General features: G+C 34.5%; 2 protein-coding genes and 1 long non-coding RNA gene across 6 annotated transcripts; 2 read left to right on the plus strand and 1 right to left on the minus strand.

Annotated features, from left to right (window-relative positions):
• The first annotated feature begins 14013 nt into the window (after positions 1 to 14013).
• Positions 14014 to 22708, plus strand: LOC133148340 (WD repeat domain phosphoinositide-interacting protein 4-like). 4 transcript variants are annotated; one of them, XM_061271446.1, is made up of 10 exons: positions 14014 to 14317; positions 14383 to 14487; positions 14547 to 14652; positions 14735 to 14829; positions 14906 to 14985; positions 15062 to 15270; positions 15361 to 15462; positions 15560 to 15705; positions 15782 to 15981; positions 22593 to 22708. In XM_061271446.1, the coding sequence occupies exons 1-9, from the start codon at positions 14188 to 14190 to the stop codon at positions 15889 to 15891; spliced, it is 1083 nt and encodes a 360-aa protein (XP_061127430.1). In that variant the 5' UTR covers positions 14014 to 14187; the 3' UTR covers positions 15892 to 15981; positions 22593 to 22708. The 4 variants fall into 4 exon arrangements, with proteins under 4 accessions (XP_061127430.1, XP_061127429.1, XP_061127428.1 ...); XM_061271445.1 differs by having other exon boundaries at positions 15782 to 15957; positions 22590 to 22708; XM_061271444.1 differs by having other exon boundaries at positions 22590 to 22707.
• Positions 16061 to 17452, minus strand: LOC133148342 (uncharacterized). Its single transcript, XR_009712518.1, has 2 exons — positions 16629 to 17452; positions 16061 to 16553 (listed from the first exon to the last, which is right to left on the minus strand). It is a non-coding gene; the product is annotated as an uncharacterized LOC133148342 (long non-coding RNA).
• A 564-nt stretch (positions 22709 to 23272) lies between the features above and the next one.
• Positions 23273 to 29037, plus strand: LOC133148341 (cGMP-dependent protein kinase 1-like). Its single transcript, XM_061271449.1, is given in 21 exon segments — positions 23273 to 23495; positions 23599 to 23740; positions 23982 to 24048; positions 24145 to 24244; positions 24310 to 24423; positions 24549 to 24654; positions 24722 to 24785; positions 24871 to 24948; positions 25097 to 25191; positions 25276 to 25339; positions 25687 to 25688; positions 25748 to 25822; positions 25894 to 25990; positions 26059 to 26198; positions 27003 to 27092; positions 27223 to 27364; positions 27453 to 27616; positions 27702 to 27824; positions 28142 to 28204; positions 28276 to 28342; positions 28677 to 29037. Coding segments are annotated over 21 exon segments (2115 nt in total). The 3' UTR covers positions 28776 to 29037.
• The last annotated feature ends 43052 nt before the right edge of the window (positions 29038 to 72089 follow it).

The raw sequence follows: 72089 nt of genomic DNA on the forward strand, positions 1-72089 counted from the left end.
AATAGATCTAAAATAGGTTGATATATAGACCTAAAATAGACGCCTAAATTAGGTTGATTTATAGACCCTTAGGTTGATTTATAGACCTAAAGTAGACGTTTAAAATAGGTTTATTTTTAGATCTAAAATAGGTTGATATATAGACCTAAAATAGACGATTTATAGACCAGAAATAGACGTCTAAAATAGGTTGATTTTTAGATCTAAATTAGGTTGATATATAGACCTAAAATAGACGCCTAAATTAGGTGGATTTATAGACCCTTAGGTTGATCTATAGACCTAAAGTAGACGTTTAAAATAGGTTTATTTATAGATCTAAAATAGACCAGAAATAGACGTCTAAAATAGGTTGATTTTTAGATCTAAAATAGGTTGATATATAGACCTAAAATAGACGCCTAAATTAGGTTGATTTATAGACCCTTAGGTTGATTTATAGACCTACAGTAGACGTTTAAAATAGATCTAAAATAGGTTGATTTATAGACCAGAAATAGACGTCTAAAAAAGGTTGATTTTTCAACAAAAAATAGACGTCTAAAATAGGTTGATTTTTAAACCAAAAATAGACGTCTAAAATAGGTTGATTTTTAAACCGAAAATAGACGTCTAAAATAGGTTGATTTTTAAACTAAAAATAGACGTCTAAAAAAGGTTGATTTTTAAACCAAAAATAGACGTCTAAAATAGGTTGATTTTTAAACCAGAAATAGACGTCTAGAATAGATTGATTTTTAGATCTAAAATAGGTTGATATATAGACCTAAAATAGACACCTAAATTAGGTTGATTTATAAACCCTTAGGTTGATTTATAGACCTAAAGTAGACGTTCAAAATAGGTTTATTTATAGATCTAAAATAGGTTGATTTATAGACCAGAAATAGACGTCTAAAATAGGTTGATTTTTTAGATCTAAAATAGGTTGATATATAGACCTAAAATAGACGCCTAGATTAGGTTGATTTATAGACCCTTAGGTTGATTTATAGACCTAACGTAGACGTTTAAAATAGGTTTATTTATAGATCTAAAATAGGTTGATTTATAGACCAGAAATAGACGTCTAAAATAGGTTGATTTTTAGATCTAAAATAGGTTGATATATAGACCTAAAATAGACGCCTAAATTAGGTTGATTGATAGACCCTTAGGTTGATTTATAGACCTAAATTAGTCGTTTAAAATAGGTTTATTTATAGATCTAAAATAGACCAGAAATAGACGTCTAAAATAGGTTGATTTTTAGATCTAAAATAGGTTGATATATAGACCTAAAATAGACGCCTAAATTAGGTTGATTTATAGACCCTTAGGTTGATTTATAGACCTAAAGTAGACGTTTAAAATAGATCTAAAATAGGTTGATTTATAGACCAGAAATAGACGTCTAAAATAGGTTGATTTTTAGATCTAAAATAGGTAGATATATAGACCTAAAATAGACGCCTAAATTAGGTTGATTTATAGACCCTTAGGTTGATTTATAGACCTAAAGTAGACGTTTAAAATAGGTTTATTTTTAGATCTAAAATAGGTTGATATATAGACCTAAAATAGACGATTTATAGACCAGAAATAGACGTCTAAAATAGGTTGATTTTTAGATCTAAATTAGGTTGATATATAGACCTAAAATAGACGCCTAAATTAGGTTGATTTATAGACCCTTAGGTTGATTTATAGACCTAAAGTAGACGTTTAAAATAGATTTATTTATAGATCTAAAATAGACCAGAAATAGACGTCTAAAATAGGTTGATTTTTAGATCTAAAATAGGTTGATATATAGACCTAAAATAGACGCCTAAATTAGGTTGATTTATAGACCCTTAGGTTGATTTATAGACCTACAGTAGACGTTTAAAATAGATCTAAAATAGGTTGATTCATAGACCAGAAATAGACGTCTAAAAAAGGTTGATTTTTAAACAAAAAATAGACGTCTAAAATAGGTTGATTTTTAAACCAAAAATAGACGTCTAAAATAGGTTGATTTTTAAACCGAAAATAGACGTCTAAAATAGGTTGATTTTTAAACCAAAAATAGACGTCTAAAATAGGTCAATTTTTAAACCAGAAATAGACGTCTAGAATAGATTGATTTTTAGATCTAAAATAGGTTGATATATAGACCTAAAATAGACACCTAAATTAGGTTGATTTATAGACCCTTAGGTTGATTTATAGACCTAAAGTAGACGTTCAAAATAGGTTTATTTATAGATCTAAAATAGGTTGATTTATAGACCAGAAATAGACGTCTAAAATAGGTTGATTTTTTAGATCTAAAATAGGTTGATATATAGACCTAAAATAGACGCCTAGATTAGGTTGATTTATAGACCCTTAGGTTGATTTATAGACCTAACGTAGACGTTTAAAATAGGTTTATTTATAGATCTAAAATAGGTTTATTTATAGACCAGAAATAGACGTCTAAAATAGGTTGATTTTTAGATCTAAAATAGGTTGATATATAGACCTAAAATAGACGCCTAAATTAGGTTGATTTATAGACCCTTAGGTTGATTTATAGACCTAAAGTAGACGTTTAAAATAGGTTTATTTATAGATCTAAAATAGACCAGAAATAGACGTCTAAAATAGGTTGATTTTTAGATCTAAAATAGGTTGATATATAGACCTAAAATAGACGATTTATAGACCAGAAATAGACGTCTAAAATAGGTTGATTTTTAGATCTAAAATAGGTTGATATATAGACCTAAAATAGACTCCTAAATTAGGTTGATTTATAGACCCTTAGGTTGATTTATAGACCTAAAGTAGACGTTTAAAATAGATCTAAAATAGGTTGATATATAGACCATAATAGACACCTAAATTAGGTTGATTTATATTTCTGGTCTATTTTAGATCTATAATTAAACCTATTTTAAACGTCTACTTTAGGTCTATTAATCAACCTAAGGGTCTATGAATCAACCTAATTTAGGCGTCTATTTTAGGTCTATATATCAACCTATTTTAGATCTAAAAATCAACCTATTTTAGACGTCTATTTCTGGTCTATAAATCAACCTATTTTAGATCTATTTTAAACGTCTACTTTAGGTCTATAAATCAACCTAAGGGTCTATAAATCAACCTAATTTAGGCGTCTATTTTAGGTCTATATATCAACCTATTTTAGATCTAAAAATCAACCTATTTTAGACGTCTATTTCTGGTCTATTTTAGATCTATAAATAAACCTATTTTAAACGTCTACTTTAGGTCTATAAATCAACCTAAGGGTCTATAAATCAACCTAATTTAGGCGTCTATTTTAGGTCTATATATCAACCTATTTTAGACGTCTATTTCTGGTCTATAAATCAACCTATTTTAGATCTATTTTAAACGTCTACTTTAGGTCTATAAATCAACCTAAGGGTCTATAAATCAACCTAATTTAGGCGTCTATTTTAGGTCTATATATCAACCTATTTTAGATCTAAAAATCAACCTATTTTAGACGTCTATTTCTGGTCTATAAATCAACCTATTTTAGATCTATTTTAAACGTCTACTTTAGGTCTATAAATCAACCTAAGGGTCTATAAATCAACCTAATTTAGGCGTCTATTTTAGGTCTATATATCAACCTATTTTAGATCTAAAAATCATCCTATTTTAGACGTCTATTTCTGGTCTATAAATCAACCTATTTTGGATCTATAAATAAACCTATTTTAAACGTCTACGTTAGGTCTATAAATCAACCTAAGGGTCTATAAATCAACCTAATCTAGGTGTCTATTTTAGGTCTATATATCAACCTATTTTAGATCTAAAAAATCAACCTATTTTAGACGTCTATTTCTGGTCTATAAATCAACCTATTTTAGATCTATTTTAAACGTCTACTTTAGGTCTATAAATCAACCTAAGGGTCTATAAATCAACCTAATTTAGGCGTCTATTTTAGGTCTATATATCAACCTATTTTAGATCTGAAAATCAACCTATTTTAGACGTCTATTTCTGGTCTATAAATCAACCTATTTTAGATCTATTTTAAACGTCTACTTTAGGTCTATAAATCAACCTAAGGGTCTATAAATCAACCTAATTTAGGCGTCTATTTTAGGTCTATATATCGACCTATTTTAGATCTAAAAATCAACCTATTTTAGACGTCTATTTCTGGTCTATAAATCGTCTATTTTAGGTCTATATATCAACCTATTTTAGATCTAAAAATCAACCTATTTTAGACGTCTATTTCTGGTCTATAAATCAACCTATTTTAGATCTATTTTAAACGTCTACTTTAGGTCTATAAATCAACCTAAGGGTCTATAAATCAACCTAATTTAGGCGTTTATTTTAGGTCTATATATCAACCTATTTTAGATCTAAAAATCAACCTATTATAGACGTCTATTTCTGGTCTATAAATCAACCTATTTTAGATCTATAAATAAACCTATTTTAAACGTCTACTTTAGGTCTATAAATCAACCTAAGGGTCTATAAATCAACCTAATTTAGGCGTCTATTTTAGGTCTATATATCAACCTATTTTAGATCTAAAAATCAACCTATTTTAGACGTCTATTTCTGGTCTATTAATCAACCTATTTTAGATCTATAAATAAACCTATTTTAAACGTCTACGTTAGGTCTATAAATCAACCCAAGGGTCTATAAATCAACCTAATCTAGGGGTCTATTTTAGGTCTATATATCAACCTATTTTAGATCTAAAAAAATCAACCTATTTTAGACGTATATTTCTGGTCTATAAATCAACCTATTTTAGATCTATAAATAAACCTATTTTAAACGTCTACTTTAGGTCTATAAATCAACCTAAGGGTCTATAAATCAACCTAATTTAGGTGTCCATTTTAGGTCTATATATCAACCTATTTTAGATCTAAAAATCAACCTATTTTAGACGTCTATTTCTGGTTTAAAAATCAACCTATTTTAGACGTCTAGATTTGGTTTAAAAATCAACCTATTTTAGACGTCTATTTTTGGTTAAAAAAAAATCAACCTATTTTAGACGTCTATTTTTGGTTTAAAAATCAACCTTTTTCAGACGTCTATTTTTGGTTTAAAAATCAACCTATTTTAGACGTCTATTTTTGGTCTATAAATCAACCTATTTTAGATCTATTTTAAACGTCTACTTTAGGTCTATAAATCAACCTAATTTAGGCGTCTATTTTAGGTCTATATATCAACCTATTTTAGATCTAAAAATCAACCTATTTTAGACGTCTATTTCTGGTTTATAAATCGTCTATTTTAGGTCTATATATCAACCTATTTTAGATCTAAAAATAAACCTATTTTAAACGTCTACTTTAGGTCTATAAATCAACCTAAGGGTCTATAATTCAACCTAATTTAGGCGTCTATTTTAGGTCTATATATCAACCTATTTTAGATCTAAAAATCAACCTATTTTAGACGTCTATTTCTGGTCTATAAATCGTCTATTTTAGGTCTATATATCAACCTATTTTAGATCTAAAAATAAACCTATTTTAAACGTCTACTTTAGGTCTATAAATCAACCTAAGGGTCTATAAATCAACCTAATTTAGGCGTCTATTTTAGGTTTATATATCAACCTATTTTAGATCTAAAAATCAACCTATTTTAGACGTCTATTTCTGGTCTATAAATCGTCTATTTTAGGTCTATATATCAACCTATTTTAGATCTAAAAATCAACCTATTTTAGACGTCTATTTCTGGTCTATTTGAGATCTATAATTAAACCTATTTTAAACGTCTACTTTAGGTCTATAAATCAACCTAAGGGTCTATAAATCAACCTAATTTAGGCGTCTATTTTAGGTCTATATATCAACCTATTTTAGATCTAAAAATCAACCTATTTTAGACGTCTATTTCTGGTCTATAAATCAACCTATTTTAGATCTATAAATAAACCTATTTTAAACGTCTACTTTAGGTCTATAAATCAACCTAAGGGTCTATAAATCAACCTAATTTAGGCGTCTATTTTAGGTCTATATATCAACCTATTTTAGATCTAAAAATCAACCTATTTTAGACGTCTATTTCTGGTCTATAAATCAACCTATTTTAGATCTATTTTAAACGTCTACTTTAGGTCCATAAATCAACCTAAGGGTCTATAAATCAACCTAATTTAGGCGTCTATTTTACGTCTATATATCAACCTATTTTAGATCTAAAAATCAACCTATTTTAGACGTCTATTTCTGGTCTATTTGAGATCTATAATTAAACCTATTTTAAACGTCTACTTTAGGTCTATAAATCAACCTAAGGGTCTATAAATCAACCTAATTTAGGCGTCTATTTTAGGTCTATATATCAACCTATTTTAGATCTAAAAATCAACCTATTTTAGACGTCTATTTCTGGTCTATTAATCAACCTATTTTAGATCTATAAATAAACCTATTTTAAACGTCTACGTTAGGTCTATAAATCAACCTAAGGGTCTATAAATCAACCTAATATAGGCGTCTATTTTAGGTCTATATATCAACCTATTTTAAATCTATAAAATCAACCTATTTTAGATCTATAAATAAACCTATTTTAAACGTCTACTTTAGGTCTATAAATCAACCTAAGGGTCTATAAATCAACCTAATTTAGGTGTCCATTTTAGGTCTATATATCAACCTATTTTAGATCTAAAAATCAACCTATTTTAGACGTCTATTTCTGGTCTATTTTAGATCTATAATTAAACCTATTTTAAACGTCTACTTTAGGTCTATTAATCAACCTAAGGGTCTATGAATCAACCTAATTTAGGCGTCTATTTTAGGTCTATATATCAACCTATTTTAGATCTAAAAATCAACCTATTTTAGACGTCTATTTCTGGTCTATAAATCAACCTATTTTAGATCTATTTTAAACGTCTACTTTAGGTCTATAAATCAACCTAAGGGTCTATAAATCAACCTAATTTAGGCGTCTATTTTAGGTCTATATATCAACCTATTTTAGATCTAAAAATCAACCTATTTTAGACGTCTATTTCTGGTCTATTTTAGATCTATAAATAAACCTATTTTAAACGTCTACTTTAGGTCTATAAATCAACCTAAGGGTCTATAAATCAACCTAATTTAGGCGTCTATTTTAGGTCTATATATCAACCTATTTTAGACGTCTATTTCTGGTCTATAAATCAACCTATTTTAGATCTATTTTAAACGTCTACTTTAGGTCTATAAATCAACCTAAGGGTCTATAAATCAACCTAATTTAGGCGTCTATTTTAGGTCTATATATCAACCTATTTTAGATCTAAAAATCAACCTATTTTAGACGTCTATTTCTGGTCTATAAATCAACCTATTTTAGATCTATTTTAAACGTCTACTTTAGGTCTATAAATCAACCTAAGGGTCTATAAATCAACCTAATTTAGGCGTCTATTTTAGGTCTATATATCAACCTATTTTAGATCTAAAAATCATCCTATTTTAGACGTCTATTTCTGGTCTATAAATCAACCTATTTTAGATCTATAAATAAACCTATTTTAAACGTCTACGTTAGGTCTATAAATCAACCTAAGGGTCTATAAATCAACCTAATCTAGGTGTCTATTTTAGGTCTATATATCAACCTATTTTAGATCTAAAAAATCAACCTATTTTAGACGTCTATTTCTGGTCTATAAATCAACCTATTTTAGATCTATTTTAAACGTCTACTTTAGGTCTATAAATCAACCTAAGGGTCTATAAATCAACCTAATTTAGGCGTCTATTTTAGGTCTATATATCAACCTATTTTAGATCTGAAAATCAACCTATTTTAGACGTCTATTTCTGGTCTATAAATCAACCTATTTTAGATCTATTTTAAACGTCTACTTTAGGTCTATAAATCAACCTAATTTAGGCGTCTATTTTAGGTCTATATATCAACCTATTTTAGATCTAAAAATCAACCTATATTAGACGTCTATTTCTGGTCTATAAATCGTCTATTTTAGGTCTATATATCAACCTATTTTAGATCTAAAAATCAACCTATTTTAAACGTCTACTTTAGGCCTATAAATCAACCTAAGGGTCTATAAATCAACCTAATTTAGGCATGTATTTTAGGTCTATATATCAACCTATTTTAGATCTAAAAATCAACCTATTTTAGACGTCTATTTCTGGTCTATTTTAGATCTATAATTAAACCTATTTTAAACGTCTACTTTAGGTCTATTAATCAACCTAAGGGTCTATAAATCAACCTAATTTAGGCGTCTATTTTAGGTCTATATATCAACCTATTTTAGATCTAAAAATCAACCTAATATATCAACCTATTTTAGATCTAAAAATCAACCTATTTTAGACGTCTATTTCTGGTCTATAAATCGTCTATTTTAGGTCTATATATCAACCTATTTTAGATCTAAAAATAAACCTATTTTAAACGTCTACTTTAGGTCTATAAATCAACCTAAGGGTCTATAAATCAACCTAATTTAGGCGTCTATTTTAGGTTTATATATCAACCTATTTTAGATCTAAAAATCAACCTATTTTAGACGTCTATTTCTGGTCTATAAATCGTCTATTTTAGGTCTATATATCAACCTATTTTAGATCTAAAAATCAACCTATTTTAGACGTCTATTTCTGGTCTATTTTAGATCTATAATTAAACCTATTTTAAACGTCTACTTTAGGTCTATTAATCAACCTAAGGGTCTATGAATCAACCTAATTTAGGCGTCTATTTTAGGTCTATATATCAACCTATTTTAGATCTAAAAATCAACCTATTTTAGACGTCTATTTCTGGTCTATAAATCAACCTATTTTAGATCTATTTTAAACGTCTACTTTAGGTCTATAAATCAACCTAAGGGTCTATAAATCAACCTAATTTAGGCGTCTATTTTAGGTCTATATATCAACCTATTTTAGATCTAAAAATCAACCTATTTTAGACGTCTATTTCTGGTCTATTTTAGATCTATAAATAAACCTATTTTAAACGTCTACTTTAGGTCTATAAATCAACCTAAGGGTCTATAAATCAACCTAAGTTAGGCGTCTATTTTAGGTCTATATATCAACCTATTTTAGACGTCTATTTCTGGTCTATAAATCAACCTATTTTAGATCTATTTTAAACGTCTACTTTAGGTCTATAAATCAACCTAAGGGTCTATAAATCAACCTAATTTAGGCGTCTATTTTAGGTCTATATATCAACCTATTTTAGATCTAAAAATCAACCTATTTTAGACGTCTATTTCTGGTCTATAAATCAACCTATTTTAGATCTATTTTAAACGTCTACTTTAGGTCTATAAATCAACCTAAGGGTCTATAAATCAACCTAATTTAGGCGTCTATTTTAGGTCTATATATCAACCTATTTTAGATCTAAAAATCATCCTATTTTAGACGTCTATTTCTGGTCTATAAATCAACCTATTTTAGATCTATAAATAAACCTATTTTAAACGTCTACGTTAGGTCTATAAATCAACCTAAGGGTCTATAAATCAACCTAATCTAGGTGTCTATTTTAGGTCTATATATCAACCTATTTTAGATCTAAAAAATCAACCTATTTTAGACGTCTATTTCTGGTCTATAAATCAACCTATTTTAGATCTATTTTAAACGTCTACTTTAGGTCTATAAATCAACCTAAGGGTCTATAAATCAACCTAATTTAGGCGTCTATTTTAGGTCTATATATCAACCTATTTTAGATCTGAAAATCAACCTATTTTAGACGTCTATTTCTGGTCTATAAATCAACCTATTTTAGATCTATTTTAAACGTCTACTTTAGGTCTATAAATCAACCTAATTTAGGCGTCTATTTTAGGTCTATATATCAACCTATTTTAGATCTAAAAATCAACCTATATTAGACGTCTATTTCTGGTCTATAAATCGTCTATTTTAGGTCTATATATCAACCTATTTTAGATCTAAAAATCAACCTATTTTAAACGTCTACTTTAGGCCTATAAATCAACCTAAGGGTCTATAAATCAACCTAATTTAGGCATGTATTTTAGGTCTATATATCAACCTATTTTAGATCTAAAAATCAACCTATTTTAGACGTCTATTTCTGGTCTATAGATCGTCTATTTTAGGTCTATATATCAACCTATTTTAGATTTAAAAATCAACCTATTTTAGACGTCTATTTCTGGTCTATTTGAGATCTATAATTAAAGCTATTTTAAACGTCTACTTTAGGTCTATAAATCAACCTAACTTAGGCGTCTATTTTAGGTCTATATATCAACCTATTTTAGATCTAAAAATCAACCTATTTTAGACGTCTATTTCTGGTCTATAAATCAACCTATTTTAGATCTATTTTAAACGTCTACTTTAGGTCTATACATCAACCTAAGGGTCTATAAATCAACCTAATTTAGGCGTCTATTTTAGGTCTATATATCAACCTATTTTAGATCTAAAAATCAACCTATTTTAGACATCTATTTCTGGTCTATAAATCAACCTATTTTAGATCTATAAATAAACCTATTTTAAACGTCTACGTTAGGTCTATAAATCAACCTAAGGGTCTATAAATCAACCTAATCTAGGCGTCTATTTTAGGTCTATATATCAACCTATTTTAGATCTAAAAAATCAACCTATTTTAGACGTCTATTTCTGGTCTATAAATCGTCTATTTTAGGTCTATATATCAACCTATTTTAGATCTAAAAATAAACCTATTTTAGACATCTATTTGAGATCTATAATTAAACCTATTTTAAACGTCTACTTTAGGTCTATAAATCAACCTAAGGGTCTATAAATCAACCTAATTTAGGCGTCTATTTTAGGTCTATATATCAACCTATTTTAGATCTAAAAATCAACCTATTTTAGACGTCTATTTCTGGTCTATAAATCAACCTATTTTAGATCTATTTTAAACGTCTACTTTAGGTCTATAAATCAACCTAATTTAGGCGTCTATTTCAGGTCTATATATCAACCTATTTTAGATCTAAAAATCAACCTATTTTAGACGTCTATTTCTGGTTTATAAATCGTCTATTTTAGGTCTATATATCAACCTATTTTAGATCTAAAAATAAACCTATTTTAAACGTCTACTTTAGGTCTGTAAATCAACCTAAGGGTCTATAAATCAACCTAATTGAGGCGTCTATTTTAGGTCTATATATCAACCTATTTTAGATCTAAAAATCAACCTATTTTAGACGTCTATTTCTGGTCTATAAATCGTCTATTTTAGGTCTATATATCAACCTATTTTAGATCTAAAAATCAACCTATTTTAGACGTCTATTTCTGGTCTATTTGAGATCTATAATTAAACCTATTTTAAACGTCTACTTTAGGTCTATAAATCAACCTAAGGGTCTATAAATCAACCTAATTTAGGCGTCTATTTTAGGTCTATATATCAACCTATTTTAGATCTAAAAATCAACCTATTTTAGACGTCTATTTCTGGTCTATTTTAGATCTATAAATAAACCTATTTTAAACGTCTACTTTAGGTCTATAAATCAACCTAAGGGTCTATAAATCAACCTAATTTAGGCGTCTATTTTAGGTCTATATATCAACCTATTTTAGATCTAAAAATCAACCTATTTTAGACGTCTGTTTCTGGTCTATAAATCGTCTATTTTAGGTCTATATATCAACCTATTTTAGATCTAAAAATAAACCTATTTTAAACGTCTACTTTAGGTCTATAAATCAACCTAATGGTCTATAAATCAACCTAATTTAGGCGTCTATTTTAGGTCTATATATCAACCTATTTTAGATCTAAAAATCAACCTATTTTAGACGTCTATTTCTGGTCTATTTGAGATCTATAATTAAACCTATTTTAAACGTCTACTTTAGGTCTATAAATCAACCTAAGGGTCTATAAATCAACCTAATTTAGGCGTCTATTTTAGGTCTATATATCAACCTATTTTAGATCTAAAAATCAACCTATTTTAGACGTCTATTTCTGGTCTATAAATCAACCTATTTTAGATCTATAAATAAACCTATTTTAAACGTCTACTTTAGGTCTATAAATCAACCTAAGGGTCTATAAATCAACCTAATTTAGGCGTCTATTTTAGGTCTATATGTCAACCTATTTTAGATCTAAAAATCAACCTATTTTAGACGTCTATTTCTGGTCTATAAATCAACCTATTTTAGATCTATTTTAAACGTCTACTTTAGGTCTATAAATCAACCTAAGGGTCTATAAATCAACCTAATTTAGGCGTCTATTTTACGTCTATATATCAACCTATTTTAGATCTAAAAATCAACCTATTTTAGACGTCTATTTCTGGTCTATTTTAGATCTATAATTAAACCTATTTTAAACGTCTACTTTAGGTCTATAAATCAACCTAAGGGTCTATAAATCAACCTAATTTAGGCGTCTATTTTAGGTCTATATATCAACCTATTTTAGATCTAAAAATCAACCTATTTTAGACGTCTATTTCTGGTCTATTAATCAACCTATTTTAGATCTATAAATAAACCTATTTTAAACGTCTACGTTAGGTCTATAAATCAACCCAATCTAGGGGTCTATTTTAGGTCTATATATCAACCTATTTTAGATCTAAAAAAATCAACCTATTTTAGACGTGTATTTCTGGTCTATAAATCAACCTATTTTAGATCTATAAATAAACCTATTTTAAACGTCTACTTTAGGTCTATAAATCAACCTAAGGGTCTATAAATCAACCTAATTTAGGTGTCCATTTTAGGTCTATATATCAACCTATTTTAGATCTAAAAATCAACCTATTTTAGACGTCTATTTCTGGTTTAAAAATCAACCTATTTTAGACGTCTAGATTTGGTTTAAAAATCAACCTATTTTAGACGTCTATTTTTGGTTTAAAAATCAACCTATTTTAGACGTCTATTTTTTGTTTTAAAATCAACCTTTTTTAGACGTCTATTTTTGGTTTAAAAATCAACCTTTTTCAGACGTCTATTTTTGGTTTAAAAATCAACCTATTTTAGACGTCTATTTTTGGTCTATAAATCAACCTATTTTAGATCTATTTTAAACGTCTACTTTAGGTCTATAAATCAACCTAATTTAGGCGTCTATTTTAGGTCTATATATCAACCTATTTTAGATCTAAAAATCAACCTATTTTAGACGTCTATTTCTGGTTTATAAATCGTCTATTTTAGGTCTATATATCAACCTATTTTAGATCTAAAAATAAACCTATTTTAAACGTCTACTTTAGGTCTATAAATCAACCTAAGGGTCTATAATTCAACCTAATTTAGGCGTCTATTTTAGGTCTATATATCAACCTATTTTAGATCTAAAAATCAACCTATTTTAGACGTCTATTTCTGGTCTATAAATCGTCTATTTTAGGTCTATATATCAACCTATTTTAGATCTAAAAATAAACCTATTTTAAACGTCTACTTTAGGTCTATAAATCAACCTAAGGGTCTATAAATCAACCTAATTTAGGCGTCTATTTTAGGTCTATATATCAACCTATTTTAGATCTAAAAATCAACCTATTTTAGACGTCTATTTCTGGTCTATAAATCAACCTATTTTAGATCTATTTTAAACGTCTACTTTAGGTCTATAAATCAACCTAAGGGTCTATAAATCAACCTAATTTAGGCGTCTATTTTAGGTCTATATATCAACCTATTTTAGATCTAAAAATCAACCTATTTTAGACGTCTATTTCTGGTCTATAAATCGTCTATTTTAGGTCTATATATCAACCTATTTTAGATCTAAAAATAAACCTATTTTAAGCGTCTACTTTAGGTCTATAAATCAACCTAAGGGTCTATAAATCAACCTAATTTAGGCGTCTATTTTAGGTCTTATATATCAACCTATTTTAGATCTAAAAATCAACCTATTTTAGACGTCTATTTCTGGTCTATAAATCGTAACGCGCTTCCAGCCAGTCTTTGCAGGCACGAGCAATGTTTCAAATAAAATTTGATCAACATGCGACGGGCATTTTTTGCCAGATCGCTCCAAAATCGTTTGCAGTGTGCCCCCTACTCGTCCATCCGCAGAACAGGTATCGCTGTAGCCTAGCCCGGCTGTCTTTGGGCAAGGACTGGAAACCAAGTAGACAACGGGCCATTCCCACAGACTGACAATTTAGGCCGAGAGTCCTGAACGCCACACGCCATGTTGAAAATGCATGACCGGATTGGAGATGTGACAGTCGTTGCTTTGCTTTTAGGTTGTTTCTGCTGCTCCATGGAGTCTGGTGTGCGCATTTACAATGTGGAGCCTTTGATGGAGAAGGGCCACTTGGGTGAGCGTCTTGCTGCTCGGCGCTGGCCGGGCGCCTGCTAACATGGCCCGCCGTCTGCTTTGCAGATCACGAGCAGGTGGGCAGCGTGGCGTCGTGCTCCATGCTGCATCGCTCCAACCTGCTGGCCGTGGTCGGGGGCGGAGTCAGCCCCAAGTTCTCTGAGATATCCGGTGGGTGCCTTTTGAATTGGGCGAGCACGACCATGAAGCCAACCGGTGTGACTTTTCAGTGCTGATCTGGGATGACGCGTGCGATTCCCGAGACGCCAAAGACAAGCTGGTCCTGGAGTTCACCTTCACCAAGCCGGTGCTGGCGGTCCGGATGCGACACGACAAGTGAGTGGCGGCGGCTCGCTAAACTGGCCGAGAGGAGCGCAAACGTTGAAAGCAAACAAATTGGCGGGCTGCCTCCTCCCAGGATCGTCATGGTGTTGAAGAACAGGATCTATGTGTACAGCTTACCCGACAAGCCGCTCAAGCTCTTTGAGTTTGATACGCGCGACAACCCCAAAGGTGAGCGAGTGAGCCAGCGAGCGCTCGGCCAGTCAGTCGCGCGGCTTCCTTTTATTAGCGTCTGCTTTTCCACCAGGTCTGTGCGACTTGTGTCCGAGTCTGGACAAGCAGCTGCTGGTTTTCCCGGGACACAAATGTGGAAGTCTGCAGCTGGCGGTAAATTGCCCCTCACACTTCCAAGCGTACGCGGGAGAGCCTGCGTCGCCGTCATTAGTCCGCTCCCGCCCTCCAGGACCTGTCCAACAGCAAGCCCGGGACGTCGTCGGCGCCGTTCACCATCAACGCGCACCAGAGCGAGATCGCCTGCCTGGCGCTCAACCAGCCGGGAAGCGTGGCCGCCTCGGCCTCTCGCAAGGGGACGCTCATACGCCTCTTTGACACCAGCAGCCGCGACAAACTGGTGGAGCTGCGGCGAGGCACCGACCCCGCCACGCTCTACTGGTAAGCGTGCCCCCCCCCCTTATTATTATTATTTTTTTGAATTGTCGGTTTGCTCACCGCTGACCATGTCCCCTCCCCGCACCTGCACAGCCTCAACTTCAGTCACGACTCGTCCTTCTTGTGCGCATCCAGTGACAAAGGGACGGTCCACATCTTCGCCCTGAAAGACACCAAACTTAACCGCCGCTCCGCGTAAGACCGCCGCTCCGCGTAAGGCCGCCGCTCCGCGTAAGGCCGCCGCCCCGCTCCCTCGCCCACTCCCTCTTCAACGTGCGTGTGCGCCTGCCAGGTTGGCGCGCGTGGGCAAGGTGGGCCCCGTCATCGGCCAGTACGTGGACAGCCAGTGGTCGCTGGCCAGCTTCACCGTGCCCGCCGAGTGCGCCTGCATCTGCGCCTTCGGGAAGAACACATCCAAGAACGTCAACTCCGTCATCGGTCCGAGGGAGGGGTCGTCGTTTGCTGCGCACCGGCCACATTTCGCCTCTAACATTTCCTTTGCTCTCTATGGCAGCCATCTGCGTGGACGGCACCTTCCACAAGTACGTCTTCACGCCCGACGGAAACTGCAACCGAGAAGCCTTTGACGTCTACTTGGACATTTGCAACGACGACGACTTTTGATCCAGGACGGAAGGAAACGGGGAAGGACCCAAGGAAGAAACGGCAGGACACTTCAAGTGAAGCCAGGTGTCACCTTTTGCGGTTCGGCAGGTCCATCACACCCCTGCGATTTCATTTGTACTTTGACACAAACTGAACAAAGGAAGCAAACCAGAAAAAAAAAGAAAAAGGCAGGCGACTTCTGTTTTTATTCAAAGCAAAATGATACGTACATTTACACATGAAGCACACGTGAGATCAGGGGAAAAACATTTAAATAAGAACCAAAAATACCCTGCCCCAACGCAGACGAGCACAATGGTCAGAGCAAAACCAACGGAGCGCTGGCTTGGCTGCCTTGCGTCTACAGCAGCTCGTGGCGACATTTTGGGCAATAGCTGACGCCAGTAATCAAGCGCGCGATGAAATCAACTTAGGAAAAAAAAGGATAAACATGCTTAACGCTAAAAACTTTAAATCAAGAACGCAGCATCGGCTCGCTGAAGTTTTCCATGAAGGCGGGCCCTCGCGTGTCCATCGAAGGTGGACGACCAAGAACGCTGTGAGGATCCTGTCCGACGTCGGCGGGAAAGGCACGCATGGTCTCCAAGACCAGGTCGAGGTGCTCCAGGAAGGAGTTGACGGATACGCGAAGGACGCGAGCTTGCTCTGCACGCCACTTCCTGAAAAGGTCACAAGAGGTCACTGGCGGGTGGGCGTGCGGGCGACGGCAGCGGGGCCGGGCGAAGGCTCCTCACGCGCTGAGCACACTCCCGGCGAGCGTCAGCCGCTTGCGGACGCCTCCTCGCCGGGGCTCGCGGTCGGGACTCAGCGAGCGCAGAGCCACAGCAGCCTGGCGCGCCGACTGGAAGGGAACTTGCAGCGAGCTAGAAAAGGGGAGGGTCAAGGAAACGTGTGCGAGTGACTCGACGTCAGCGCTCAGGAAAGAAGCCAAGCTCGCTCGCGGAGAATCAGGCCCAGAGACGTCGGAGACGCGATAACCTTCATTGACTTCATTGACTTCATTGAGAGGTAGAAAGCAGAGGGAAGAATCCCTTGTCAGCTCCTTCACTTCCCGGACGTTGAAGGGATGCTACCAAGCATCACCTTTCAGACTTTAAACACTGCGTCAATACTTCGCTTGAAACTTTCCTCTGACTGGGCTGTGATACATGATTCGGGTAGGCGGTTCCAGCTATTAACTACACGGGTAGAGAGAGTGGCGTCACCATGGATGCGTAACCTCCTCGGTTTGTATAGCTTCAAACTGTGACCACGTGTCGATGTATCATTATTTAAGATGAAATACTCCCTCAGGTCTTCACCAAGTTCGCCTCGGAGAATGCGCCGGGTATATATCAGATCTCCTCGGTGACGACGGTAGGCCAGAGAGAAGAGATTCAGCTGTTCCAGTCGATCTTCGTAGGAAAGCTGGTGAAGTTTTGCAACTGTTTTCGTACCGCGACGTTGAACTCGCTCCAGCATATCGGATTCGTACTTGGTCAATGGGAATACTGCAGGCAGTCCGTACTCAAGAATGGGACGCACGTGAGAGATAAACAGGGGTCTGAAAATCGCAGGTCAAAACCTTATTGCTAGTTTGGCTGAAACTGCAAAGAGAACTCTCGACGCTTCAACATCACTGCAATCCAAGGATACTGTTGGATTTATGTTCTCCTGTGTGAATGTGTTGGTTTATCTTTTGTTGTGGAAAGATGTTCTTCTTAATTGTCGTTTTATTTTGGAGGTGATTTTGTTTTGTGGTCATGGAAGACTTCACTTCCTGTTCCGGGTTATGTAGCGAAAACTGCATACAAATCGCGATGTGCGAATATGTTCACCCTCCTGTGTTGCGGACAATAAAATAAACGGGCAAAGTAATCAACCAACCAAGTGTGTGCATTATTAAGAGAACATGGCCGAAGAAGAAGAAAACCCTTCGAGCTCAACAGGTTATGGGCCCAGGCGTGACACAACAGGAGGAAGATGGCAGAGGTTAGTGTTCAACGGAGACGAAAACGGTTACGAACTCTGGGAGACAAAGTTGCTAGGCCACATGCGGATAATTGGCCTAAAGGACACTATATTATCGGACACTAATCCAGATGCAGAGAAGAATGCTGAATGCTACGCTGAACTGATTCAGTTCCTTGATGATAAAAGCCTTTCACTGGTAATGAGAGATGCAACTGACGACGGAAGAAAAGCTTTAAAAATACTCCGAGACCACTACGATAGTAAAGGCAAACCTAGAATCATCGCACTGTACACAGAGCTAACGTCTTTACAAAAGAAACCTGAGGAGACAGTGATAGATTATGTTATCCGAGCTGAAAAAGCAGTGACCTCCCTAAGAAATGCAAAAGAAGTCATCAGTGATGGACTTATTATCGCTATGATTTTAAAGGGGCTTCCTGAAGCTTACAAGCCATTTGCTATTCACACAACTCAAAGCAGTGAAGATTTAACATTCACACAGTTCAAAAGCAACCTGCGAAGTTATGAGGAAACCGAGAAATTCGACAACAAAGTAAAAACAGATAATGTGATGAAGGTTAATTTAACCTCAATCGTCTGTCATGGATGTGGAAACCGAGGACATTTTGTAAAAGATTGTCGCCAAAAGGGAACACCTAAATGGTGTAGCTACCATAGAAGCTCGACACACAGTGATGAAACATGTAGAAGAAAAACCAAGTACACAGATGATGCAAAACTAACTGTAGAAAAACAAGAGGACAAGAAAGAAGAGCAGACTTTTGTATTTAAAGTTAGTCAAAGACTTCTGCCTAATGACATAATAAGAGAAGGACTAATGGTGGACTGTGGTGCTACTTCACACATCATTACGGAGAAGAACAAGTTCATAAAGTTTGATGAGACTTTTGATCCTGAGAAACACTACATGGAGCTTGCTGATGGATCCAGGACAAATAACGTCGCACTCAAGAGGGGAGATGCCAACGTCTCTCTACAGGACGTACAAGGACACTATACCACCATCACGTTGAGAGATGCTCTGTTCATCCCATCCTACCCTCAGAGCATATTTTCAGTGAAGGCAGCTACAACCTATGGAGCACAGGTGATCTTCAAGAAGGGACAGAGTGAACTGGTGAACAAAGATGGGACAGTCTTCTACATCGAAGAATACAACAGACTCTACTATTTGAAAACGGTAAATAATGAAACATCATTCAATGACATGATGTCCTGTGACACTGTTAATCTGACTTGTGATGTGAAAACATGGCATGAAATTTTAGGACATTGTAATGTTAGAGATGTGTTAAAGCTACCTGATGTTGTGAAGGGCATGAAAATCACAGGCAGTGACATGTTAGATTGTAATGTGTGCACAGAAGGGAAATTCACTAACGACAGAAACAGAAAAAGTGACCCAAAAGCGAGTGTGCCATTACAGTTGGTGCACACTGATCTAGCCGGCCCCATTGAACCAATTGGCCAAAGTGGTCACAAATATGCTATAATATTCACAGATGATTATTCAGGGGCAGTGTCAGTTTACTTTCTAAAACAGAAAAGTGACACCACAGAGGCCACAGCAAAGTTTCTAGCTGACTGTGCACCATATGGCAATGTTAAATGCATTAGATCTGACAATGGCACTGAATTCACAAGCAGTTCCTTCCAGTCTCTTTTAAGGGAAAAAGGTATAAAGCATGAGACATCTGCACCATATTCTCCTCATCAGAATGGCACAGCTGAGAGACAATGGAGAACTCTCTTTGAAATGGGGAGGTGTCTTTTACTAGAAAAGGGGCTGCCAAAAGAACTATGGCCTTATGCCATTCAAAATGCAGCACACACTCGCAACCGATGCTACAGTAACAGGACTAAAAGTACACCATATCAGATGTTAACAGGGAAAAGACCAGATCTCTCAAAACTATGGATATTTGGGTCAGACTGTTATGCATACATACATGATCACAAGAAACTTGATCCCAGATGTGGAAAAGGAATATTTGTGGGGTATAGTAAAAATAGCCCAGCATACCTGGTTTATTACCCCCACACCGGAAAAGTGTCAAAACACAGACTCGTGAGATTTATCAAAAAGAACACGGTTGAACAACAAACACAGACTGATGAATGTGACACAGAAATTCAGACTTATGAGCATGTAGTGCCTTCAAAGGAAAGTACAGAACAGCAAAATGAAAATGCAGCAGAGAATAGAACTCCTCGAGAGGAAGAAATCAACACAAATGAACCAAACCTTGACACAGAAAGAAATGAGGGTGATGATCAAAACCAAACTGAACGATACCCTAACAGAGAAAGAAAACCTCCTAAATATTTAGAAGATTACATATCTAACTGCAGAGTGCTAGATAATGTAAATTCTTTAAGTGTTGATTATTGTTACAGAGCAACATGTGGAATTCCCCAAACCTATAAAGAGGCACTGATGTCACCAGAGGCAACAAGGTGGAAACAGGCAATGACAGAAGAAATCAAATCTCTGAAAGAGAATGACACATTTGAACTGACTACTTTACCTACTGGTAGAAATACCATTGGAGGAAAATGGGTCTACGCCCTCAAAGAAAATGAACAAGGACAAATATTTAAAGCCAGGTTTGTAGCAAAAGGTTACAACCAAACACAAGGAATAGACTACCAAGAGACATTTGCACCAACAGCAAACATGACATCTGTACGAACCCTAATGCAAATATCAGTCCAGAATGATCTTATTATCCACCAAATGGATGTTAAAACTGCATATTTGCATGCTCCCATTGAGGAAGAAATATACATGGACCAACCAGAAGGTTTTGAGCAAACAGAGTCAGGAGAAAATTTGGTGTGCAAATTAAAGAAATCCCTTTACGGGTTAAAACAATCAGGGAGAAATTGGTACAAACTCTTGAATGACTACCTTGAACAAAATGACTTTGAAAGAAACCTTTCTGATCACTGTGTATACAGGAAAGACATTGACCATGAAACTCTGCTGGTTATCATCTGGGTAGATGACTTGATCATTGCGGCTAGCAATATTAACATGTTGAACATATTCAAAGAAACAATGAGGTCAAAGTTTAACATGAAAGACCTGGGGAAAATATCCAGTTTTCTTGGTATCCAGTTTATACAAAAAGGGGCTGAAATCAGGATGAGTCAGAAGAGGTACATTCAAAGAATGTTGGAACGTTTTGGGATGTCAGAATGTAAACCCAGATCCACACCGTGTGAATTAAAAACTGACACTACTATATGTAGAGGAAGTGATACAAATGGGACAGTTAACCCAAGGGAGTATAGAGAAATAGTGGGCAGTCTGATATATGCCATGACGTGTACGAGACCAGATATAAGCTGGGTTGTTAGCAGACTATCTCAAACACTAGCTCAACCCACGAGAGAGGACTTAGTAACAGCAAAACAAGTCCTCAGATACCTAAAAGGTACAAATGATTTTGAACTGATCTTTAAGAAAAGCAGTGAGGATCTAGATCTAATTGCTTACAGTGACTCTGACTGGGCATCCTCTGTAAAAGATAGACGCAGTACAACAGGGTACTGTTTTGCACTTACTAAAGAGGGACCAGTAATATCCTGGAAGTCAAAGAAACAGCCTACAGTGGCACTCTCGACATGTGAAGCCGAATACATTGGTCTTGCAACCACTACTCAAGAATGCATGTACTTAATCCAACTGTTAAACGGGATGGACAGAAAAAGGTACACGTGTGTCAAACTGTTTGGGGACAACCAAGGGGCCATTGCTTTGAGTAAAAATCCAGTGAACCGACAGAGGTCGAAACACATTGATGTGAAGTATCACTTCATTCGGGAAGCGTTGAATGAAGGAAAAATCCACACTGAATACTGTCCATCAGAAGAAATGGCTGCAGACATACTAACAAAACCAGTTACAAAAGTGAGACTCAAAAAGTTTCAAAAATGGTTCTTTGGAAATGCACAAGATGCTATGGGTTAACAGCATGAGAACAAGGGGGGGTGTTGGATTTATGTTCTCCTGTGTGAATGTGTTGGTTTATCTTTTGTTGTGGAAAGATGTTCTTCTTAATTGTCGTTTTATTTTGGAGGTGATTTTGTTTTGTGGTCATGGAAGACTTCACTTCCTGTTCCGGGTTATGTAGCGAAAACTGCATACAAATCGCGATGTGCGAATATGTTCACCCTCCTGTGTTGCGGACAATAAAATAAACGGGCAAAGTAATCAACCAACCAAGTGTGTGCATTATTAAGAGAACATGGCCGAAGAAGAAGAAAACCCTTCGAGCTCAACAGATACAATTCCAATTGGCTCGCTTGCTCGCCGCTCTCGGGCGCCGCCATGTTATTTGTCTGCGGAAGCCTTCTTCGTCCGAGTAATCGGAGCACACTCGTTGCTCGCCCTCCCGCGCGGCCGCCCCCTAGCGGTAGAGCAGACAGCGCACAAAAGTCGACCATCGGGTTCGGAGGATATTTATTTCTTCTGCGCGGTTGAGTGACCGACCACAAATGTATGTACTATGAAGTTGTGTGAGCTTGTGGCGGACCTCAGTCCCAGGCCTATAGTTCGGGGTGGGTTGATATGTTTATCCTTTGCCAAATCATACACGCTTTGTATCTTTGATGACTTCTGACACAAGCTAAATGTTTCGCTCACAGTTCTTCGGTTTCTTCAACGCAAAGATTTGTGGCAGATTCTTTGCTCTTTTTTTTCTCTTTTTTCTGAGGAGGAGCTGTCAAAGTCACCTGTGCGCATGCACGTGTGAGTAGCTCATCCGAGGACGCGCCGACAGAACATTCTTCCAAATCCTCATTCCAGAAGCGTGCTGAAGTCACAACAAGGAGGTAAGGCAGGCGTTTGTTTCGTCCTCTTTAAAAAAACTTTTTTTTTTTTACTTAGTCCTCTTTGAAAGTGAAACCCAACAACCAACACATGGTCAAAGGACTCTGTGAACGATAGAGGGAGGACAAAAGGAGACAATGACTCAGAGGGGGAAAACCATCTCAAGACCCCAAAAAGTTGCCAAGTATACATAGATGTTCGTAAGCCAAGGTTTCACTGTACTTGGGTTGGTCCAATTTAGAACCAAACTGGGCTGTTTTTAAGCCGGAATTGGTCAGGCTGAATGAAAACCAACAGACAGAGCATTGAAGCGTCTTTGGATCCTTGAAAAACACTATATGAATTGAATGCATTATTATTATTTTTGCGCCTACACTAAGTTGTTTTATTCCGAGCCACACTTAAGCTCTCCTCATCAGCTCCTTTGTATGGAAACCGTGGATTGACCTGTGCAACCACGTCTGCGCGCGTCTGACTGCACACGAGTCTCTTCCTTGTAGGGCACGGGCACTAGGCTGATGGCGGCAACAAAGAGTCTCTTTCTTGTAGGGCACGAGCACTCGGCTGATGGCGGCAACAAAGAGAGGCGGCGGCATGCTGCGTGACCTGCAGGTGGCGTTGCAGCGGAAGATTGAGGAGCTGACGGAGCGAGACGCGCTGATTGAGGAGCTGGAGTCAGAACTGGATGCCAAAGATCTCCTGATTGGCCATTTGCGGGCCGAGCTGGACCGTCATCGTAGTTTGATGCCGGGCACCGACGATACTGCCGCTGCACAGACACCCGACGCAGGTGTGACAAAACGTTCTCCTGAGTCACTGAACTGTTGAGGTCCGCCCGGGCGGAGGTTATGTTTTTTTTTAACATTTTCTTCACCTTTTTTTGTTGCATCCAGCAGGTGGCGCTCCAGCAATGCCAGCACCGTCACTCGATGAGCCTCAGCGCACCAAGAGACAGGCCATATCGGCAGAACCCAGCGCTCTGGATCCTGCCCGACTCACCGACGTCACGCTCACCAGCTACTGCAAGAGCAAAGAGTGAACTTATGTTATTTTTGTTCTGTGTTTTGCAGACTCTTTTCAATCGTTACATCTGCGGTTCGGACCATTCCTTTCCGCTGTGAAAAAAAAAAAGAGCCGTGAGGAGTGTGTGTTGCGCAGAGGCGACGCTTCCTACCTCAAGCCGAGGCTGCCTCTCGGTCGGGGTCGTGGGAGACCGAGAAGGCCGGCCCTGAGAAAGGTGCCTGCCCCATTGGAGCCAGGGTGTGTTTGCGTGCAGGTCCAGCGAGCTGATCCAGAGAGCGCTGATGGACAATGACTTCATGAAGCATCTGGAACATGGACAGGTGAGAAGACCCCAACCCCCCCCCCACCACACCTCCACCCTCACCCCCCACTTGGCGTCTGTTTTGCTCACGCTTTGACGTCCGCCCCGTTTCCAGATCCTCACCATCTTGGACTGCATGCGGCCCACCAGCCTGGACAAAGGCTGCTGCGTCATCCAGGAGGGCGACGACGGATCTAGCGTCTTTGTTCTGGAGGGTGGGTCACTGCAGCTTTTGCTTCCGAGCCACGGCTCCCGTTTTCCCTTTTGCGTCCGTCCACAGAGGGCATGGTGGAGGTGAGCAAAGAAGGCAAAAAGCTGTGCACCATCGGCCCCGGCAAAGTCTTTGGCGAGCTCGCCATCTTGTACAACTGCACGCGCACGGCTACAGTGACGGGTACACCACAGTGCACACGACAGCGCCCCCTGAAGCTAGGACCGGAGTCCAGGCGTCATCTTCCAGCGTGTGTGTGTGCGTGTGCGTGCGTGCGTGTGCGCGCATGCACATGTGCGTGTGTGCAGCTCTGACCGACATCAAGTTGTGGGCCATTGATCGCCAGGGCTTTCAGACCATTATGATGAGGACCGGCCTCATCAAGCATTCCCAGTACACGGACTTCCTGCGCAGGTAACCTTGACGTCGTGACATGGCAGCAGCCTGACGTCCAAATGACGTGGCGTCTCCCTGTCGCTAGCGTTCCGTCCTTCCAGGCCCTTCCAGAGGACGTTCTCAGCAAGCTGGCTGATGTTCTGGAGGAGGTGAGTCCAGACCCGCCTGCACGTGTCACTCTCTGGTCATCTGACCCCCCGTGTGTGTGTGTGTGTGTGTGTCTGCGCACATCAGACTCACTATAGCAATGGCGACTACATCATCCGGCAGGGCGCCACGGGAGACACCTTCTTCATTATCAGTGAAGGGCAGGTGAGCTTTTCTACTCGTTCCGTGCCTGCCCGTAAGGTGCGCTGCCAAAGTGGATTGGGCAAAGTCTGCTCACTTTTACTTTGCACGGCCTCACAAGGTATGACTTTTGGCTTCCTTCGTGCAAAATCTCACTTGTGAGCATGTGCAGGTGACGGTGTGGCAGCAGACCGCCCCCAGTGGTCAGCAGGTGCCGGTGAAGACGCTGTTCTAAGGCGACTGGTTTGGCGAGCAAGCGCTGAAAGGGTGAAAGCGCGCTACGCCGTTCACGTCGCCGTCGCCCGTGCCTTCCCGCCATCCATTTAACGTGCTGCCTTTCCTGTCTCGTAGGGAAGATGTGCGTACGGCCAGCGTGACAGCAGAGGGCGCCGTCACCTGTCTGGTGGTAGACAGAGTGAGCATTGGTGGTTTGGTTTGAAGCCGGGGTGGCCAGGGCTGGGAATCCGAGATGAACATTTCCCTCCAGCTGTCATTATTCCCCTCTTCCAGACAGGCAATGCAAAGGCTACAACCCCCCCCCTCCCCCTCCCACGTTCCATCCTTTCACATCAGACAAGGCAAACATCGTGCATGGCTGAGTAGTCATTGTTTATCCCAGCAGCCACTGTCATGCCTTCACGGAAGCAAATGCGGCAGAAACTTGCAGAAACTTGCTCGACACAAAGCAAAATCAAAAGAATATTTAGAGTCCTAAAAAACAGAGTCTTTGGCGTCCTTGTGTGTTTTCCACATCCTCTGAAGGAGTGAGGCCGCTCCTCAGTCGGGTTCATGCTGCCTCACGGCACTCTCCTTTGTTCCGCAGGTCCTTCAAGCAGCTGATCGGCGGCTTAGAGGAAGTGGACCGCCAGCAGGGAGACGACGAGCACGTCAAAGCCAAGTAAGTGGTGTACATCGCCGACGAACTCTCTATTGACGTCGAGGCAACGATGCACTAACGCACGTGCGCAGGTGCCCGGCTGAGGACGACTTCTTCTCCGGCGTGACGCTCGACGACCTTGCCGTGGTCTGCACCTTGGGCATGGGTGGCTTCAGCCGCGTGGAGCTGGTGGGTGGGTCCCCGCGCCGGCGGCCGTGGTGCCGACGCGTGGTGAGGTGTGGCCGCGTCGCCTTCAGGTGCAGCTCAAGAGAGACGCCGGGCGCTCCTTCGCCCTCAAAGTGTTGAAGAAGCGCCACATTCTGGACACCAGGCAGCAGGAGCACATCCTGTCGGAACGCCGCATCATGATGGAAGTCAACAGCCCCTTCATCATCAGGTCACTGTTTAGTCCCTCCGTTCATGTCCAAAGCAGGCAAAGTACAAGTCCAGCTCGTGGGGTGCCAAACGCAGGTTTGAGGTGCCCGCGTGCCAGCGGCCTCAAGCCCATTGTTTCTTTTCCCCTCATAAGTAGGGGTGTAAATCGCGGGTTTTGTCACGATACGATATATCGATACAAAGAACCACGATACGATATTTGCCGATATCTTAAAGCCTGCTGTGATTCATTCACGATACATCACGGTATAGTGCTCTACGATCGATATAGAACAATATCCTGATTTATAACAATTCATATCTTAAAGCCTGCTGTGATTCATTCACGATACATCACGATATAGTGCTCTACGATAAATATAGAACAATATCCTGATTTATAACAATTCATACGCAAAATCAACAAGGTACTGCAAACTCTTTATTTAGGAAATTACAAAGTGCTTCCAAATGAATGACTTGAAGCCCAAAGGGGAACGAATGTCCTTGTCTTCTTGGACACTAGCCATAGCACCAGCCCAGGAGCCGCGTAGTTGTCGGCTCCCCTTTCACGTGCCTGCTCTGCTCACAACACAACACGCCGCGCGCTGCTCCCGGAAAGAGGAAGCAAGCAACAATGAACTGGATTTCAAAATAAAGTCGCGTCTAATGTCTGAGGTCAAAAACGGGCGGTATAGATCGATGTTTACGTTTAGCATCGATGCCAACAAATCGTAGAGCATTATATCGATGCATCGTCACACCCCTACTCATAAGTGGCCGCCGCCAGCTGTTCTGAAGCACAGTAATGCGTCCCTGTCCGCAGGTTGTACCGCACCTTCCGGGACCCCAAATACTTGTATATGCTGCTAGAGGTTTGTCTTGGCGGAGAGCTGTGGACGCTCTTAAGAGACAGGTGGGTGTCGGGTCGGGATGAGCACGTTGTCGCTGTGTGCGAAGGCACCGCCGGCCGCGTTCTTTGAAAGTCACAAAGATGGGCCCAAACGCCGACGTCGCAAGCGTGCTGTCCCTTTCTGTGCCACCAGGGGCTCCTTTGACGACGGGACCACAAGATTCTACACGGCGTGCGTTATCGAGGCTCTGGCGGAGCTCCACTGTAAAGGGATCATCTACCGAGACCTCAAGCCGGAGAATATCATCCTTGACCACAGAGGCTACGCCAAGTTGGTGAGTCTTCAAGGCGCTCGTCAACAGCGGCGGCGTGACGCTAACGGAGGGCGCGGCGCGGGCGTGCGTGCGTGCGTCCGGCCGCTAGGTGGATTTTGGCTTCGCTAAGAAGGTGGGCTTGGGGAAGAAGACCTGGACCTTCTGCGGGACCCCCGAGTACGTGGCCCCCGAGATCATCCTCAACAAAGGTCACGACAGCTCGGCCGACTGCTGGTCCCTGGGGATCCTGGTCTTTGAGCTTCTCAGCGGAAGGTAGGTGGGCGGGCGGTCTTGTGCGCATTGGCGTGATCGTGCGGGCTTCGGCAGCGCGTTGATCCCTTCCCGGTCGGTCCCGCAGTCCGCCGTTTTCCGGCTCGGACCCCATGAAGACGTACAACATCATCTTGAGGGGGATCGACATGGTGGAATTCCCCAAAAAGATCACCAAGAGTGCCGCAAACCTCATCAAGAGACTCTGCAGGTTGTGGCCCAGCAAAGGCTACCAAGTATTTGCCCTTCTTAGTTAAGAGAGGTGGGGTCGCAAGAGGGCCAGTTTGCGCAGCGGCCCCAAATTGTGCGCTCACAGAAGGCACACTTAGGGCGCTCTTCTCGCCCGCCGCGCTCCGTTTGGATTGACGTCCAATTGCTCATCGGGGCGCCAGTTGGTGTCGACTGCGGCTCGTTCACAGTCGGCTCACGTCAGAGCTGTTTGGGCGAGAAGGGAGCAGACGTAGAGGAGATGATAGAATTCGAGTGCTGAATATGGCCGTCGTAAGCAAGCGCGTGTGTGTGTGTCAGGGACAACCCCTCGGAACGTCTCGGGAACCAGAAGAACGGCGTAAAGGACATTCAGAAGCACAAGTGAGTAACATAACGTGCAGGCCGGCGGTCGTCCGCGCCCTCATTGTCCCTCCTCTTCTTCCTGCAATCAGGTGGTTCGAGGGCTTCAACTGGGATGGCCTCCGCCAGGGAACCTTGGACTGTCCCTTTATGCCAAGGGTGAGTTGGCGCCCCTTTAGAGGCACCTCGGTTGCGTGGGCTGGAAGCGCTTTGCCGTCTGCAGGGCTCGCCACGGTAGCCCCAGCCAAGATTGCACGTGAGCTCCGAGAGGCAGTCAGCTCGAAGAATATGACGCGACAGCCAAATCTTTGATCCATCGGAGGGCTTTGTGCATTTTGCTGCTGCTTGCAGAAAAATGATGTCACGGTTGTTCAGTTAACCCAATCACAGCTGAGCAACTGTGACGTCGTCAAAGACGCGGCATGCCGAGCGTGACAAACCGCCCGCCGCTGAAGGTGTTTTGCTCTGCGGCGCTGTACGCTTTTGCCATCAGGTGGACGGCCCGTTGGACAACAGCAACTTTGATGACTTCCCCCTGGACACCGAGGGCCCTCCCCCTGATGACGAGTCAGGCTGGGACCTGGAGTTCTGAAACAGCTTGGCCAGGTCAGAGGCTCAATGGAGAACGCACAAGGTCCATAACTACAAAGAAATGTTTAATATTTCAATGTTCATTTGTGTTAACAACCCACTCTTTCATTTCAACCGCGTGTATAGACATATGTTCTGTTACATCAACATACATTTTTTTTAAGCTGGTCTACTGATTGCTAACTACAGTGTTTTCCGTCGCTCAGGAGTACAAGTCGCAACAACAGCCATAAAATGCATAATAAAAAAGAAAAAAAACGTAAGTCGCATGTTTGGCGGAACTTAATTCGATAAAATCCAACATCAAGAACAGACACGAATAGGCAACAACAGCCTAAACGATACGCATACGGTATTGTAACGTTACATAAACACAAACGAGGAACTGACGTAAAATTAACAGTTATTCAAATAAATATAACATAAATAACACGTTGATCAAAACATCCGCGTCACTCCAAATCATTAAATGCATCGAAATCTTCGGCCTCCGCCGCTGTCGACTCAGGGAGTATATGTGGCGCTGACGTCGGACTCAGTATCAGTTGCAGCTATTCCACCCTCGCCTGGCTGGAGCTGAGGGATCAATTGGCCAAAGCCAAGCTGTGACGTCTTCATAACGTGACTTCCAACCGCAAGCAGAGGAGGTCTCTCACATTTGGATTCCGCTTCGGTGACTTAAGACTGTAAGACAGGAAATAGAACACAGGGTGCATTTATTAAATAATAACACACGGCTTTGGTAATTCCAGCGACACACACAAAATGCGGCCTGCAGCAATGTGCGGCCAATTTCCAAGATAAACAGTGACCCATGCGTATGTTTAGGAGACAAGGGAATTTAGCTACGCAGTTACTAAATGATCATAGTGCCAAGTAGCAAACAAAGAGGCTGGACAAGGCGGTGAAAAAAGCCGGCTCTGTCCTGGGCTGCAGTCTGGACCGTGTGGAGGTGGTAGGGGAGAGGAGGAGGGTGGCTAAGCTGTCCTCCATCATGGACAACATCTCCCACCCCCTTCATGAGACTGTCAGAGCCCTGGAGAGCTCCATCAGTGACCGGCTTCGTCACCCACGATGACCCACCGAGAGGCATCGCACGCAGGTCCTTCCTCCCTGCTGCCATCAGACTGGACAACCAGGCTTATCACTGTAGCTAACGGACAATAATTACGTGCAATAATCAAAAAGTCAAAAAAGTCAAAAGTCAGCTTTATTGTCAATCTCTTCACATGTCAAGACACACAAAGAATATTAACGTGCAATATCTGTCTACCTCATACTCTTTTTACCTGCTTTATTTTTTGCACAGTTTTTTTTCTTCCTTTGCACTATTTTTCTATCTAATATTTATTTATATTGTGTATATACTGTCCATATTTTTTTTAATTATATATATCTTTTACTTTTTAAAATCTTTTACCCCCTTCTCCACATGCGTGTGTGTGTGTATATGTTAAGTGTACTGCTGCTTACACAGGAGTTTCCCCATTGAGGGAATAATAAAGGATCATCTTATTTGACCAGCTCAGTGGCCTAGTGGTAGAGTGTCCGCCCTGAGACGGACGGAAGGTTGTGGGTTCAAACCCCGGCCGAGTCATACCAAAGACTATAAAAATGGGACCTACTGCCTCCCTGCTTGGCACTCAGCATTAAGGGTTGGAATTGGGGGGTTAGATCACCAAATGATTCCCGAGCACGGCACCGCTGCTGCTCACTGCTCCCCTCTCCCCCGGGGATGGATTAAGATCACACGGGGATGGGTTAAATGCAGAGGACAAATTTCACCACACCCAGATGTGTGTGTGACGATCATTGGGAATTTAACTTTTAACTCATCATTCTGATGTATTGGTACAATATGACATGTCGTGTGTGTTATGATTCATCATTTTTCATGTCATGACGTCTGCCACACCGTGGTCACGTGACGTTGAAGGGCGGATCTTGCCACTGAGCTGGTCATTAAATAGGAAGACTTTTTTAATGTATTTAAATCTATTTTGAGTTTGCGCCATTATTTCAACGCATAACAACTGTAAGTCTACTAAACAAAACAGCGGTTGCTATAGGATGTCAGCCATGTTGTGGTCACATGACGCGGACATGATGTCGATGGGCGGAGCTTCCGCCAAAATTCAAATCCGAGCGCGCGGCTCGCGACAGGAAGACGGCAATGCCGAGCAACGAGACACAGCGACGACTAACAAGAGAAATATTTTTTTTTTCTGCTTGCAACTGTACCGTCCAGAGCGCACACGGTAAATACAACCCATTGTTTTTAAAAAGAAGTACTTTTGTAGCCCTGAAAAGCGAGTGAGTGTGGCGGTTGGGGGGGGACGTCGAGTTCGGCGTCTGCTTTCAGCCACAGACGCCGAATTTCGACGATTCTCCCTGGTCAACGGTTGTAAATGATCGCGTTGATTAAAAAAGAGAACTTTATTTAACTCTAATTTACCGTTTTAGATAATATTACGCCGCAGTCATGTGACGCGGACGTGACGTTGGTGGGTGGAGCTTCCGCCAAAATTCAAATCCGAGGACGCGGCTTGCAGCTGGACGTAGGAAGGCGGCAATGCCGAGAAACGCGACACAGCGACGACTAACAAGAGAAATATTTTTATTTCCTGCTTGCAACTGGACCGTCTAGAGCGTACACGGTAAATACAACTCATTGGTTTTAAAAAGAAGTACTTTTGTTGCCCTGAAAAGCGAGTGAGTGCGCCGGCTACGTCGAACTCTGCGTCTGCGGCCTACCACAGAGGCCGAATTTCGACGATTCTCCCTGGTCAACGGTTGTAAATGATCGCGTTGAATAAAAAAGTGAACTTTATTTAACTCTAATTTACCGTTTTAGATAATATTACGTTGCAGTCATGTGACGCCTATGTGACTTCAATTGGCGCTACTCCCGCCGAGATTATAATTCGTGGGCGCGAATACAAACTCGGCGATTATCCACAGAAATATCTTTAATTTCTGCTTGCAACTGGACCGTCTAGAGCAGGGGTGGGCAAACTTTTTGACTCGCCGGCCGAACCGGGTTCTAAATTTGGATCGGAGGGCCGAACCAGGAGCAGATGGCCGTAGTGTTTAAAGAGATTTACTCTTGTGTAGTTTGACTAAAGTTGTCGATGTAGCTAGCGTCCAGTGTAATAGCTATGTGTAGCTGAGTAGCTAACCCTATTTGAAACGTAGTTGCGTTGTATCTGCGTATGTTGGTTGAGGTTTAATGTTAACGTTTAATTTTATTCCATTAGGTTCAACGTTGTTTGCTGTATGTTTTCCACTGTAAGAAGAAGAAAAAGAATGTAAGAAGAATGACTATACAAATCAATTGGAGGCTTGCTTCATTGATCACAACCGTGAGTACCCCTTTCTTCCTCCATTTATGTTCAACACTATTTCATGTCTAACAGTAATTAATGTAACACATAACCATAAGTAAATTGAGTGTGGGCACTCTCAAATGAACATATGTGATTATACTGTGTAATCTGTCACCGAGTATATTGTTGCAAAGTAATACAAGAAAAGATTCAAAATTGTAATTCAGAATAGTTTTCAAAAGAAGGCCATTATAATTATATACAAATCTGGTTACCCTGAACATAATAACAAGCTATTTCTTAAATCCCAAATTCTTCAATTCAAAGATTTGGTCAATTATCAGACTGCTCAAATGATGCTCAAAGCGAAGCTAAACTGTTTACCCCAAAAATATTCAAAAAACTTCTATCAATTCAACTAAGTGTTTAATATGGCCTATCAGGGCTGAAGTCAAAATTTGGCATCATCATGTGGTGAAATGTGGAATTGCAGCACATCCAATTTTGCCTGGGAACAAACGGATTAAATAAAGCTTACTTCTCTTCTTGTCACTCCTTCTCAAACAAGTAAATTGCCCATTTTGCGCAGTAGATGTTCTGTTAATACCTAGTATTTATACAAAGTCATAATTTAAATTACTTTCAACATTCATTCATCCATTCAAGAAAGATCCAAAGTAGTAATCCAGAATAGTTTTTAAAAGAAGGCCATTCGAATTGTCAACAAATCTGATTACCTTGAACATGATAACAAGCTATTTCTTAAATCCTAAATTCTTCAATTCAAAGATTTGGTTGATTATCAGACTGCTCAAATGATGCTCAAAGCGAAGCTAAACTGTTTACCTAAAAATATTCAAAAGCATATACAAACTATGTCTAATTCAGAACATTCATGTTACTTCACTCGGTCTTATTACCAACTTCTATCAATTCAACTAAGTGTTTAATATGGCCTATCAGGGCTGAAGTCAAAATCTGGCACCATCATGTGGTGGAATCTGGAATTGCAGCACATCCAATTTTGCCTGGGAACAAACATATTAAATAAGTCTTAGTTCTCTTCTTGCCACTCATTCTCAAACAAGTAAATTGCCCATTTTGCGCAGTAGGTGTTCTGTTAATACCTAGTATTTATACAAAGTCATAATTTAAATTACTTTCAACATTCATTCATCCATTCAAGAAAGACCCAAAGTAGTAATCCAGAATAGTTTTTAAAAGAAGGCCATTCGAATTGTCAACAAATCTGATTACCTTGAACATGATAACAAGCTATTTCTTAAATCCTAAATTCTTCAATTCAAAGATTTGGTTGATTATCAGACTACTCAAATGATGCTCAAAGCGAACCTAAACTGTTTACCTAAAAATATTCAAAAGCATATTCAAACTGTCTAATTCAGAACATTCATGTTACTCCACTCGGTCTTATTACCAACTTCTATCAATTCAACTAAGTGTTTAATATGGCCTATCAGAGCTGAAGTCAAAATCTGGCACCATCATGTGGTAACATCTGGAATTGCAGCACATCCAATTTTGCCTGGGAACAAACAGATTAAATAAGTTTTACTTCTCTTCTTGCCACTCCTTCTCAAACAAGTAAATTGCCCATTTTGCACAGTAGATGTTTTGTTAATACCTAGTATTTATACAAAGTCATAATTTAAATTACTTTCAACATTCATTCATCCATTCAACCACCGTGACTCCACTCGCTCTTATTACCAACGTCTATCAATTAAACTAAGCATTTAATACATCCTATAAGGTCTCAAGTCACGATTTGGCACCATACTTTGTTGAAATTTGCAATTGCAGCAAATGCAATTTTGCCAGGGAACAAAAATAAATTAAATAAACTAAATAAGTCTTACTTCTTCCCATTAAATAAATTAATAAGTCTTGCTATTCCCCACTCCTTTTCAAAAAAGTAGTTTAAAACGAGGGCCCCTCCCTCAATCTTTAACCCTAACCTCGCACGTCACATTGTGTTGTATCTGTGAATGTTGGTTGAGGCCAAATGATAAAGTTTTCTTTCATTCCTTTAGGTTCCACGCTGTTCGTTGCCAGTATGTTTGAAGGATACAAAGTACAACGTTTGCACGTTGGCGAAGACGTCTCCGGTGAGTCCTTCCTTCCTTTTTATTCATGGGAAAGTCACAGACAACAATAGCTAAAGTAACACATTGTTAGAGGTAACTACATTTGTCTTAAATTGGATAGATTACTTGTTCCCACACCTTTTCGAACAAGTAAACTGGCCATTTTGTGCAGATTTTCTGTTTATACCTAGTATTTATACAGTCATCATTTAAATGAACAAATAAGATTCATTCATTCACTCACTCACTCACTCACTCACTCACTCACTCACTCACTCACTCACTCACTCACTCATTCATTCAAAATATCCAAAGTTGTGTGTGCTATGTGTAGATGAGAATAGATCTCATGTTACTCCATTCGCTCATACGACCAACTTCTATCAATTTATCCAAGCGTTTAATACGTCCTATCAGGTCTCAAGTCAAGGCTTGGCACTGTGCTTTGTTGAAATTTGCAATTGCTGCAAATCCAATTTTGCCTGGGAACAAAAATAGATTAAACAAACTAAATAAGTCTTATTCCTTCCCATTAAATAAATGAAATAAGTCTCTCTTCTGCACAGTCCTTTTCAAACAATTAAACTGGCCATCCTGTGCAGTAGTTTTTGTGTTCACACCTAGTATTTATCAGAAATCACATTTGAAATTACTTCATTCAACCATTTTGGAAATTTGGAATCCCAGCAAATCCATTCTTCCCATTAAATAAAGACGTCTTCTTCCCTTTAAATAAATGAAATAAGTCTTACTTCCCACTGCTTTTCAAACAAGTAAAGTGCGAGAGGCTAGGTGCTAAGAGGCTAGGTGCTAAGAGGCTAGGTGCTAAGAGGCTAGGTGCTAAGAGGCTAGGTGCTAAGAGGCTAGGTGCTAAGAGGCTAGGTGCTAAGAGGCTAGGTGCTAAGGTCTGATGTGGTTAGGTGCTATATATATATATATATATTTAGGTCTATATATCAACCTATTTTAGATCTAAAAATCAACCTATTTTAGACGTCTATTTCTGGTCTATAAATCAACCTATTTTAGATCTATAAATAAACCTATTTTAAACGTCTACGTTAGGTCTATAAATCAACCTAAGGGTCTATAAATCAACCTAATCTAGGCGTCTATTTTAGGTCTATATATCAACCTATTTTAGATCTAAAAAAATCAACCTATTTTAGACGTCTATTTCTGGTCTATAAATCAACCTATTTTAGATCTTGGTTTACACCGAACCTCAGGAGGCTGCGCAAAGTCAAGGAGGAGGCCTACAGGAGCGGCGACCCCGAGCTGTTCAGGCAGACCAGAAACACGCTGAACCGAGAGGTCAGGAAAGCCAGGAGGTGTTACGGGGAGAACCTGAAGAGACACCTCTCTGCCAATCCTGATCCCTCAACGGTGTGGAAAGGTCTGCAGATTATCACGGGCTACAAGAAACGAACCACCCGTCCTGTAGAGAGCCCAAGACTTGCTAACCAGCTAAACAAGTTCTACTGCAGATTTGATCGGTCCTCCCACACAACGGGACCTCCTGCAACACAATCTACATACTCACCTCTCCCCACAACTGCTCCGTCCACACCTCTATCATCGTTGTCACCCACTCACTCTCTTGCAGAGGCCGCGCCCGCACTCCAGGTCCGCGAGGAGGAAGTGCGCCAGATGTTCCGGAGACAAAAGACCAGGAAGGCACCGGGCCCGGACGGCGTGTCACCTTCCTGCTTGAAAGTCTGCGCTGAGCAGCTGGCGCCCACCTTTGCACGGATCTTCAACCGTTCTCTGGAGCTGTGTGAGGTGCCCTCGTGCTTCAAGAGCTCCACCATCGTTCCAGTAGCCAAGAAGCCCGCCATCACAGGTCTGAATGACTATAGACCCGTCGCACTGACATCTGTGGTCATGAAATCGTTCGAGAGGTTAGTGCTGAACCACCTGAAGGAGGTCACGGGCCCCCTGCTTGACCCCCTCCAGTTTGCCTACCGGGCAAACAGGTCAGTGGATGATGCGGTCAACATGGGACTGCACTACATCCTGCACCACCTGGACACCCCAGGAACGTACGCCAGGATCCTGTTCGTGGACTTCAGCTCGGCGTTCAACACCATCGCCCCTGACATCCTCCAACAGAAGCTCATCCAGCTTGCGGTGCCTGCCTCCACCTGTCAGTGGATCACCAGCTTCCTGACCAACAGGAGACAGCGTGTGAGGCTGGGGGGCATCACATCTGACACCCGGACCACCAACACTGGAGCCCCTCAGGGTTGCGTCCTCTCCCCACTGCTCTTCTCCCTCTACACCAATGATTTCTCCTCAGGTGACTCCCCTGTGAAGCTCCTGAAGTATGCAGACGACACCACTCTCATCGGACTGATCCAGGACAGTGATGAGACTGCGTACAGACAGGAGGTGCAGCGGCTGGTCCACTGGTGCAGTCAAAACCATCTGGAGCTGAACTCGCTCAAGACCGTGGAGATGACAGTGGATTTCAGGCGAGACCCTTCACCACTTTTACCCCTCACTATCTGCAGTAATACTATTCTTTCCACAGACACCTTCAAGTTCCTGGGAACCACAATCTCTCGGGACCTGAAATGGACCGGCCACATAGACTCTGTCCGGAAGAAGGCCCAGCAGAGGCTGTACTTCCTGAGACAGCTCAAGAAGTTCAACCTGCCGCGAGAGCTTCTGAAGACCTTCTACACTGCCCTCATCCAGTCTGTCCTCTGCACCTCCATCACTGTCTGGTTTGGATTGGCCTCCAAACAAGACAAGCACAGACTACAACGGACAATCAGAACTGCAGAAAAGATCATTGGAATCAACCTCCCATCTATCCAAGACTTGTACCTGTCCAGGACCAGGAATCGGGCAAGGAACATCTCTACAGACCCTTCTCACCCGGGTTGCAGTCTGTTTGAACTACTCCCCTCCGGACGGCGTTATAGAGCTCGGTACGCCAAAACCAGCAGACACAGAGACAGCTTCTTCCCCCAGGCTGTTGCTCTGATGAACTCACACCACTCATAGAGTCTCAGAGAGATTGCTGTGCAATAACATCCTGCTCCTCACACCTTTTTGAATTTGTCTACACTGTTTTTGCCATTATTCACATGTCCTGAATGTTGTTAGTCACCTAAATGTTGAACAGAGGGTGTGTTTCTACCGAAGTCAAATTCCTTGTTTGGCACGCTCAAACATGGCGAATAAAAACTCTTGAATCTTGAATCTATAAATAAACCTATTTTAAACGTCTACTTTAGGTCTATAAATCAACCTAAGGGTCTATAAATCAACCTAATTCAGGTGTACATTTTAGGTCTATATATCAACCTATTTTAGATCTAAAAATCAACCTATTTTAGACGTCTATTTCTGGTTTAAAAATCAATCTATTTTAGACGTCTAGATTTGGTTGAAAAATCAACCTTTTTTAGACGTCTATTTTTGGTTTAAAAATCAACCTATTTTAGACGTCTATTTTTGGTTTAAAAATCAACCTTTTTTAGACGTCTATTTTTGGTCTAAAAATCAACCTATTTTAGACGTCTATTTTTGGTTTAAAAATCAACCTTTTTTAGACGTCTATTTTTGGTTTAAAAATCAACCTATTTTAGATGTCTATTTTTGGTTTAAAAATCAACCTTTTTTAGACGTCTTTTTGGTTCAAAAATCAACCTTGTTTAGTCAATTTTTGGTTTAAAAATCAACCTTTTTTAAACGTCTATTTTTGGTCTGAAAATCAACTTAATTTTATCTTTATCAGTGGTACAGGAATAACCAATTCACATGTACGGATCAATATGCTTGTTAAATGCAAACAACTTCTGTGCATTATTTACACAACTTACGGCTTGTTCAGACTTCAAAATTCCAAAATATGATCATATTTAATGTTTAATTATTTTAAACCTATTTTAAAAGTCTACTTTAGGTCTATAAATCAACCTAAGGGTCTATTAATCAACGTAATTTAGGCGTTTATTTTAGGTCTATATATCAACCTATTTTAGATCTAAAAATCAACTTATTTTAGACGTCTATTTCTGGTCTATTAATCAACCTATTTTAGATCTATAAATAAACCTATTTTAAACGTCTACAATAGGTCTATAAATCAACCTAAGGGTCTATAAATCAACCTGATCTAGGCGTCTATTTTAGGTCTATATATCAACCTATTTTAGATCTAAAAAATCAACCTATTTTAGACGTCTATTTCTGGTCTATTTTAGATCTATAATTAAACCTATTTTAAACGTCTACTTTAGGTCTATAAATCAACCTAAGGGTCTATAAATCAACCTAATTTAGGCGTCTAATTTAGGTCTATATATCAACCTATTTTAGATCTAAAAATCAACCTATTTTAGACGTCTATTTCTGGTCTATAAATCAACCTATTTTAGATCTATTTTAAACGTCTACTTTAGGTCTATAAATCAACCTAAGGGTCTATAAATCAACCTAATTTAGGCGTCTATTTTACGTCTATATATCAACCTATTTTAGATCTAAAAATCAACCTATTTTAGACGTCTATTTCTGGTCTATTTTAGATCTATAATTAAACCTATTTTAAACGTCTACTTTAGGTCTATAAATCAACCTAAGGGTCTATAAATCAACCTAATTTAGGCGTCTATTTTAGGTCTATATATCAACCTATTTTAGATCTAAAAATCAACCTATTTTAGACGTCTATTTCTGGTCTATTAATCAACCTATTTTAGATCTATAAATAAACCTATTTTAAACGTCTACGTTAGGTCTATAAATCAACCTAAGGGTCTATAAATCAACCTAATCTAGGCGTCTATTTTAGGTCTATATATCAACCTATTTTAAATCTATAAAATCAACCTATTTTAGACGTCTATTTCTGGTCTATAAATCAACCTATTTTAGATCTATAAATAAACCTAATTTAAACGTCTACTATAGGTCTATAAATCAACCTAAGGGTCTATAAATCAACCTAATTTAGGTGTCTATTTTAGGTCTATATATCAACCTATTTTCGATCTAAAAATCAACCTATTTTAGACGTCTATTTCTGGTCTATTTTAGATCTATAATTAAACCTATTTTAAACGTCTACTTTAGGTCTATAAATCAACCTAATTTAGGCGTCTATTTTAGGTCTATATATCAACCTATTTTAGATCTAAAAATCAACCTATTTTAGACGTCTATTTCTGGTCTATAAATCAACCTATTTTAGGTCTATATATCAACCTATTTTAGATCTAAAAATCAACCTATTTTAGACGTCTATTTCTGGTCTATTTTAGATCTATAATTAAACCTAATTTAAACGTCTACTTTAGGTCTATAAATCAACCTAAGGGTCTATAAATCAACCTAATTTAGGTGTCTATTTTAGGTCTATATATCAACCTATTTTAGATCTAACAATCAACCTATTTTAGACGTCTATTTCTGGTCTATTTTAGATCTATAAATAAACCTATTTTAAACGTCTAGTAAATTGAGCCAAGATCAAGATTTTGCAAATTAATAAGGGTTGGGAAACTTTGTTGAATGACCCTACCTCGACAGTTTAGTTTTGACTATTTTAGGTCTATAAATCAACTTATTTTAGGTCTATAAATCAACCTATTTTAGATCTATAAATGAACCTATTTTAAACGTCTACTTTAGGTCTATAAATCAACCTAAGGGTCTATAAATCAACCTAATTTAGGCGTCTATTTTAGGTCTATATATCAACCTATTTTAGATCTAAAAATCAACCTATTTTAAACGTCTACTTTAGGTCTATAAATCAACCTAAGGGTCTATAAATCAACCTAATTTAGGCGTCTATTTTAGGTCTATATATCAACCTATTTTAGATCTAAAAATCAACCTATTTTAGACGTCTATTTCTGGTCTATAAATCAACCTATTTTAGATCTATTTTAAACGTCTACTTTAGGTCTATAAATCAACCTAAGGGTCTATAAATCAACCTAATTTAGGCGTCTATTTTACGTCTATATATCAACCTATTTTAGATCTAAAAATCAACCTATTTTAGACGTCTATTTCTGGTCTATTTTAGATCTATAATTAAACCTATTTTAAACGTCTACTTTAGGTCTATAAATCAACCTAAGGGTCTATTAATCAACGTAATTTAGGCGTTTATTTTAGGTCTATATATCAACCTATTTTAGATCTAAAAATCAACTTATTTTAGACGTCTATTTCTGGTCTATTAATCAACCTATTTTAGATCTATAAATAAACCTATTTTAAACGTCTACGATAGGTCTATAAATCAACCTAAGGGTCTATAAATCAACCTAATCTAGGCGTCTATTTTAGGTCTATATATCAACCTATTTTAGATCTAAAAAATCAACCTATTTTAGACGTCTATTTCTGGTCTATTTTAGATCTATAATTAAACCTATTTTAAACGTCTACTTTAGGTCTATAAATCAACCTAAGGGTCTATAAATCAACCTAATTTAGGCGTCTAATTTAGGTCTATATATCAACCTATTTTAGATCTAAAAATCAACCTATTTTAGACGTCTATTTCTGGTCTATAAATCAACCTATTTTAGATCTATTTTAAACGTCTACTTTAGGTCTATAAATCAACCTAAGGGTCTATAAATCAACCTAATTTAGGCGTCTATTTTACGTCTATATATCAACCTATTTTAGATCTAAAAATCAACCTATTTTAGACGTCTATTTCTGGTCTATTTTAGATCTATAATTAAACCTATTTTAAACGTCTACTTTAGGTCTATAAATGAACCTAAGGGTCTATAAATCAACCTAATTTAGGCGTCTATTTTAGGTCTATATATCAACCTATTTTAGATCTAAAAATCAACCTATTTTAGACGTCTATTTCTGGTCTATTAATCAACCTATTTTAGATCTATAAATAAACCTATTTTAAACGTCTACGTTAGGTCTATAAATCAACCCAATCTAGGGGTCTATTTTAGGTCTATATATCAACCTATTTTAGATCTAAAAAAATCAACCTATTTTAGACGTGTATTTCTGGTCTATAAATCAACCTATTTTAGATCTATAAATAAACCTATTTTAAACGTCTACTTTAGGTCTATAAATCAACCTAAGGGTCTATAAATCAACCTAATTTAGGTGTCCATTTTAGGTCTATATATCAACCTATTTTAGATCTAAAAATCAACCTATTTTAGACGTCTATTTCTGGTTTAAAAATCAACCTATTTTAGACGTCTAGATTTGGTTTAAAAATCAACCTATTTTAGACGTCTATTTTTGGTTTAAAAATCAACCTATTTTAGACGTCTATTTTTTGTTTTAAAATCAACCTTTTTTAGACGTCTATTTTTGGTTTAAAAATCAACCTTTTTCAGACGTCTATTTTTGGTTTAAAAATCAACCTATTTTAGACGTCTATTTTTGGTCTATAAATCAACCTATTTTAGATCTATTTTAAACGTCTACTTTAGGTCTATAAATCAACCTAATTTAGGCGTCTATTTTAGGTCTATATATCAACCTATTTTAGATCTAAAAATCAACCTATTTTAGACGTCTATTTCTGGTTTATAAATCGTCTATTTTAGGTCTATATATCAACCTATTTTAGATCTAAAAATAAACCTATTTTAAACGTCTACTTTAGGTCTATAAATCAACCTAAGGGTCTATAATTCAACCTAATTTAGGCGTCTATTTTAGGTCTATATATCAACCTATTTTAGATCTAAAAATCAACCTATTTTAGACGTCTATTTCTGGTCTATAAATCGTCTATTTTAGGTCTATATATCAACCTATTTTAGATCTAAAAATAAACCTATTTTAAACGTCTACTTTAGGTCTATAAATCAACCTAAGGGTCTATAAATCAACCTAATTTAGGCGTCTATTTTAGGTCTATATATCAACCTATTTTAGATCTAAAAATCAACCTATTTTAGACGTCTATTTCTGGTCTATAAATCGTCTATTTTAGGTCTATATATCAACCTATTTTAGATCTAAAAATCAACCTATTTTAGACGTCTATTTCTGGTCTATTTGAGATCTATAATTAAACCTATTTTAAACGTCTACTTTAGGTCTATAAATCAACCTAAGGGTCTATAAATCAACCTAATTTAGGCGTCTATTTTAGGTCTATATATCAACCTATTTTAGATCTAAAAATCAACCTATTTTAGACGTCTATTTCTGGTCTATAAATCAACCTATTTTAGATCTATAAATAAACCTATTTTAAACGTCTACTTTAGGTCTATAAATCAACCTAAGGGTCTATAAATCAACCTAATTTAGGCGTCTATTTTAGGTCTATATATCAACCTATTTTAGATCTAAAAATCAACCTATTTTAGACGTCTATTTCTGGTCTATAAATCAACCTATTTTAGATCTATTTTAAACGTCTACTTTAGGTCCATAAATCAACCTAAGGGTCTATAAATCAACCTAATTTAGGCGTCTATTTTACGTCTATATATCAACCTATTTTAGATCTAAAAATCAACCTATTTTAGACGTCTATTTCTGGTCTATTTTAGATCTATAATTAAACCTATTTTAAACGTCTACTTTAGGTCTATAAATCAACCTAAGGGTCTATAAATCAACCTAATTTAGGCGTCTATTTTAGGTCTATATATCAACCTATTTTAGATCTAAAAATCAACCTATTTTAGACGTCTATTTCTGGTCTATTAATCAACCTATTTTAGATCTATAAATAAACCTATTTTAAACGTCTACGTTAGGTCTATAAATCAACCTAAGGGTCTATAAATCAACCTAATATAGGCGTCTATTTTAGGTCTATATATCAACCTATTTTAAATCTATAAAATCAACCTATTTTAGATCTATAAATAAACCTATTTTAAACGTCTACTTTAGGTCTATAAATCAACCTAAGGGTCTATAAATCAACCTAATTTAGGTGTCCATTTTAGGTCTATATATCAACCTATTTTAGATCTAAAAATCAACCTATTTTAGACGTCTATTTCTGGTCTATTTTAGATCTATAAATAAACCTATTTTAAACGTCTACTTTAGGTCTATAAATCAACCTAAGGGTCTATAAATCAACCTAATTTAGGCGTCTATTTTAGGTCTATATATCAACCTATTTTAGACGTCTATTTCTGGTCTATAAATCAACCTATTTTAGATCTATTTTAAACGTCTACTTTAGGTCTATAAATCAACCTAAGGGTCTATAAATCAACCTAATTTAGGCGTCTATTTTAGGTCTATATATCAACCTATTTTAGATCTAAATATCAACCTATTTTAGACGTCTATTTCTGGTCTATAAATCAACCTATTTTAGATCTATTTTAAACGTCTACTTTAGGTCTATAAATCAACCTAAGGGTCTATAAATCAACCTAATTTAGGCGTCTATTTTAGGTCTATATATCAACCTATTTTACATCTAAAAATCATCCTATTTTAGACGTCTATTTCTGGTCTATAAATCAACCTATTTTAGATCTATAAATAAACCTATTTTAAACGTCTACGTTAGGTCTATAAATCAACCTAAGGGTCTATAAATCAACCTAATCTAGGTGTCTATTTTAGGTCTATATATCAACCTATTTTAGATCTAAAAAATCAACCTATTTTAGACGTCTATTTCTGGTCTATAAATCAACCTATTTTAGATCTATTTTAAACGTCTACTTTAGGTCTATAAATCAACCTAAGGGTCTATAAATCAACCTAATTTAGGCGTCTATTTTAGGTCTATATATCAACCTATTTTAGATCTGAAAATCAACCTATTTTAGACGTCTATTTCTGGTCTATAAATCAACCTATTTTAGATCTATTTTAAACGTCTACTTTAGGTCTATAAATCAACCTAATTTAGGCGTCTATTTTAGGTCTATATATCAACCTATTTTAGATCTAAAAATCAACCTATATTAGACGTCTATTTCTGGTCTATAAATCGTCTATTTTAGGTCTATATATCAACCTATTTTAGATCTAAAAATCAACCTATTTTAAACGTCTACTTTAGGCCTATAAATCAACCTAAGGGTCTATAAATCAACCTAATTTAGGCATGTATTTTAGGTCTATATATCAACCTATTTTGATCTAAAAATCAACCTATTTTAGACGTCTATTTCTGGTCTATAGATCGTCTATTTTAGGTCTATATATCAACCTATTTTAGATTTAAAAATCAACCTATTTTAGACGTCTATTTCTGGTCTATTTGAGATCTATAATTAAAGCTATTTTAAACGTCTACTTTAGGTCTATAAATCAACCTAACTTAGGCGTCTATTTTAGGTCTATATATCAACCTATTTTAGATCTAAAAATCAACCTATTTTAGACGTCTATTTCTGGTCTATAAATCAACCTATTTTAGATCTATTTTAAACGTCTACTTTAGGTCTATACATCAACCTAAGGGTCTATAAATCAACCTAATTTAGGCGTCTATTTTAGGTCTATATATCAACCTATTTTAGATCTAAAAATCAACCTATTTTAGACATCTATTTCTGGTCTATAAATCAACCTATTTTAGATCTATAAATAAACCTATTTTAAACGTCTACGTTAGGTCTATAAATCAACCTAAGGGTCTATAAATCAACCTAATCTAGGCGTCTATTTTAGGTCTATATATCAACCTATTTTAGATCTAAAAAATCAACCTATTTTAGACGTCTATTTCTGGTCTATAAATCGTCTATTTTAGGTCTATATATCAACCTATTTTAGATCTAGAAATAAACCTATTTTAGACATCTATTCGAGATCTATAATTAAACCTATTTTAAACGTCTACTTTAGGTCTATAAATCAACCTAAGGGTCTATAAATCAACCTAATTTAGGCGTCTATTTTAGGTCTATATATCAACCTATTTTAGATCTAAAAATCAACCTATTTTAGACGTCTATTTCTGGTCTATAAATCAACCTATTTTAGATCTATTTTAAACGTCTACTTTAGGTCTATAAATCAACCTAATTTAGGCGTCTATTTCAGGTCTATATATCAACCTATTTTAGATCTAAAAATCAACCTATTTTAGACGTCTATTTCTGGTCTATAAATCGTCTATTTTAGGTCTATATATCAACCTATTTTAGATCTAAAAATAAACCTATTTTAAACGTCTACTTTAGGTCTATAAATCAACCTAATGGTCTATAAATCAACCTAATTTAGGCGTCTATTTTAGGTCTATATATCAACCTATTTTAGATCTAAAAATAAACCTATTTTAGATCTATAAATGAACCTATTTTAAACGTCTACGTTAGGTCTATAAATCAACCTAAGGGTCTATAAATCAACCTAATCTAGGGGTCTATTTTAGGTCTATATATCAACCTATTTTAGATCTAAAAAATCAACCTATTTTAGACGTCTATTTCTGGTCTATAAATCGTCTATTTTAGGTCTATATATCAACCTATTTTAGATCTAAAAATAAACCTATTTTAGACGTCTATTTCTGGTCTATTTGAGATCTATAATTAAACCTATTTTAAACGTCTACTTTAGGTCTATAAATCAACCTAAGGGTCTATAAATCAACCTAATTTAGGCGTCTATTTTAGGTCTATATATCAACCTATTTTAGATCTAAAAATCAACCTATTTTAGACGTCTATTTCTGGTCTATAAATCAACCTATTTTAGATCTATTTTAAACGTCTACTTTAGGTCTATAAATCAACCTAATTTAGGCGTCTATTTTAGGTCTATATATCAACCTATTTTAGATCTAAAAATCAACCTATTTTAGACGTCTATTTCTGGTTTATAAATCGTCTATTTTAGGTCTATATATCAACCTATTTTAGATCTAAAAATAAACCTATTTTAAACGTCTACTTTAGGTCTATAAATCAACCTAAGGGTCTATAAATCAACCTAATTTAGGCGTCTATTTTAGGTCTATATATCAACCTATTTTAGATCTAAAAATCAACCTATTTTAGACGTCTATTTCTGGTTTATAAATCGTCTATTTTAGGTCTATATATCAACCTATTTTAGATCTAAAAATAAACCTATTTTAAACGTCTACTTTAGGTCTATAAATCAACCTAAGGGTCTATAAATCAACCTAATTTAGGCGTCTATTTTAGGTCTATATATCAACCTATTTTAGATCTAAAAATCAACCTATTTTAGACGTCTATTTCTGGTCTATAAATCAACCTATTTTAGATCTATAAATAAACCTATTTTAAACGTCTACTTTAGGTCTATAAATCAACCTAAGGGTCTATAAATCAACCTAATTTAGGCGTCTATTTAAGGTCTATATATCAACCTATTTTAGATCTAAAAATCAACCTATTTTAGACGTCTATTTCTGGTCTATAAATCAACCTATTTTAGATCTATTTTAAACGTCTACTTTAGGTCTATAAATCAACCTAAGGGTCTATAAATCAACCTAATTTAGGCGTCTATATTACGTCTATATATCAACCTATTTTAGATCTAAAAATCAACCTATTTTAGACGTCTATTTCTGGTCTATTTTAGATCTATAAATAAACCTATTTTAAACGTCTACTTTAGGGTCTATAAATCAACCTAAGGGTCTATAAATCAACCTAATTTAGGCGTCTATTTTAGGTCTATATATCAACCTATTTTAGATCTAAAAATCATCCTATTTTAGACGTCTATTTCTGGTCTATAAATCAACCTATTTTAGATCTATAAATCAACCTATTTTAGATCTATAAATAAACCTATTTTAAACGTCTACGTTAGGTCTATAAATCAACCTAAGGGTCTATAAATCAACCTAATATAGGCGTCTATTTTAGGTCTATATATCAACCTATTTTAAATCTAAAAAATCAACCTATTTTAGACGTCTATTTCTGGTCTATAAATCAACCTATTTTAGATCTATAAATAAACCTATTTTAAACGTCTATTATAGGTCTATAAATCAACCTAAGGGTCTATAAATCAACCTAATTTAGGCGTCTATTTTAGGTCTATATATCAACCTATTTTAGATCTAAAAATCAACCTATTTTAGACGTCTATTTCTGGTCTATAAATCTACCTATTTTAGGTCTATATATCAACCTATTTTAGATCTAAAAATCAACCTATTTCAGACGTCTATTTCTGGTCTATTTTAGATCTATAATTAAACCTATTTTAAACGTCTACTTTAGGTCTATAAATCAACCTAAGGGTCTATAAATCAACCTAATTTAGGCGTCTATTTTAGGTCTATATATCAACCTATTTTAGATCTAAAAATCAACCTATTTTAGACGTCTATTTCTGGTCTATAAATCAACCTATTTTAGATCTATTTTAAACGTCTACGTTAGGTCTATAAATCAACCTAAGGGTCTATAAATCAACCTAATCTAGGCGTCTATTTTAGGTCTATATATCAACCTATTTTAGATCTAAAAAATCAACCTATTTTAGACGTCTATTTCTGGTCTATAAATCAACCTATTTTAGATCTATAAATAAACCTATTTTGAACGTCTACTTTAGGTCTATAAATCAACCTAAGGGTCTATAAATCAACCTAATTTAGGTGTCTATTTTAGGTCTATATATCAACCTATTTTAGATCTAAAAATCAATCTATTCTAGACGTCTATTTCTGGTTTAAAAATTAACCTATTTTAGACGTCTATTTTTTGTTTAAAAATCAACCTATTTTAGACGTCTATTTTTAGTTTAAAAATCAACCTTTTTTAGACGTCTATTTTTGGTCTAAAAATCAACCTATTTTAGGTTAAAAATAAACCTTTTTTAGACGTCTATTTTTGTTTTAAAAATCAACCTATTTTAGACGTCTATTTTTGGTTTAAAAATCAACCTATTTTAGACGTCTATTTCTTGTCTATAAATCAACCTATTTTAGATCTATTTTAAACGTCTACTTTAGGTCTATAAATCAACCTAAGGGTCTATAAATCAACCTAATTTAGGCGTCTATTTTAGGTCTATATATCAACCTATTTTAGATCTAAAAATCAACCTATTTTAGACATCTATTTCTGGTCTATAAATCAACCTATTTTAGATCTATTTTAAACGTCTACTTTAGGTCTATAAATCAACCTAAGGGTCTATAAATCAACCTAATTTAGGCGTCTATTTTAGGTCTATATATCAACCTATTTTAGATCTAAAAATCAACCTATTTTAGACGTCTATTTCTGGTCTATAAATCAACCTATTTTAGATCTATAAATAAACCTATTTTAAACGTCTACGTTAGGTCTATAAATCAACCTAAGGGTCTATAAATCAACCTAATCTAGGTGTCTATTTTAGGTCTATATATCAACCTAATTTAGATCTAAAAAATCAACCTATTTTAGACGTCTATTTCTGGTCTATAAATCAACCTATTTTAGATCTATTTTAAACGTCTACTTTAGGTCTATAAATCAACCTAAGGGTCTATAAATCAACCTAATTACGCGTCTATTTTAGGTCTATATATCAACCTATTTTAGATCTAAAAATCAACCTATTTTAAACGTCTACTTTAGGTCTATAAATCAACCTAAGTGTCTATAAATCAACCTAATTTAGGCGTCTATTTTAGGTCTATATATCAACCTATTTTAGATCTAAAAATCAACCTATTTTAGACGTCTATTTCTGGTCTATAAATCAACCTATTTTAGATCTATTTTAAACGTCTACTTTAGGTCTATAAATCAACCTAAGGGTCTATAAATCAACCTAATTTAGGCGTCTATTTTAGGTCTATATATCGACCTATTTTAGATCTAAAAATCAACCTATTTTAGACGTCTATTTCTGGTCTATAAATCGTCTATTTTAGGTCTATATATCAACCTATTTTAGATCTAAAAATCAACCTACCGTTTTTTTCCGTGTATAGTGCGCCCCCATGTATAGTACGCACCCCTAAAAATGGCATGCTGATGCTGGAAAAAAGCTTGTACCCATGTATAATACGCACCGAATTTTTATGAATTTTTTTTTAAAAAAAATTAATTTTTTTTTTTTTTTTTTTTTTTTAAGTCCCAATGATCGTCACACACGCAGGGAGGCAATGGGTCCCATTTTTATAGTCTTTGGTATAGTCTTAACTAGGCTGGATGTAATTTTTTTTGTTGGCGTTGATTTCTCCGACTGCCCATAAACGCACCACCGCGCTCCGTGCGCATGGAGCGTGTTTGAAGTGAACAGCAGAGAAGAAAGGAACAAGGCAAAGTGTTGTGAAATAAAATATTACCTGTAATACGGATTTAGGTAGAGAACTGAACTCTCGCTCTTTATATAGCTGACGTGTCTTGCTCATCCGTTCTGCGCATCTGTAATGGCGGCCTCCGTATGATATCCGGTTTGCGTGTGTGCGAGAGCGAGAGAGAGAGCGTGCGAGAGAACGCTCAACCGTAGCGCGCCGCCGACCGCCCAACTGCACCGGGCTGGCCGATTATTGTGACAGAGCCGTCGCTGAAATTTAGAAGATATTTTTAAAGTCCTGATGTACTTTCTAAAATTTAAGTGGACCTCAGTGCGCACTGCGCAGGGAGCTTAATTTGGTGCGGTCGCGCAACCGCAGCGCACCGGGCGCTCACTGTCGCATTGCTTAAAGAGCGCCTTTGTGTTTTAGGATGAACAGCAGAGACCAAAGGAACAAGGCAAAGTGTTGTGAAATAAAATATTACCTGTAATACGCATTTTGTTATTTGCTGATTGAAACTGCTAATTAAACTGTGAATTGAAACTAATAGGAAGAAAACAACTCTCGCTCTTTATATAGCTGACGTGTCTTGCGCATCCGTTCTGTGCATTTTATTTCACAACACTTTGCCTTGTTCCTTTCTTCTCTGCTGTTCACTTCAAACACGCTCCATGCGACCGCAATGCTCTCGTATCAGACGCTTGCTCGATCACCTGCTCGTTTGCTGTCCCGTGCGCGCACGAAGCGCGGTGGTGCGTTTACGGGCAGTCGGAGAAATCAACGCCAACAAAAAAAATTACATCCAGCCTAGTTAAGACCATACCAAAGACTATAAAAATGGGACCCATTGCCTCCCTGCGTGTGTGACGATCATTGGGACTTAAAAAAAAAAAAAAAAAAAAAAAAAATTTTTTTTTTTTTTTGTACCCATGTATAATGCGCACCCCGGATTTTAGGACAATAAATTAGTAAAATTTTGCGCACTATACACGGAAAAAAACGGTATTTTAGACGTCTATTTCTGGTCTATAAATCAACCTATTTTAGATCTATTTTAAACGTCTACTTTAGGTCTATAAATCAACCTAATTTAGGCGTTTATTTTAGGTCTATATATCAACCTATTTTAGATCTAAAAATCAACCTATTATAGACGTCTATTTCTGGTCTATAAATCAACCTATTTTAGATCTATAAATAAACCTATTTTAAACGTCTACGTTAGGTCTATAAATCAACCTAAGGGTCTATAAATCAACCTAATCTAGGCGTCTATTTTAGGTCTATATATCAACCTATTTTAGATCTAAAAAATCAACCTATTTTAGACGTCTATTTCTGGTCTATAAATCGTCTATTTTAGGTCTATATATCAACCTATTTTAGATTTAAAAATAAACCTATTTTAGACGTCTATTTCTGGTCTATTTGAGATCTATAATTAAACCTATTTTAAACGTCTACTTTAGGTCTATAAATCAACCTAAGGGTCTATAAATCAACCTAACTTAGGCGTCTATTTTAGGTCTATATATCAACCTATTTTAGATCTGAAAATCAACCTATTTTAGACGTCTATTTCTGGTCTATAAATCAACCTATTTTAGATCTATTTTAAACGTCTACTTTAGGTCTATAAATCAACCTAAGGGTCTATAAATCAACCTAATTTAGGCGTTTATTTTAGGTCTATATATCAACCTATTTTAGATCTAAAAATCAACCTATTATAGACGTCTATTTCTGGTCTATAAATCAACCTATTTTAGATCTATAAATAAACGTATTTTAAACGTCTACATTAGGTCTATAAATCAACCTAAGGGTCTATAAATCAACCTAATTTAGGTGTCCATTTTAGGTCTATATATCAACCTATTTTAGATCTAAAAATCAACCTATTTTAGACATCTATTTCTGGTTTAAAAATCAACCTATTTTAGACGTCTAGATTTGGTTTAAAAATCAACCTATTTTAGACGTCTATTTTTGGTTAAAAAAAAATCAACCTATTTTAGACGTCTATTTTTGGTTTAAAAATCAACCTTTTTCAGACGTCTATTTTTGGTTTAAAAATCAACCTTTTTCAGACGTCTATTTTTGGTCTATAAATCAACCTATTTTAGATCTATTTTAAACGTCTACTTTAGGTCTATAAATCAACCTAATTTAGGCGTCTATTTTAGGTCTATATATCAACCTATTTTAGATCTAAAAATCAACCTATTTTAGACGTCTATTTCTGGTTTATAAATCGTCTATTTTAGGTCTATATATCAACCTATTTTAGATCTAAAAATAAACCTATTTTAAACGTCTACTTTAGGTCTATAAATCAACCTAAGGGTCTATAATTCAACCTAATTTAGGCGTCTATTTTAGGTCTATATATCAACCTATTTTAGATCTAAAAATCAACCTATTTTAGACGTCTATTTCTGGTCTATAAATCGTCTATTTTAGGTCTATATATCAACCTATTTTAGATCTAAAAATAAACCTATTTTAAACGTCTACTTTAGGTCTATAAATCAACCTAAGGGTCTATAAATCAACCTAATTTAGGCGTCTATTTTAGGTCTATATATCAACCTATTTTAGATCTAAAAATCAACCTATTTTAGACGTCTGTTTCTGGTCTATAAATCGTCTATTTTAGGTCTATATATCAACCTATTTTAGATCTAAAAATCAACCTATTTTAGACGTCTATTTCTGGTCTATTTGAGATCTATAATTAAACCTATTTTAAATGTCTACTTTAGGTCTATAAATCAACCTAAGGGTCTATAAATCAACCTAATTTAGGCGTCTATTTTAGGTCTATATATCAACCTATTTTAGATCTAAAAATCAACCTATTTTAGACGTCTATTTCTGGTCTATAAATCAACCTATTTTAGATCTATAAATAAACCTATTTTAAACGTCTACTTTAGGTCTATAAATCAACCTAAGGGTCTATAAATCAACCTAATTTAGGCGTCTATTTTAGGTCTATATATCAACCTATTTTAGATCTAAAAATCAACCTATTTTAGACGTCTATTTCTGGTCTATAAATCAACCTATTTTAGATCTGTTTTAAACGTCTACTTTAGGTCTATAAATCAACCTAAGGGTCTATAAATCAACCTAATTTAGGCGTCTATTTTAGGTCTATATATCAACCTATTTTAGATCTAAAAATCATCCTATTTTAGACGTCTATTTCTGGTCTATAAATCAACCTATTTTAGATCTATAAATAAACCTATTTTAAACGTCTACGTTAGGTCTATAAATCAACCTAAGGGTCTATAAATCAACCTAATCTAGGCGTCTATTTTAGGTCTATATATCAACCTATTTTAGATCTAAAAATCAACCTATTTTAGACGTCTATTTCTGGTCTATAAATCAACCTATTTTAGATCTATTTTAAACGTCTACTTTAGGTCTATACATCAACCTAAGGGTCTATAAATCAACCTAATTTAGGCGTCTATTTTAGGTCTATATATCAACCTATTTTAGATCTAAAAAATTTGAGACATCTATTTCTGGTCTATAAATCAACCTATTTTAGATCTATAAATAAACCTATTTTAAACGTCTACGTTAGGTCTATAAATCAACCTAAGGGTCTATAAAATCACCACTAATCTAGGCGTCGATTTGTAGGGTCTATATATCAACCTATTTTAGATCTAAAAAATCAACCTATTTTAGACGTCTATTTCTGGTCTATAAATCGTCTATTTTAGGTCTCTATATATCAACCTATTTTAGATCTAAAATAAACCTATTTAACATCTATTTGAGATCTATAATTGAAACCTATTTTAAACGTCTACTTTAGGTCTATAAATCAACCTAAGGGTCTATAAATCAACCTAATTTAGGCGTCTATTTTAGGTCTATATATCAACCTATTTTAGATCTAAAAATCAACCTATTTTAGACGTCTATTTCTGGTCTATTAATCACCTATTTTAGATCTATTTTAAACGTCTACTTAGGTCTATAAATCAACCAAATTTAGAGCGTCTATTTTCAGGTCTATATATCAACCTATTTTAGATCAAAAATCAACCTATTTTAGGCACGTCTATTTCTGGTTCTATAAATCGTCTATTTTAGGTCTATATATCAACCTATTTTAGATCTAAAAATAAACCTATTTTAAACGTCTACTTAGGTCTGTAAATCAACCTAAGGGTCTATAATTCACCTAATTAAGGCGTCTATTTTAGGTCTATATATCAACCTATTTTAGATCTAAAAATCAACCTATGTTAGATGTCTATTTCTGGTCTATAAATCGTCTATTTTAGGTCTAATATATCAACCTATTTTAGATCTAAAAATAAACCTATTTTAAACGTCTACTTTAGGCTCTATAAATCACCCTATAGGGTCTATAAATCAACCTAATTGAGGCGTCTATTTTTAGGTCTATATATCAACCTATTTTAGATCTAAAAATCAACCTATTTTAGACGTCTATTCTGGTCTATAAATCGTCTATTGTAGGTCTATATATCAACCTATTTTAGATCTAAAAATCAACCTATTTTAGACGTCTATTTCTGGTCTATTTGAGATCTATAATTAAACCTATTTTAAAACGTCTACTTTAGGTCTATAAATCAACCTAAGGGTCTATAAATCAACCTAATTTAGGCGTCTATTTTAGGTCTATATATCAACCTATTTTAGATCTAAAAATCAACCTATTTTAGACGTCTATTTCTGGTCTATTTTAGATCTATAAATAAACCTATTTTAAACGTCTACTTTAGGTCTATAAATCAACCTAAGGGTCTATAAATCAACCTAATTTAGGCGTCTATTTTAGGTCTATATATCAACCTATTTTAGATCTAAAAATCAACCTATTTTAGACGTCTATTTCTGGTCTATAAATCGTCTATTTAAGTCTATATATCAACCTATTTTAGATCTAAAAATAAACCTATTTTAAACGTCTACTTTAGGTCTATAAATCAACCTAATGGTCTATAAATCAACCTAATTTAGGCGTCTATTTTAGGTCTATATATCAACCTATTTTAGATCTAAAAATAAACCTATTTTAGATCTATAAATAAACCTATTTTAAACGTCTACGTTAGGTCTATAAATCAACCTAAGGGTCTATAAATCAACCTAATCTAGGGGTCTATTTTAGGTCTATATATCAACCTATTTTAGATCTAAAAAATCAACCTATTTTAGACGTCTATTTCTGGTCTATAAATCGTCTATTTTAGGTCTATATATCAACCTATTTTAGATCTAAAAATAAACCTATTTTAGACGTCTATTTCTGGTCTATTTGAGATCTATAATTAAACCTATTTTAAACGTCTACTTTAGGTCTATAAATCAACCTAAGGGTCTATAAATCAACCTAATTTAGGCGTCTATTTTAGGTCTATATATCAACCTATTTTAGATCTAAAAATCAACCTATTTTAGACGTCTATTTCTGGTCTATAAATCAACCCATTTTAGATCTATTTTAAACGTCTACTTTAGGTCTATAAATCAACCTAATTTAGGCGTCTATATTAGGTCTATATATCAACCTATTTTAGATCTAAAAATCAACCTATTTTAGACGTCTATTTCTGGTTTATAAATCGTCTATTTTAGGTCTATATATCAACCTATTTTAGATCTAAAAATAAACCTATTTTAAACGTCTACTTTAGGTCTATAAATCAACCTAAGGGTCTATAAATCAACCTAATTTAGGCGTCTATTTTAGGTCTATATATCAACCTATTTTAGATCTAAAAATCAACCTATTTTAGACGTCTATTTCTGGTTTATAAATCGTCTATTTTAGATCTATATATCAACCTATTTTAGATCTAAAAATAAACCTATTTTAAACGTCTACTTTAGGTCTATAAATCAACCTAAGGGTCTATAAATCAACCTAATTTAGGCGTCTATTTTAGGTCTATATATCAACCTATTTTAGATCTAAAAATCAACCTATTTTAGACATCTATTTCTGGTCTATAAATCAACCTATTTTAGATCTATTTTAAACGTCTACTTTAGGTCTATAAATCAACCTAAGGGTCTATAAATCAACCTAATTTAGGCGTCTATTTTAGGTCTATATATCAACCTATTTTAGATCTAAAAATCAACCTATTTTAGACGTCTATTTCTGGTCTATAAATCAACCTATTTTAGATCTATAAATAAACCTATTTTAAACGTCTACGTTAGGTCTATAAATCAACCTAAGGGTCTATAAATCAACCTAATCTAGGTGTCTATTTTAGGTCTATATATCAACCTAATTTAGATCTAAAAAATCAACCTATTTTAGACGTCTATTTCTGGTCTATAAATCAACCTATTTTAGATCTATTTTAAACGTCTACTTTAGGTCTATAAATCAACCTAAGGGTCTATAAATCAACCTAATTACGCGTCTATTTTAGGTCTATATATCAACCTATTTTAGATCTAAAAATCAACCTATTTTAAACGTCTACTTTAGGTCTATAAATCAACCTAAGTGTCTATAAATCAACCTAATTTAGGCGTCTATTTTAGGTCTATATATCAACCTATTTTAGATCTAAAAATCAACCTATTTTAGACGTCTATTTCTGGTCTATAAATCAACCTATTTTAGATCTATTTTAAACGTCTACTTTAGGTCTATAAATCAACCTAAGGGTCTATAAATCAACCTAATTTAGGCGTCTATTTTAGGTCTATATATCGACCTATTTTAGATCTAAAAATCAACCTATTTTAGACGTCTATTTCTGGTCTATAAATCGTCTATTTTAGGTCTATATATCAACCTATTTTAGATCTAAAAATCAACCTATTTTAGACGTCTATTTCTGGTCTATAAATCAACCTATTTTAGATCTATTTTAAACGTCTACTTTAGGTCTATAAATCAACCTAATTTAGGCGTTTATTTTAGGTCTATATATCAACCTATTTTAGATCTAAAAATCAACCTATTATAGACGTCTATTTCTGGTCTATAAATCAACCTATTTTAGATCTATAAATAAACCTATTTTAAACGTCTACGTTAGGTCTATAAATCAACCTAAGGGTCTATAAATCAACCTAATCTAGGCGTCTATTTTAGGTCTATATATCAACCTATTTTAGATCTAAAAAATCAACCTATTTTAGACGTCTATTTCTGGTCTATAAATCGTCTATTTTAGGTCTATATATCAACCTATTTTAGATTTAAAAATAAACCTATTTTAGACGTCTATTTCTGGTCTATTTGAGATCTATAATTAAACCTATTTTAAACGTCTACTTTAGGTCTATAAATCAACCTAAGGGTCTATAAATCAACCTAACTTAGGCGTCTATTTTAGGTCTATATATCAACCTATTTTAGATCTGAAAATCAACCTATTTTAGACGTCTATTTCTGGTCTATAAATCAACCTATTTTAGATCTATTTTAAACGTCTACTTTAGGTCTATAAATCAACCTAAGGGTCTATAAATCAACCTAATTTAGGCGTTTATTTTAGGTCTATATATCAACCTATTTTAGATCTAAAAATCAACCTATTATAGACGTCTATTTCTGGTCTATAAATCAACCTATTTTAGATCTATAAATAAACCTATTTTAAACGTCTACATTAGGTCTATAAATCAACCTAAGGGTCTATAAATCAACCTAATTTAGGTGTCCATTTTAGGTCTATATATCAACCTATTTTAGATCTAAAAATCAACCTATTTTAGACATCTATTTCTGGTTTAAAAATCAACCTATTTTAGACGTCTAGATTTGGTTTAAAAATCAACCTATTTTAGACACCTATTTTTGGTTAAAAAAAATCAACCTATTTTAGACGTCTATTTTTGGTTTAAAAATCAACCTTTTTCAGACGTCTATTTTTGGTTTAAAAATCAACCTTTTTCAGACGTCTATTTTTGGTCTATAAATCAACCTATTTTAGATCTATTTTAAACGTCTACTTTAGGTCTATAAATCAACCTAATTTAGGCGTCTATTTTAGGTCTATATATCAACCTATTTTAGATCTAAAAATCAACCTATTTTAGACGTCTATTTCTGGTTTATAAATCGTCTATTTTAGGTCTATATATCAACCTATTTTAGATCTAAAAATAAACCTATTTTAAACGTCTACTTTAGGTCTATAAATCAACCTAAGGGTCTATAATTCAACCTAATTTAGGCGTCTATTTTAGGTCTATATATCAACCTATTTTAGATCTAAAAATCAACCTATTTTAGACGTCTATTTCTGGTCTATAAATCGTCTATTTTAGGTCTATATATCAACCTATTTTAGATCTAAAAATAAACCTATTTTAAACGTCTACTTTAGGTCTATAAATCAACCTAAGGGTCTATAAATCAACCTAATTTAGGCGTCTATTTTAGGTCTATATATCAACCTATTTTAGATCTAAAAATCAACCTATTTTAGACGTCTGTTTCTGGTCTATAAATCGTCTATTTTAGGTCTATATATCAACCTATTTTAGATCTAAAAATCAACCTATTTTAGACGTCTATTTCTGGTCTATTTGAGATCTATAATTAAACCTATTTTAAATGTCTACTTTAGGTCTATAAATCAACCTAAGGGTCTATAAATCAACCTAATTTAGGCGTCTATTTTAGGTCTATATATCAACCTATTTTAGATCTAAAAATCAACCTATTTTAGACGTCTATTTCTGGTCTATAAATCAACCTATTTTAGATCTATAAATAAACCTATTTTAAACGTCTACTTTAGGTCTATAAATCAACCTAAGGGTCTATAAATCAACCTAATTTAGGCGTCTATTTTAGGTCTATATATCAACCTATTTTAGATCTAAAAATCAACCTATTTTAGACGTCTATTTCTGGTCTATAAATCAACCTATTTTAGATCTGTTTTAAACGTCTACTTTAGGTCTATAAATCAACCTAAGGGTCTATAAATCAACCTAATTTAGGCGTCTATTTTAGGTCTATATATCAACCTATTTTAGATCTAAAAATCATCCTATTTTAGACGTCTATTTCTGGTCTATAAATCAACCTATTTTAGATCTATAAATAAACCTATTTTAAACGTCTACGTTAGGTCTATAAATAAACCTAAGGGTCTATAAATCAACCTAATCTAGGCGTCTATTTTAGGTCTATATATCAACCTATTTTAGATCTAAAAATCAACCTATTTTAGACGTCTATTTCTGGTCTATAAATCAACCTATTTTAGATCTATTTTAAACGTCTACTTTAGGTCTATACATCAACCTAAGGGTCTATAAATCAACCTAATTTAGGCGTCTATTTTAGGTCTATATATCAACCTATTTTAGATCTAAAAATCAACCTATTTTAGACATCTATTTCTGGTCTATAAATCAACCTATTTTAGATCTATAAATAAACCTATTTTAAACGTCTACGTTAGGTCTATAAATCAACCTAAGGGTCTATAAATCAACCTAATCTAGGCGTCTATTTTAGGTCTATATATCAACCTATTTTAGATCTAAAAAATCAACCTATTTTAGACGTCTATTTCTGGTCTATAAATCGTCTATTTTAGGTCTATATATCAACCTATTTTAGATCTAAAAATAAACCTATTTTAGACATCTATTTGAGATCTATAATTAAACCTATTTTAAACGTCTACTTTAGGTCTATAAATCAACCTAAGGGTCTATAAATCAACCTAATTTAGGCGTCTATTTTAGGTCTATATATCAACCTATTTTAGATCTAAAAATCAACCTATTTTAGACGTCTATTTCTGGTCTATAAATCAACCTATTTTAGATCTATTTTAAACGTCTACTTTAGGTCTATAAATCAACCTAATTTAGGCGTCTATTTCAGGTCTATATATCAACCTATTTTAGATCTAAAAATCAACCTATTTTAGACGTCTATTTCTGGTTTATAAATCGTCTATTTTAGGTCTATATATCAACCTATTTTAGATCTAAAAATAAACCTATTTTAAACGTCTACTTTAGGTCTGTAAATCAACCTAAGGGTCTATAATTCAACCTAATTTAGGCGTCTATTTTAGGTCTATATATCAACCTATTTTAGATCTAAAAATCAACCTATTTTAGATGTCTATTTCTGGTCTATAAATCGTCTATTTTAGGTCTATATATCAACCTATTTTAGATCTAAAAATAAACCTATTTTAAACGTCTACTTTAGGTCTATAAATCAACCTAAGGGTCTATAAATCAACCTAATTGAGGCGTCTATTTTAGGTCTATATATCAACCTATTTTAGATCTAAAAATCAACCTATTTTAGACGTCTATTTCTGGTCTATAAATCGTCTATTTTAGGTCTATATATCAACCTATTTTAGATCTAAAAATCAACCTATTTTAGACGTCTATTTCTGGTCTATTTGAGATCTATAATTAAACCTATTTTAAACGTCTACTTTAGGTCTATAAATCAACCTAAGGGTCTATAAATCAACCTAATGTAGGCGTCTATTTTAGGTCTATATATCAACCTATTTTAGATCTAAAAATCAACCTATTTTAGACGTCTATTTCTGGTCTATTTTAGATCTATAAATAAACCTATTTTAAACGTCTACTTTAGGTCTATAAATCAACCTAAGGGTCTATAAATCAACCTAATTTAGGCGTCTATTTTAGGTCTATATATCAACCTATTTTAGATCTAAAAATCAACCTATTTTAGACGTCTATTTCTGGTCTATAAATCGTCTATTTTAGGTCTATATATCAACCTATTTTAGATCTAAAAATAAACCTATTTTAAACGTCTACTTTAGGTCTATAAATCAACCTAATGGTCTATAAATCAACCTAATTTAGGCGTCTATTTTAGGTCTATATATCAACCTATTTTAGATCTAAAAATAAACCTATTTTAGATCTATAAATAAACCTATTTTAAACGTCTACGTTAGGTCTATAAATCAACCTAAGGGTCTATAAATCAACCTAATCTAGGGGTCTATTTTAGGTCTATATATCAACCTATTTTAGATCTAAAAAATCAACCTATTTTAGACGTCTATTTCTGGTCTATAAATCGTCTATTTTAGGTCTATATATCAACCTATTTTAGATCTAAAAATAAACCTATTTTAGACGTCTATTTCTGGTCTATTTGAGATCTATAATTAAACCTATTTTAAACGTCTACTTTAGGTCTATAAATCAACCTAAGGGTCTATAAATCAACCTAATTTAGGCGTCTATTTTAGGTCTATATATCAACCTATTTTAGATCTAAAAATCAACCTATTTTAGACGTCTATTTCTGGTCTATAAATCAACCTATTTTAGATCTATTTTAAACGTCTACTTTAGGTCTATAAATCAACCTAATTTAGGCGTCTATTTTAGGTCTATATATCAACCTATTTTAGATCTAAAAATCAACCTATTTTAGACGTCTATTTCTGGTTTATAAATCGTCTATTTTAGGTCTATATATCAACCTATTTTAGATCTAAAAATAAACCTATTTTAAACGTCTACTTTAGGTCTGTAAATCAACCTAAGGGTCTATAAATCAACCTAATTTAGGCGTCTATTTTAGGTCTATATATCAACCTATTTTAGATCTAAAAATCAACCTATTTTAGACGTCTATTTCTGGTCTATAAATCAACCTATTTTAGATCTATAAATAAACCTATTTTAAACGTCTACTTTAGGTCTATAAATCAACCTAAGGGTCTATAAATCAACCTAATTTAGGCGTCTATTTAAGGTCTATATATCAACCTATTTTAGATCTAAAAATCAACCTATTTTAGACGTCTATTTCTGGTCTATAAATCAACCTATTTTAGATCTATTTTAAACGTCTACTTTAGGTCTATAAATCAACCTAAGGGTCTATAAATCAACCTAATTTAGGCGTCTATATTACGTCTATATATCAACCTATTTTAGATCTAAAAATCAACCTATTTTAGACGTCTATTTCTGGTCTATTTTAGATCTATAAATAAACCTATTTTAAACGTCTACTTTAGGGTCTATAAATCAACCTAAGGGTCTATAAATCAACCTAATTTAGGCGTCTATTTTAGGTCTATATATCAACCTATTTTAGATCTAAAAATCATCCTATTTTAGACGTCTATTTCTGGTCTATAAATCAACCTATTTTAGATCTATAAATAAACCTATTTTAAACGTCTACGTTAGGTCTATAAATCAACCTAAGGGTCTATAAATCAACCTAATATAGGCGTCTATTTTAGGTCTATATATCAACCTATTTTAAATCTAAAAAATCAACCTATTTTAGACGTCTATTTCTGGTCTATAAATCAACCTATTTTAGATCTATAAATAAACCTATTTTAAACGTCTATTATAGGTCTATAAATCAACCTAAGGGTCTATAAATCAACCTAATTTAGGCGTCTATTTTAGGTCTATATATCAACCTATTTTATATCTAAAAATCAACCTATTTTAGACGTCTATTTCTGGTCTATAAATCAACCTATTTTAGGTCTATATATCAACCTATTTTAGATCTAAAAATCAACCTATTTCAGACGTCTATTTCTGGTCTATTTTAGATCTATAATTAAACCTATTTTAAACGTCTACTTTAGGTCTATAAATCAACCTAAGGGTCTATAAATCAACCTAATTTAGGCGTCTATTTTAGGTCTATATATCAACCTATTTTAGATCTAAAAATCAACCTATTTTAGACGTCTATTTCTGGTCTATAAATCAACCTATTTTAGATCTATAAATAAACCTATTTTAAACGTCTACTTTAGGTCTATAAATCAACCTAAGGGTCTATAAATCAACCTAATTTAGGCGTCTATTTAAGGTCTATATATCAACCTATTTTAGATCTAAAAATCAACCTATTTTAGACGTCTATTTCTGGTCTATAAATCAACCTATTTTAGATCTATTTTAAACGTCTACTTTAGGTCTAGTAAATCAACCTAAGGGTCTATAAATCAACCTAATTTAGGCGTCTATATTACGTCTATATATCAACCTATTTTAGATCTAAAAATCAACCTATTTTAGACGTCTATTTCTGGTCTATTTTAGATCTATAAATAAACCTATTTTAAACGTCTACTTTAGGGTCTATAAATCAACCTAAGGGTCTATAAATCAACCTAATTTAGGCGTCTATTTTAGGTCTATATATCAACCTATTTTAGATCTAAAAATCATCCTATTTTAGACGTCTATTTCTGGTCTATAAATCAACCTATTTTAGATCTATAAATCAACCTATTTTAGATCTATAAATAAACCTATTTTAAACGTCTACGTTAGGTCTATAAATCAACCTAAGGGTCTATAAATCAACCTAATATAGGCGTCTATTTTAGGTCTATATATCAACCTATTTTAAATCTAAAAAATCAACCTATTTTAGACGTCTATTTCTGGTCTATAAATCAACCTATTTTAGATCTATAAATAAACCTATTTTAAACGTCTATTATAGGTCTATAAATCAACCTAAGGGTCTATAAATCAACCTAATTTAGGCGTCTATTTTAGGTCTATATATCAACCTATTTTAGATCTAAAAATCAACCTATTTTAGACGTCTATTTCTGGTCTATAAATCTACCTATTTTAGGTCTATATATCAACCTATTTTAGATCTAAAAATCAACCTATTTCAGACGTCTATTTCTGGTCTATTTTAGATCTATAATTAAACCTATTTTAAACGTCTACTTTAGGTCTATAAATCAACCTAAGGGTCTATAAATCAACCTAATTTAGGCGTCTATTTTAGGTCTATATATCAACCTATTTTAGATCTAAAAATCAACCTATTTTAGACGTCTATTTCTGGTCTATAAATCAACCTATTTTAGATCTATTTTAAACGTCTACGTTAGGTCTATAAATCAACCTAAGGGTCTATAAATCAACCTAATCTAGGCGTCTATTTTAGGTCTATATATCAACCTATTTTAGATCTAAAAAATCAACCTATTTTAGACGTCTATTTCTGGTCTATAAATCAACCTATTTTAGATCTATAAATAAACCTATTTTGAACGTCTACTTTAGGTCTATAAATCAACCTAAGGGTCTATAAATCAACCTAATTTAGGTGTCTATTTTAGGTCTATATATCAACCTATTTTAGATCTAAAAATCAATCTATTCTAGACGTCTATTTCTGGTTTAAAAATTAACCTATTTTAGACGTCTATTTTTTGTTTAAAAATCAACCTATTTTAGACGTCTATTTTTGGTTTAAAAATCAACCTTTTTAGACGTCTATTTTTGGTCTAAAAATCAACCTATTTTAGGTTAAAAATAAACCTTTTTTAGACGTCTATTTTTGTTTTAAAAATCAACCTATTTTAGACGTCTATTTTTGGTTTAAAAATCAACCTATTTTAGACGTCTATTTCTTGTCTATAAATCAACCTATTTTAGATCTATTTTAAACGTCTACTTTAGGTCTATAAATCAACCTAAGGGTCTATAAATCAACCTAATTTAGGCGTCTATTTTAGGTCTATATATCAACCTATTTTAGATCTAAAAATCAACCTATTTTAGACATCTATTTTCGGTCTATAAATCAACCTATTTTAGATCTATTTTAAACGTCTACTTTAGGTCTATAAATCAACCTAAGGGTCTATAAATCAACCTAATTTAGGCGTCTATTTTAGGTCTATATATCAACCTATTTTAGATCTAAAAATCAACCTATTTTAGACGTCTATTTCAGGTCTATAAATCAACCTATTTTAGATCTATAAATCAAACCTATTTTAAACGTCTACGTTAGGTCTATAAATAAACCTAAGGGTCTATAAATCAACCCTAATCTAGGTGTCTATTTTAGGTCTATATATCAACCTAATTTAGATCTAAAAATCAACCTATTTTAGACGTCTATTTCTGGTCTATAAATCAACCTATTTAGATCTATTTTAAACGTCTACGTTTAGGTCTATAAATCAACCTAAGGGTCTATAAATCAACCTAATTACGCGTCTATTTTAGGTCTATATATCAAACCTATTTTAGATCAAAAAATCAACATATTTTAGACGTCTATTTCTGGTCTATAAATCGTCTATTTTAGGTCTATATATCAACCTATTTTAGATTTAAAAATAAACCTATTTTAGACGTCTATTGCTGGTCTATTTGAGATCTATAATTAAACCTATTTTAAACGTCTACTTTAGGTCTATAAATCAACCTAAGGGTCTATAAATCAACCTAACTTAGGCGTCTATTTTAGGTCTATATATCAACCTATTTTAGATCTGAAAATCAACCTATTTTAGACGTCTATTTCTGGTCTATAAATCAACCTATTTTAGATCTATTTTAAACGTCTACTTTAGGTCTATAAATCAACCTAAGGGTCTATAAATCAACCTAATTTAGGCGTTTATTTTAGGTCTATATATCAACCTATTTTAGATCTAAAAATCAACCTATTATAGACGTCTATTTCTGGTCTATAAATCAACCTATTTTAGATCTATAAATAAACCTATTTTAAACGTCTACATTAGGTCTATAAATCAACCTAAGGGTCTATAAATCAACCTAATTTAGGTGTCCATTTTAGGTCTATATATCAACCTATTTTAGATCTAAAAATCAACCTATTTTAGACGTCTATTTCTGGTTTAAAAATCAACCTATTTTAGACGTCTAGATTTGGTTTAAAAATCAACCTATTTTAGACGTCTATTTTTGGTTAAAAAAAAATCAACCTATTTTAGACGTCTATTTTTGGTTTAAAAATCAACCTTTTTCAGACGTCTATTTTTTGTTTAAAAATCAACCTTTTTCAGACGTCTATTTTTGGTCTATAAATCAACCTATTTTAGATCTATTTTAAACGTCTACTTTAGGTCTATAAATCAACCTAATTTAGGCGTCTATTTTAGGTCTATATATCAACCTATTTTAGATCTAAAAATCAACCTATTTTAGACGTCTATTTCTGGTTTATAAATCGTCTATTTTAGGTCTATATATCAACCTATTTTAGATCTAAAAATAAACCTATTTTAAACGTCTACTTTAGGTCTATAAATCAACCTAAGGGTCTATAATTCAACCTAATTTAGGCGTCTATTTTAGGTCTATATATCAACCTATTTTAGATCTAAAAATCAACCTATTTTAGACGTCTATTTCTGGTCTATAAATCGTCTATTTTAGGTCTATATATCAACCTATTTTAGATCTAAAAATAAACCTATTTTAAACGTCTACTTTAGGTCTATAAATCAACCTAAGGGTCTATAAATCAACCTAATTTAGGCGTCTATTTTAGGTCTATATATCAACCTATTTTAGATCTAAAAATCAACCTATTTTAGACGTCTGTTTCTGGTCTATAAATCGTCTATTTTAGGTCTATATATCAACCTATTTTAGATCTAAAAATCAACCTATTTTAGACGTCTATTTCTGGTCTATGTGAGATCTATAATTAAACCTATTTTAAATGTCTACTTTAGGTCTATAAATCAACCTAAGGGTCTATAAATCAACCTAATTTAGGCGTCTATTTTAGGTCTATATATCAACCTATTTTAGATCTAAAAATCAACCTATTTTAGACGTCTATTTCTGGTCTATAAATCAACCTATTTTAGATCTATAAATAAACCTATTTTAAACGTCTACTTTAGGTCTATAAATCAACCTAAGGGTCTATAAATCAACCTAATTTAGGCGTCTATTTTAGGTCTATATATCAACCTATTTTAGATCTAAAAATCAACCTATTTTAGACGTCTATTTCTGGTCTATAAATCAACCTATTTTAGATCTATTTTAAACGTCTACTTTAGGTCTATAAATCAACCTAAGGGTCTATAAATCAACCTAATTTAGGCGTCTATTTTACGTCTATATATCAACCTATTTTAGATCTAAAAATCAACCTATTTTAGACGTCTATTTCTGGTCTATTTTAGATCTATAATTAAACCTATTTTAAACGTCTACTTTAGGTCTATAAATGAACCTAAGGGTCTATAAATCAACCTAATTTAGGCGTCTATTTTAGGTCTATATATCAACCTATTTTAGATCTAAAAATCAACCTATTTTAGACGTCTATTTCTGGTCTATTAATCAACCTATTTTAGATCTATAAATAAACCTATTTTAAACGTCTACGTTAGGTCTATAAATCAACCCAATCTAGGGGTCTATTTTAGGTCTATATATCAACCTATTTTAGATCTAAAAAAATCAACCTATTTTAGACGTGTATTTCTGGTCTATAAATCAACCTATTTTAGATCTATAAATAAACCTATTTTAAACGTCTACTTTAGGTCTATAAATCAACCTAAGGGTCTATAAATCAACCTAATTTAGGTGTCCATTTTAGGTCTATATATCAACCTATTTTAGATCTAAAAATCAACCTATTTTAGACGTCTATTTCTGGTTTAAAAATCAACCTATTTTAGACGTCTAGATTTGGTTTAAAAATCAACCTATTTTAGACGTCTATTTTTGGTTTAAAAATCAACCTTTTTTAGACGTCTATTTTTGGTTTTAAAATCAACCTTTTTTAGACGTCTATTTTTGGTTTAAAAATCAACCTTTTTCAGACGTCTATTTTTGGTTTAAAAATCAACCTATTTTAGACGTCTATTTTTGGTCTATAAATCAACCTATTTTAGATCTATTTTAAACGTCTACTTTAGGTCTATAAATCAACCTAATTTAGGCGTCTATTTTAGGTCTATATATCAACCTATTTTAGATCTAAAAATCAACCTATTTTAGACGTCTAATTCTGGTTTATAAATCGTCTATTTTAGGTCTATATATCAACCTATTTTAGATCTAAAAATAAACCTATTTTAAACGTCTACTTTAGGTCTATAAATCAACCTAAGGGTCTATAATTCAACCTAATTTAGGCGTCTATTTTAGGTCTATATATCAACCTATTTTAGATCTAAAAATCAACCTATTTTAGATGTCTATTTCTGGTCTATAAATCGTCTATTTTAGGTCTATATATCAACCTATTTTAGATCTAAAAATAAACCTATTTTAAACGTCTACTTTAGGTCTATAAATCAACCTAAGGGTCTATAAATCAACCTAATTGAGGCGTCTATTTTAGGTCTATATATCAACCTATTTTAGATCTAAAAATCAACCTATTTTAGACATCTATTTGAGATCTATAATTAAACCTATTTTAAACGTCTACTTTAGGTCTATAAATCAACCTAAGGGTCTATAAATCAACCTAATTTAGGCGTCTATTTTAGGTCTATATATCAACCTATTTTAGATCTAAAAATCATCCTATTTTAGACGTCTATTTCTGGTTTATAAATCGTCTATTTTAGATCTATATATCAACCTATTTTAGATCTAAAAATAAACCTATTTTAAACGTCTACTTTAGGTCTATAAATCAACCTAAGGGTCTATAAATCAACCTAATTTAGGCGTCTATTTTAGGTCTATATATCAACCTATTTTAGATCTAAAAATCAACCTATTTTAGACGTCTACTTTAGGTCTATAAATCAACCTAAGGGTCTATAAATCAACCTAATTTAGGCGTCTATTTAAGGTCTATATATCAACCTATTTTAGATCTAAAAATCAACCTATTTTAGACGTCTATTTCTGGTTTATAAATCGTCTATTTTAGATCTATATATCAACCTATTTTAGATCTAAAAATAAACCTATTTTAAACGTCTACTTTAGGTCTATAAATCAACCTAAGGGTCTATAAATCAACCTAATTGAGGCGTCTATTTTAGGTCTATATATCAACCTATTTTAGACGTCTATTTCTGGTCTATAAATCAACCTATTTTAGATCTATTTTAAACGTCTACTTTAGGTCTATAAATCAACCTAAGGGTCTATAAATCAACCTAATTTAGGCGTCTATTTTAGGTCTATATATCAACCTATTTTAGATCTAAAAATCAACCTATTTTAGACGTCTATTTCTGGTCTATAAATCAACCTATTTTAGATCTGTTTTAAACGTCTACTTTAGGTCTATACATCAACCTAAGGGTCTATAAATCAACCTAATTTAGGCGTCTATTTTAGGTCTATATATCAACCTATTTTAGATCTAAAAATCAACCTATTTTAGACGTCTATTTCTGGTCTATAAATCAACCTATTTTAGATCTATAAATAAACCTATTTTAAACGTCTACGTTAGGTCTATAAATCAACCTAAGGGTCTATAAATCAACCTAATCTAGGCGTCTATTTTAGGTCTATATATCAACCTATTTTAGATCTAAAAAATCAACCTATTTTAGACGTCTATTTCTGGTCTATAAATCGTCTATTTTAGGTCTATATATCAACCTATTTTAGATCTAAAAATAAACCTATTTTAGACATCTATTTGAGATCTATAATTAAACCTATTTTAAACGTCTACTTTAGGTCTATAAATCAACCTAAGGGTCTATAAATCAACCTAATTTAGGCGTCTATTTTAGGTCTATATATCAACCTATTTTAGATCTAAAAATCAACCTATTTTAGACGTCTATTTCTGGTCTATAAATCAACCTATTTTAGATCTATTTTAAACGTCTACTTTAGGTCTATAAATCAACCTAATTTAGGCGTCTATTTCAGGTCTATATATCAACCTATTTTAGATCTAAAAATCAACCTATTTTAGACGTCTATTTCTGGTTTATAAATCGTCTATTTTAGGTCTATATATCAACCTATTTTAGATCTAAAAATAAACCTATTTTAAACGTCTACTTTAGGTCTGTAAATCAACCTAAGGGTCTATAATTCAACCTAATTTAGGCGTCTATTTTAGGTCTATATATCAACCTATTTTAGATCTAAAAATCAACCTATTTTAGATGTCTATTTCTGGTCTATAAATCGTCTATTTTAGGTCTATATATCAACCTATTTTAGATCTAAAAATAAACCTATTTTAAACGTCTACTTTAGGTCTATAAATCAACCTAAGGGTCTATAAATCAACCTAATTGAGGCGTCTATTTTAGGTCTATATATCAACCTATTTTAGATCTAAAAATCAACCTATTTTAGACGTCTATTTCTGGTCTATAAATCGTCTATTTTAGGTCTATATATCAACCTATTTTAGATCTAAAAATCAACCTATTTTAGACGTCTATTTCTGGTCTATTTGAGATCTATAATTAAACCTATTTTAAACGTCTACTTTAGGTCTATAAATCAACCTAAGGGTCTATAAATCAACCTAATTTAGGCGTCTATTTTAGGTCTATATATCAACCTATTTTAGATCTAAAAATCAACCTATTTTAGACGTCTATTTCTGGTCTATTTTAGATCTATAAATAAACCTATTTTAAACGTCTACTTTAGGTCTATAAATCAACCTAAGGGTCTATAAATCAACCTAATTTAGGCGTCTATTTTAGGTCTATATATCAACCTATTTTAGATCTAAAAATCAACCTATTTTAGACGTCTATTTCTGGTCTATAAATCGTCTATTTTAGGTCTATATATCAACCTATTTTAGATCTAAAAATAAACCTATTTTAAACGTCTACTTTAGGTCTATAAATCAACCTAATGGTCTATAAATCAACCTAATTTAGGCGTCTATTTTAGGTCTATATATCAACCTATTTTAGATCTAAAAATAAACCTATTTTAGATCTATAAATAAACCTATTTTAATGGTCTACGTTAGGTCTATAAATCAACCTAAGGGTCTATAAATCAACCTAATCTAGGGGTCTATTTTAGGTCTATATATCAACCTATTTTAGATCTAAAAAATCAACCTATTTTAGACGTCTATTTCTGGTCTATAAATCGTCTATTTTAGGTCTATATATCAACCTATTTTAGATCTAAAAATAAACCTATTTTAGACGTCTATTTCTGGTCTATTTGAGATCTATAATTAAACCTATTTTAAACGTCTACTTTAGGTCTATAAATCAACCTAAGGGTCTATAAATCAACCTAATTTAGGCGTCTATTTTAGGTCTATATATCAACCTATTTTAGATCTAAAAATCAACCTATTTTAGACGTCTATTTCTGGTCTATAAATCAACCTATTTTAGATCTATTTTAAACGTCTACTTTAGGTCTATAAATCAACCTAATTTAGGCGTCTATTTTAGGTCTATATATCAACCTATTTTAGATCTAAAAATCAACCTATTTTAGACGTCTATTTCTGGTTTATAAATCGTCTATTTTAGGTCTATATATCAACCTATTTTAGATCTAAAAATAAACCTATTTTAAACGTCTACTTTAGGTCTATAAATCAACCTAAGGGTCTATAAATCAACCTAATTTAGGCGTCTATTTTAGGTCTATATATCAACCTATTTTAGATCTAAAAATCAACCTATTTTAGACGTCTATTTCTGGTTTATAAATCGTCTATTTTAGATCTATATATCAACCTATTTTAGATCTAAAAATAAACCTATTTTAAACGTCTACTTTAGGTCTATAAATCAACCTAAGGGTCTATAAATCAACCTAATTTAGGCGTCTATTTTAGGTCTATATATCAACCTATTTTAGATCTAAAAATCAACCTATTTTAGACGTCTACTTTAGGTCTATAAATCAACCTAAGGGTCTATAAATCAACCTAATTTAGGCGTCTATTTAAGGTCTATATATCAACCTATTTTAGATCTAAAAATCAACCTATTTTAGACGTCTATTTCTGGTCTATAAATCAACCTATTTTAGATCTATTTTAAACGTCTACTTTAGGTCTATAAATCAACCTAAGGGTCTATAAATCAACCTAATTTAGGCGTCTATATTACGTCTATATATCAACCTATTTTAGATCTAAAAATCAACCTATTTTAGACGTCTATTTCTGGTCTATTTTAGATCTATAAATAAACCTATTTTAAACGTCTACTTTAGGGTCTATAAATCAACCTAAGGGTGTATAAATCAACCTAATTTAGGCGTCTATTTTAGGTCTATATATCAACCTATTTTAGATCTAAAAATCATCCTATTTTAGACGTCTATTTCTGGTCTATAAATCAACCTATTTTAGATCTATAAATAAACCTATTTTAAACGTCTACGTTAGGTCTATAAATCAACCTAAGGGTCTATAAATCAACCTAATATAGGCGTCTATTTTAGGTCTATATATCAAGCTATTTTAAATCTAAAAAATCAACCTATTTTAGACGTCTATTTCTGGTCTATAAATCAACCTATTTTAGATCTATAAATAAACCTATTTTAAACGTCTATTATAGGTCTATAAATCAACCTAAGGGTCTATAAATCAACCTAATTTAGGCGTCTATTTTAGGTCTATATATCAACCTATTTTATATCTAAAAATCAACCTATTTTAGACGTCTATTTCTGGTCTATAAATCAACCTATTTTAGGTCTATATATCAACCTATTTTAGATCTAAAAATCAACCTATTTCAGACGTCTATTTCTGGTCTATTTTAGATCTATAATTAAACCTATTTTAAACGTCTACTTTAGGTCTATAAATCAACCTAAGGGTCTATAAATCAACCTAATTTAGGCGTCTATTTTAGGTCTATATATCAACCTATTTTAGATCTAAAAATCAACCTATTTTAGACGTCTATTTCTGGTCTATAAATCAACCTATT

Source organism: Syngnathus typhle, unplaced genomic scaffold (assembly GCF_033458585.1).
Source record: "Syngnathus typhle isolate RoL2023-S1 ecotype Sweden unplaced genomic scaffold, RoL_Styp_1.0 HiC_scaffold_75, whole genome shotgun sequence".
Lineage (NCBI taxonomy): Eukaryota > Metazoa > Chordata > Actinopteri > Syngnathiformes > Syngnathidae > Syngnathus > Syngnathus typhle.

Bases quoted from the DNA above. Each gene is read 5' to 3' on its own strand.
- LOC133148340 (XM_061271446.1), top strand. From the start codon at position 14,188: ATGTTGAAAATGCATGACCGGATTGGAGATGTGACAGTCGTTGCTTTG. The intron at 14,318-14,382 runs GTGAGCGTCTTG...TCTGCTTTGCAG, and splicing joins GATGGAGAAGGGCCACTTGG to ATCACGAGCAGGTGGGCAGC. The intron at 14,653-14,734 runs GTGAGTGGCGGC...GCCTCCTCCCAG, and splicing joins GTCCGGATGCGACACGACAA to GATCGTCATGGTGTTGAAGA.